The 63,518-nt window shown below is 40.3% G+C and overlaps 2 protein-coding genes across 2 annotated transcripts; both read right to left on the bottom strand.

Annotated features, from left to right (window-relative positions):
• Positions 1-2,770: 2,770 nt before the first annotated feature.
• On the bottom strand, positions 2,771-19,417 carry LOC311263633 (C-signal-like). Its single transcript, XM_084363828.1, has 7 exons — positions 19,228-19,417; positions 17,337-17,391; positions 14,530-14,726; positions 13,372-13,429; positions 11,165-11,283; positions 6,773-6,883; positions 2,771-5,627 (listed from the first exon to the last, which is right to left on the bottom strand). The coding sequence occupies exons 1-7, from the start codon at positions 19,372-19,374 to the stop codon at positions 5,514-5,516; spliced, it is 801 nt and encodes a 266-aa protein (XP_084219954.1). The 5' UTR covers positions 19,375-19,417; the 3' UTR covers positions 2,771-5,513.
• A 3,405-nt stretch (positions 19,418-22,822) lies between these two features.
• On the bottom strand, positions 22,823-31,778 carry LOC311263917 (G1/S-specific cyclin-D1-like). The gene is made up of 5 exons (XM_084364288.1): positions 31,217-31,778; positions 29,285-29,500; positions 28,594-28,753; positions 24,746-24,894; positions 22,823-24,643 (listed from the first exon to the last, which is right to left on the bottom strand). The coding sequence occupies exons 1-5, from the start codon at positions 31,418-31,420 to the stop codon at positions 24,482-24,484; spliced, it is 891 nt and encodes a 296-aa protein (XP_084220414.1). The 5' UTR covers positions 31,421-31,778; the 3' UTR covers positions 22,823-24,481.
• Between the last annotated feature and the right edge of the window lie 31,740 nt (positions 31,779-63,518).

The raw sequence follows: 63,518 nt of genomic DNA, 5'->3' as shown, positions 1-63,518 counted from the left end.
TCCTTCACTTGCCCGATATGTCAAAAGGAAGAGAGCATTGGCTGAACAGGGCTCAAGCATGTTGCCCTCAGTAGGGTACAGGAGCTGCAATGCAGTTTTTACTGCTGAACAGGAGCTCAGCCTGGTAGCCTATATCAGAAATGCAGCAGCCCTATACTACGGGCTACCCCCGAAAGAGGTAGGATTGCACTAAAAACACCTGTAGGGAGAGACCAGGTCAAATACAATGACAGATAAAACAGTATGATAATACATAAAAAGTTGTTTTGTTGCACAAAACAACCCTCTAATTTTTCTAACCCTAATTTCAATAAAAGAGGAATGAATTTATATTGAAATATCTTGTCAAATTGTCATTTTTTAAAAAGTTTATTGCATTTGCAATTGATGTTCAGTCATTATTAATGGGTTTCAATGGGTGTCTCAACTGTACCATGGTACCGTCTCAACTGTACACCTATGGGGTATGCAGCACCGCCTCTCCCTAGACGCAGAACACGCGCTGTGCGTAGGGCCCCCACGATCCGTGGGGGCCCCCATTTTGCGCAAGGGGAGGCATTCTCTGCAAATGCGCAAAGGATGCGCATCGCTGCGCACACGTTGCCGCAGTGATTGACAGCACGCAGCATCTGACCAATCAGCGGTCAGATGCGCTGACAGGCAGTTGGATGCAGGTGGAGAGATGGCGTCCAAACGGCAATATGAATCAGGAGCAAGCAAAAGAAAGACAAAGTCTAAACAAGAGGAGGCTCGTGCTTCACTTGAAGGTGGGTATGTTGTGGCATGAACACCCCAGCTGCTAGCCTGCTAATCATGAGACAGAAGAGAGGATAATTCTGTCTAGATGTGGACTGGAGATTAAATTTTCCAGCGGCCCTGATTATCATTTATTGAATGTCTTGTTAACTGCATCTACATTCAGCTCTGTTGAAAAAGGAGCGGTTAACTGACCAGTTGGTGGTCGTATGTTGGCTCAGGTTTATAGCCTATCAATCTATGCTATCAGTAGAAGTTTTGGGCTATTTTTATGGAGGTAAAATGTCGCCATCTCTTGGTGAATTTAATTCATAACAGTCATATAAGATTAGATAAGAAAAATTAAGATAATCCTTTATTTGACCCACAATGGAGAAATGTAAAGCGTTGCAGCAGCAAACAGCAGTGTAGGAATATAGAACCTAAGTACTAAATTTAAAAATAAGTATATAAAATATTTAGATATAGAAATATCATCAAATCAATCATAATGAATATTATTAGCTGTAGTCGTATTTGCATTAATTGCATTTTAATCTTTGTGAGGCTAGTATTTACATTAATTTCATTGTGTAATTTACCATTAAGACCAAAACAAATCTTAATAATCTGCTTGTATGGTGGATTTCTTGTCATAACAGGGTCCATGCTGAAGTTTGTTACTAAGGGTGACACGGAGCCAGCACCCAGTATGTCACAAGGGCCATCAGGCACCATGTCTACTGAAGCAGCCTGCATCTGTAAAAGGCTTGTTCCATTGTTGAAAGAGGCTGTTCATTTGATTTGTTCCTACTAATAAAAGGTTGTAAACCTAAATGGCATTTCGTGATACAGTCATTTTGTAAAGGGGGGGCCTCAAGATAAAATTCTGCTTAGGGCCCCAATTTTGCCAGGGGCGGCCCTGGGGGTATGGTTGAGACGGTACCATGGTAAAAATGCACCTCATGTTTATAACCTGATTGTGGAAAAAATAAACAAATAACAAATGATATTCATCAATAATAACTTAGTATACAAACTAATTAAACAGCATATGAAAATCACTTATTTTCTGTGTATAGTTTTTGTGCAATATCTGTTAAAAAATTGAGAAGCAAAAAGTGTCTCAAACGTACTCGGTCTACCCTACATTATCTGTAATAGCAAGGCACAATGCTATTTCAGCCTGTGTCAGGCCTTGATTGAAAAGATATGTGACGTGGTGATCGATATGCTCCTGCTCCTCTGACATTGCTACACTGAATGATATTTCCTGCAATGATTTAATATACTACACTATGGTTTTGTTTTCTCAAGATCTCAAATTAATTATATCTTTATCTCGGGAAAACAAAGTTTCATTATCTCAAGATCTCGAGAAAATTATCCCGTTATCTTGGGAAAACGGCAGTAGTTATTTCCAAATAATAACTCAAGATCTCGAGAAAACAAATGAAATTAACTCGTTATCACGGGAAAACTGAGGAAATAAAATGTATGAATGCATGACCCTTTAGGGCTTCTGTAGCTTCTTTTTTTTGTGTCAAGAATCGTCACACCTAGCGTCAACCACGCCTCCTCACTGAGATTAAAGTTTCTGGCCTTTCTTTGCTGGGCTGCAGAGTTTCTGCTGGCTCAAGAAGTTGACTTTTGACAGTTGGACGCGGGACCGTGGCTGATATCTTTTCTTCTTCGATTGGTCACCTGAATGCTGACCATGAACTTTTGATTGGCTGGATGATCACTGACACAATAGAAGATAGCTGCCTGGGACAACAACTGTGTTTCATGGTCTTATCATGTCAGCAAGTCTGACACAAATGTTAAAATCTTTCAGAGATGCCATTATAATCTTGTTTCAAGGTATTGAATTTGTTAACTATATGCACTACAATACTAGATGAATGTCTAATGTTAGAAAAACTAACATCACCTTGCAAAAGTTTGCCACAGGCCTCACATTACTGAAGTTTGCTAAAGCTAGCTAGCAGACCCCTAACATTAGCTAGTCTCTATCAGCTCTGTGATTCATACATCTGCATCAACACTAGTGTTAAATTATCACTATAATACAAACAGTTCACCTAGCAGCAAAGCCCTGGTAGAACAGTGTTTCTACATCATGAACAATGCTCTGACAAACAGTGGTGGAGGAAGTATTCATATCCTTCAAAAGTACGAATACTGTCAGTGTTACAGTAACATAGTACCATACGTCTGTAGTGGGGCTGTCCCGTGACCACCACTTATCTGTAAAAAAGTCATCTTTTCATCGTGTCAGAAGAACAGCCCGTTTTCAGCTTTGTGACGATGCATTTTACAGCTAATCCAGAGGATTTTTAAAGAGTTTATTCATCTAAAGCAGTAAGAAAATGTGTATGTGAAAATGTATATGTATACAAAGCACTGCTAACATTAGCAGCCAGTAGTTGTGGTTGAATTGTGAGTGTCCATGCTTTCAATCTCCATAAAAAAAATAGCAATAGCATTGCATTGTGATAATACCAGGATTGCCACAGTGATGCAAGAGAAATCACCACAGCGGAAGGCGCCATATTGGAAAGTCCGTAAGCACCATCATCAACTGATGACGTATGAGGGTTGAAGGGTTGTCCCATTTCATAGGGGGAGATTTCAACCACTACCCCTTGGAATTTTTCTGGTGGGAGGGAGGGTATGCAGTATGATAGTGAAGATCACAGTGTTATAGTTAGTGTAAAAAGATATTGTATTATAGATATTGCTTTGGTAAGTGAAGTGAAAGCCACCCATATGAATATTATTTGAGTAAAAGTATTAGAGTATTTGACAACACACTTCTACTCCATTATTCTGTCCAAAACACATGCAGCCAAACTGTTAGACAGGCACATGTCCAGATGTCTACTATAGCAAGGAATACTGTAAATCCAAAGTACAGTACCAGCTACATTGAGTGCATATGCATTAGTATCCCGCATCCTATATGATTTTGCAGAGTAAGTATCACACTAGCATCTGACTGGACCCAACTGACATTTACAGGTACCTTTACATGCTGTTAAATGTGCAGCAGCTGTACAGTCAAATTACTAAATTTACATAGGCTGCAAACTGACATTAGCAGTGCTCTTTCCCCTTGCAAATGTTTGTTTGGTGGCTTGTTGAAGAAGCTAAGGTGCTACAACTAATGTGGCTTTTTTGTTCAGTGTGGTGAATAACGTAGTTACACATACATTACTGCTTTATGCAAGATTTGACAGCGCATCATGAAAACAAAAACATTAAATATACATTCCTCCCTTAATTCCAAAGTTATGCCAAAGCAAATATGAGGCTTCAGCAGTCTGAGTTGGGTCAGCGGTAGCTCAGTCTGTGGGGACATAGCTTGGGAACTGAAGGGGGCAGTTGAAGACCCTCACTGACCAGTCAGTACAGAGTGTTCACCTCCTGGGCACTAATTAAGGTGCTCTTGAACAAAGCATCGAACAAGGCACCTTGTTAAGGTGCCATTGAACAAGGCACCTGACTGCCCACAGTTAGGTGTTCTAATGCCTTCCCCCAACAAGTGCGTGTGTGTAGGTCCTGTGTGTTCATGTGTGTATTTCAGGCCTCGGGTAAATGTGTGTAAAAATAACAATTGAGTGAAAAATGTTATTTTCCCAAGGGGTTTAATAAAGTATTCTTCCTCACTCAACTGGGTATCTTATTCTTGGCAGTTGAGTAGGTTTACTCAATGGCAGCAAACTTATGTGCAACTACCAGGATGTATCCCTCTGCCACACTTCAGCAGGGACATTTTCTGATGAAACATAGAGCAAAATGATCATAAAACAAATGTGACTATGGAAGATACCCATTTAATTTGTGCTGAAGCCTCATTTTAGCTTGAAACAATTTTTTAAAAATTACAATAATCAGACTGATGCATTTCCCCGATGTGAAGTCACTGCTGTGCGATATGGACAAAATTTTATATCCCGATAACGATATATAGCCCACACCAAATCTTCTTGGGGTTCTGCTTCTGTATTCGCGTCTGATGTAACGTTTCTAGTAACGTTATTTTCATCTTTCATGCTGCTTTGCCTCTGTTTACTACCGAGCGACCAATGCCGTAACGAGTCCTTGCAGGTGACGTAAAAATGCTACCACAAAGCAGTAGTGTTGATGCAGTTACATTCGCCTTCATACAATGAACTTGTTTTGAACTCAATTTGGATATCCAACGGTCATTCCGACGTTGAGTTATGCTTTGCACGGCATATTAAATCACAACCGTAGTGTACGTTAACGTTAGTGTAGCAAAAGTGCTAAACAAGTAGCCTACATGTTAAAATTACGATATAAAAAACAGAGGGTTATATCCTACGGTAGACATTTTTATATCGCACTACGATATATATCGTAATATCGCACAGCTCTAAGTCACTCTACGAAGGACTTCATTCACCTGCCAGGACATAGTTGTATTGACCTTTACATTCATGTATTTAAAGAGCCTACAGCACTTTCTCTTGTCAGTGCGGACCCAGCAGGGAGTTGAAATGAAATGAAAAGGGTGGATGTTGCCATGGCAGCATCACCCTGGTATAAATGTCTTTGTTAATCATATTTATATGCAAAAATAGTTATTCTGGTATCTGGTCTTTATTAATTACGTATTAAGTCTGTTTAAATATATATATATTTATATATATTTATATACAAAACCGTTATTCTGATAATTATTTGTTAATTATATTTATATGCAAAAAATCATTAGTCTGGTAGGCCAGGTGTGGTTGTCTTGGTGACTGCTACCAGGGGATTATGTTGCCCTGCCAGTCCAGAAGCTTCCCACAGCTTTTGTTGGTGAGGGATGACATCACACTGAGCATGCCAAGTACGCTGTCCTGGGTGGTCAAAGGAGCCTAGGGTAGACAACAAACACAAGAAAGAGGAAAGTCATCAGAAATAAAACAACTGCATTATCCATTTCTTCCCTCTTACTCAGAAACCATGTAAAGCAGGACCTATATACAGGGGCATCATAATGCTGGGAAAAGTGGGACTAACTATCCAGGGTCTATTATATGGAAGGCCAGGAAGCTCAAAATGTAAAAGTATTTTGTTACCTGTAATGTTCGCTTTTATATAATTATCAGTGGGAAGTTGATGAAGGTAAGTGCTATATCGTAGGCAACTGGACTTTCAAGTCTATGATATAGCACTTATAATTATTATCAGTGCTTAAACTTACAATTTAATTTGGCATTGTGTAATTTTTCTTGCGCACTGGCACCTTTTTTTGAAACCAATTAGCTGCCAGTACTTTTTTTCTGCCCTCATGACAAGCCAGGGACACACAGGAGGCGGAAGTGCACTGAGCGCGTTGCTTGATTCATTTCAGCACCCATGATAAAATGTTGTACTTTTAACTTCAATTCATGAGGTTATTCTAAAAATCAGCTCTAAGTGTACGCTAATTAAAAAAGAGCAGAGGAGCAAAATTGACCAGCGTGGAGAAATATGCTTCTGAACAGTCAGAATCCATGAAGACTTGATGACCAGACATAGAACATGGAGGCTGTAACTCATAATGTGATGTACTGCACCACGTAATTTCAGTAAAAGTAGAAACACCATGCTGTAAAAAATGCATGGCAAGTAAAAGTGCTGCAGTGAGAATGTTACCGAAGTAAAAGTAAATAAGTTTCACTGACGCAGCGCACCAAAAGTATTAAAAGTAAAAGTACTCAATGCAGAAAAATGACCCCTGGACCTGGATGACCTGGATGACTGATAACCTTCATCAACAACATTACTATATGTATATGTTTTGGATTAGTGATACAAGTGCAGTGCCCCTTCAAACATGATGTTCAAAAGTGGCCAATTTGCTGGTCTGTGGTATTGAGGCTTGTAGCTTTTAAGAAAAGTTCAATCAAACAAAATTACACCTGACACTGTGCTTGATTGGGCACTGATCAATACACCTTCCATGTTGCATTGACCTTTACCTTCATGTATTTAAAGAGCCTATAGCACTTTCTCTCTGAACTCTCCACCAACTCACCTCTTTTCCACCCATGTCGGTGCGGACCCAGCCGGGATGGATTGCTGTCACCAGTATGTTGTGTATCTTGAAGTCCTCAGCTTGACAGCGAGTCAGCATATTCAGTGCTGCCTGGTGGCCATCAGCCGAAAGGAAAGAAACTTTGTTTTTCAAAAATTCCTCTATTTAAAAATCATACTCCTTATATTATTCTTTACCATAATTTACAGGGGGATACAGGTTTCTGAAACTATTCACAAAAATGTGAATGGAAGCAAATGTGTTAATGATTGCTTGTCAAATTCAGCTATTTTCATGTTTAAACAAACCCCTCCCTAGATGCCACCCAGTAAGTTAACTCCAGACCCATTTCCAAACTTACTTTTGTTTCTAAAATTCTTAAAAAAGCTGTCAATTTAAATCTGGTTTCCGTCAAAAACATTTCACTGAGACAGCTCTGCTAAAAGTCACAGATTACATTCTTATGCATGTAGCTATGATGAACTCTACATATTAGTTCTTTTAGACCTATCCACTGCCTTTGATACCATTGTTCATTCCATCTTAATTGATATATTATTGAACTGTGGTTGGCATATCTGGTACTGTACTGAAATGGTTCACTTCATGGAAGGGAGTCATGCTATGTGGGGTCGAGGTGAAGTCTGAACAAGTGAGTCTTGAGTCTTTTGCGGAAGATGGCCAGTGAGGTGCCAGAACAGTCATGACTTCGCTGAGCAACCTTTGTTTGCTGTCAGCGATGGCAGTACCAGCCGGCCAGCTGATGTAGTGGAGCGAAGTGCTCATGCTGGGATGTGTGGTCTGACCAGTGTTTGGAGGTAGACGGGTGCAGTTCCATTGACGGACTTGAAGGCCAATACCATCATCTTGAATCTGATGCGGGCCGCAACAGGAAGCCAGTGGAGGTCACGGAGGAGGGGGGTCACATGGGAGAATTTGGGTAGATTGAAAACGCTGTAGCATTCTGGATACGCTGCAACGGTTTAGTCACAGAGGCTGGGAGTCCAGCCAAGAGCGAGTTGCAGTAGTCCAAGCGGGAGATGACCAGTGCTTGGACCAGGAGTTGCGTTGGGTCCTTTGTGAGGAAAGGCCGGATCCTGCGGATGTTGTAGAGGGCAAATCTGCAGGATTGGGCCACAGCAGTGATGTTGGGGGTGCAGGATAGTCTGTCTTCGAGGATTACACCCAGGTTCCTCACAGTCGATGAAGGCGATACTGTGACGTCCTCGACAGTGACTGACAGGTCCATGCGAGGGCAGTCTTTCCCCAGGATGAAGAGGAGTTTGGTTTTATGAAGGTTGAGCTTGAGGTAATGCGCAGTTGTCCAAGGGGAGATGTCAGACATTCTGAGATGCGTGTTGCAACATGGGTGTCGGAGGATGGGGGAAAGAGAGGAACAGTTGGGTGTCATCTACGTAACAGTGGTAAGAGAATCCATGTGATTTGATTGCAGAGCCTAGTGATCTAGTGTATAGTGAGAATGGAAGTGGTCCTAGTACTGAGCCTTGAGGGACACCAGTTTCCAGAAAGCAGGGTTTGGACAAGGAGCCATTCCACATGACCTGAAAGGTGCGATTTGTCAGGTATGATGTGAACCAGGTTAGAGCAAAGTCAGTGATGCCAAGTTCAGCCAGAGTGGAGAGGAGGATTTGGTGGTTGACTGTGTCAAATGCAGCAGGTAGGTCGAGTAGGACAGTATTAGTGAGGACAGTATTAATCACATAATTGCATAGCCCTGCACCTGCATACACAATTACTGAGCCCTTATTCTAGCAGTCGTCAACATCTCAAACTCTGATGTATTATTATGGATCCCGCTGATCTTCTTACTACACCTCTGATTGGTTGGCTTTGTTTGTTGCTGTTACAGTTGCCCATAATGACTCTGCTGGTAAAAATGCGCAACTGTTGACTGTTACTTTTTGTCTCTTTTTTCCCAGGTGGAAGTGGTCCTGGTGGATTGAAGCTAACCAGTAAGAGGGCACCAAGCTCTTCCTCTCTTCCTTCAGCCATCCGGCCTGAGCAGCCATTCAGTCAGTCAGGAGGCTCACTGTAGTGATCTTCAAGGAATAGTTCACTCTAGAATGAAATTCAGTCGTTATCGACTCACCCTCATGCTGATGAGAAATTCGGTGTAGTTTTTTATTCCTCAAAGTGCAGCTGGAGACCCGCGGGGGTACCGTCCTGCAGCAAAAATCCATATAACGGGCGTCAATGGTGCCCGAGACAAAAAGGTCCATAAAACTACACAAAAACTTTGTAATATTCCTCCATACTGCTCGTCTGCTGCAATCCAGGTGTCCTGAAGTGCGACATCCAGAGTTTACTCGAAACAACATCATTTAGTACATTTTTATAGCCTAAACAGTCATTATACTATATTTGCCTGGAGGCACGCTCGCGCATGCGCACGAGTCTCCCTCACAGCCCCTTGCACTACGGAAGCCGTGCCAGACAAGATCAATGAGAACTCGCAATAGATACACACTGGTATTTACATCCAGCTGTGAGGGACTGAGCGACACACAAACACAAGAGGGATCAGCCTGCACTAGTGATTTGAAACTTTGAAAGAAAAAAGAAAAATGTCCGAGGACTTCAGCTTCGGACTACGGCTTCTGTAGTGCGAGCGGGTGTGAGGGAGACTCGCGAATGAAAGAATAAAAAACTACACCGGATTTCTCATCAGCGTGAGGGTGAGTCAATAATGACTGAATTTCGTTCTAGAGTGAACTATTCCTTTAAGTTTTCTTTTGTGTTCTTCTAATGGATTCTGTTGTCCTATTTTCGCCACAGTGTTTCTGTTAGACTTAATTTCCTTACATTTAGTAAGGGTACAGGATGAGTCCCCAGTCTGATGGCCCTGGTCAATTGGTCTGGAAGGCTTTTTTATTATTTTGGCCAATCCATCAGTTTGTTGTTGATTATTTTGGGGTTATTTGGGGGTTTTCATCTGTTTGTTGCTTATTTAATAAATGATTTGTTTTATCACTGCAACTTGGTTTTGTTGCTTGTGTTTGTGTATGGATGTATGTTGGTATGTGGGATGTATGCATGTACTGTATGTATGCCTGTTTGTACTTTTGGATTTGACTTTGACTTCAGCCTATATGTAAAGCACTTTATAACAGATTGTTGTCAAAAATACAAATAAAGTGATTATTATTGTTGAAATCTGCATTTTATCCATCAAGTTGGCAGGAAAAAAAATTATGAATAAAAGTTTAAAGAATAAAGGAATTTAAAAGTGTTCATTAATTAGAAATATGTCATTCATAGCATGTCAAATCTATGTGATCAGATTCTTTAGGGTGCTCTGACAATCATGTCAAGGTATGTTCCCATCAAGTTTTTATTTCAGCTTCCCTCGTTCTGGGCCGCAGTATTATATGCCATATAAAGAAAGGTCACATCGTGAAGAATTTCTCATACATTATTTTCTTTCATCCTGGACAAGCACATTTCTATTCCGTTCCTAAATTGCTATTTTACAATTACCCAAACTTTGAGTTTCCTTCATTGTTTTTATTCATAGCTGATTTTTAAAAAGGTTTACCTTAAGTTCTGATTTTGTGCACACTTTTTTAAAAATTACTCATGTTTGCTTGTCATTATTCATTTTGTCAAAAACACTAAAACTCAGCTGCACATGATGAATGCAAAGAAAGAACATTAAACAAATCCTACACACAATATTTTTTTTTATTTAAAATTCTGATGTCATATTCCCTGTGTTATTGTCCATACACTGCATGCTTATGGACTCAATATCACACAAATACCATCCTGCTGCCACAAATACTCACTTGACCACCAAATGTGAATTAATCTGACACTGAAAATAGAAAAAATCTGCTATTTCCTCCTGTGTGAGTAATGTTTGATATAAACAACAGTGCTCCGATATAATTATTGAGCTTTTGTTGTATAAACATATGTATATTATGAGTTTTTAAATAATTTCTGGATGTCTTCAGTAGGGAACCAATGGGCTGTGAGCCAAGAGCGATAAACAGTAGGGAAGTCAGAATATTGAGAGACAAACTAAAACATTGTTGGTTTTGGTCTTTCCATGGGACTTGTTTGTAACAACGTAAATATAGAATAATACCAGCCTTATCTTATAAAATACTTAGGATACATCAAGCAAATAAGTTTAAAGATGAAGAGAAACAGTGTCTAAAATGTGGTTAATTTGATCCTGCACTTTCTCTGTCCTGTGTAGTGCAGCCTATGTATGATCCTATTTGGTAAAGACAAATTAACGAGGTTAGTCTTCCAGAGATAAATCTTGCAGATTCAAAAAAATAACAACAGTGTAAATATTTAAAAATTAACCATAAACGATTATTTTAGTCAATCAAATTCAGAGTTTGTGCAAGTTGAGAGTACCTTGCTTGTCCTATAAGGGTACATCTGTGCAATTGGGAAGGTCTCTGGACATTTCTCTATGGATGAGATGAGGGTGGAGATGTTGATGATGGCTGACCTCCTGCTGGACATTTTATCATCTGAAAGAGAAGGAGAGAGAGAGAGAAAGAGAGAGAGCGAGACTTGCATCATGAAAAAGAAAACCTAAACAAACAATAATGATTCAAGCTCTTCCGACTTCACGAAATCTGTCTACATTCTGTTTTTGTGTCTTTTTCTCTGGTGTCGAATCTGAAGTATGGAGGGTACTAAGAACATTGCTGGGCCCCTATAAAAGGTTTTCTGTGGTTGATAGCTGTGAGAAGCTGACCTTCTGTTAACTGTGAACCGATCTGTCTCTCTGTACATTGGTGGGACAAACATAACTACATTCCAAGCAGTTTGATTCCCAACCATAGCTGACGTCTAACTTGATTGGCTTTTTTTTTACTAACTTAAGTAAAGATATGATCTGGAAATATTAAATATTAATAACATAATACCACACTTTTATTCCTGACTTATCCAGCAGTTAAACCTAGAACCTCAACTCGACTTGATTCGACTCAAACAGCACACGGCACACAACAGAATCATCATTTTATTTCCACTTCAGGAAATAAATGGTCTTCGGTCTAATGTGAGCAGGATCTGGCTAAAATGAGTATCTGTGTGGGATTTTTTTCTTGGAAACTCCAGCACAGAACATGGATCACCCTGAGTGAAATGAGCTGTCTTTCCAGCAAAATAAAGCAAACTCACAAATGTACTTTGAAGCAAGTGTCACATTGCACAGTCCCTTTCTATGCCTCCATTGTTGACTCATCTGCGTAGTAGTTACAAGGAAATCACAGATAATGTGAGATATAGACTACATTCCAAGCGCAGTAAGTGATCCTAGTGACCGTGACAGGAGGTAGAGCAGTCATCCACCAGTTGGAAATTGACCGGATGCACTATGCCATTACGCTGTCTGACTTCCTGGCTAGCTCAATCTGCTTTGCCCAGATTGATGTGGCTGTGGGCCACTTCCATCAAAAACAGACTTGGCACATATATGCTGCTGAAACATGCCATGGCTTAGCTGGTGGAAACATAAGCATTGTCTGGAACAGCCGTGATTAGCTCTGGTGACCGTATTGTAACGCATCAGAGACGGGGCCTGATAGAATCTAGGGGTTAGTGTTTCGCTGGAGCTTGCTGGAAACAATGTTTCTCTCCCTGCTACACAGACATCTACTGAAAAAAAAACATCCAATCCACGCCCAAGTAAAAATAGTGCCAACTCGTGAAAACCCAATCCCCTCAGCTGATAATTGTCTGACACAGGCACTGCATGTTTCCATGGTAATAATTAGCTACACCCTCTGACCAGTGTTTCCAAGGTAACAATCAGTGACACCTACTGTTTCCATCGTAACAATCAGTGATAAACGCTGACCAGTGTTTCCATGGTAACAATCAGTGACACCCACTAAGTGTTTCCATGATAACAATCAGTGACGCCCGCTGACCATTTTTTCCTAGGTAACAATCAGTGACCGGTAGCAACAAATGACAAAAAAAGACAAATGGCTGATGATTTTTGGTTTGCTTACAATGCTGTGGAGTGAGAATTGCATTTAGGATATATACAGCAGTGCAAATGTAAATAAATATATCATCAGTTGTTTATTTGTCCAGGACACTGTCCTGAACCTGACTGATAAGTCAACAAGTACTAAACCCCGCTGTCTCTTTATTGTTCACCTGTTCATAGTAATGCCAGGCTTTGACAGAGGCATATTAACAGCAGATTTAGAACACGATCATAGAGTCAGATCAGATAGCACACACTGCACCATTCAGATCCACAACAAAACATATCTGGGTTCATCCAGGGCACTGTGTTGCTCTGAAACTCTGAAACTCTGAAAGAAGGAATCCGAGTTGCTGCAGCAGCGCTTCCCCCTTCTAGCCTTGTTCCCCCTAAACAGTTGGCCGTTTTACTGGTCTACTGCAGCAATTTTGTTGTGCTGTCAGTCAAACATGTAAAACCTGCCCCTCTTTGCAGTTCTTGATGAAAAACATCCATGTCGAATAGTACAGCGCAATGGGCATGAAACCATTGATTCTCTATTTTTTATTTCTGCATAATGCCTGTATCTGAGATACAAATTCTAGTATGGCAAAAAAGAAAAGATATTTACCCGTCTCCTCTTCAGGTGAGCCCCTTTCTGCTGCTCTCTGGAGGAGTGGAAGAAACATCTGAAGAGAGAGGTGATACTTTACTGACCATAGTGAAAATGTATACTAGTGTGTTTAAAGTATACAGAATTAGGAAAGTGGTGTGTATATCTATACAGTGTATTTTATCAGGTAACTGATTCAACTACTTGTATTAATACCATCTGAATTTACCAATGTAATTGATGTACCATATATATTGTATGATAAATATTTTATATTTTGGGTATATTCCTTACAATATAACCATTGCGTGTGCTTAGTTGACCGCAACCTGTTCCTGTCTTTTAGTTTTCTTTTCTGATAATCTGTTACTGTTTGTTCAGTAACACCTCAGCAGCGACACAGACACATGATTGCAAACAACAGACATGTAGGTGTTTCCTTGTGGTCAGATGTTGCAAGCAATGCAGCAGTCCCCCCTTTTTTAACCCTGACATGCTGATATCTGTTTCTGCCTTTGTGCCTGCATCTGTGTGTATGTCAGAAAAAGGGTTCTTTCAAAAATAAAGAATGGATGGCTGGAGTCGCAGATGTGCTTTGAGGTGCTTTTATTAACAAAAAAAATGTGAAGAAAGAAACAATTACGTAATTACGTCTTCTGCTGCAAACAGGAAAAAGGCCAAAATCATATTACCACACAGGTTTTGGTCCAGTACCTTCCACCTTCAGACTGATTCAGCTCTCTCGAGGCCAGTGGTGGCCACAGGCTTATATATGCTCAGCCCCTCCCACCAGACCAACCAACTGTTCTCAGTCAATTAACCCACATTTAACACCAGAATTCACCATTCCTGTAATTCATGCACATTAATTTAATCCATGACAATATACTTTACCATCACCCTGAAATCTCATAAATAAACTATGTAGTGTTAACAATAAACACAATTTACCTCTCACTCAATCAAACATGGTTTCTCCCACTATCATCACACCTGAGTGTGTGTGTGTGTGTGTGTGTGTGTGTGTGTGTGTGTGTGTGTGTGTGTGTGTGTGTGTGTGCTGATAACCAGGTGTGAGTGTTTTACCAGGTGCTGTCCGTTAGTGACAACATCTTTGTCACAGTGTATCTGTGTTTCTGCACACTATAAGCGCAGAGAACAGTAAGACAAACCAACCTTTGCAAGGAGAAATGGTCCAACCACATTGGTTTCATACACCTCCATCATGTGTTCTTTCCCAGTGGCAGATAAAGGTGCTGGTGATGCTGGTTTGTTGACAGCAGCGTTGTTGATGAGGAGGTTCAACCCATCAGCCCCAATCTGCCTGCTCACAGCATGGACAGCAGCAGAGATACTGTCCTCATCTGACATGTCTGCAGATAGACAAGCACATACAGAAATGTACATTCACAGAACCAATTACAGAATTGGCATTTGATTGTCAGATCCAATCAGAGATTTACTGTATATATCATAGCATTGTGACTGGAAACATTACATACTGGCATGGTTCATCACGGCCCAGGACAGGAACGCTCTACAGTGGGTGATTAAAACACCAGAACATTACTGGTACCATCTACAGAGCATCAGTGATATCAGTGAAGTGAGATGTCTGGACAGAGCCCAAAGATACTAAAAGACAACAGCCACCCAGCCACAGTCTGTTCACCCTGCAGCCATCTGACAACAGATACAGAAGTTTCTGCTGCTGTACCACCAGACTACAAAGCAGCTTCACTCCTCAGGCTGTGAGACTAGAGGGTTTGACCCTTCTCTCTAAAGAATTGAAGGACTATAAGCCAGGACCTTAGTCAATTTAAACATAATTCATCCTCAGCACTCCACCATGAATAGTTTTATTTTTCTGGCTTGATTATTATTTATTTACTAGTCTGTAGCTTTTGTGTGAGTGTATTCTCCATTTTATTTTATAGATTCATGTGTCTTGTTGTGCCTTTCCACTTTCTGCATTTCTCTCTTTCCCTGTGTTTCAGTGGAAATTAGAGCAACAATAAACAACCCTAGCCCTTCAGGCTAATATTAGCTAGCATACCACTGTTGACAGATAATAAAATAGACAGTTTAAATCTCATCTTCTGTTCTCATTGAAGAAAAGACAGCCCATGTTGACTGCGTCTTTTCAACCTTTTATCATCCAGACTTTTTCTTTTGCTTACTATTTCTCACTGCAAAGTATTAACGTTCTACAAAGTACAAATGGAGACAGCAGATGGCAATGTCAGTGGACGTCCAGGTCATGGCCAGTATGAACGTCTATTTTCAACTAATTCTGGATGTCAGTGGATGTCTAGATTATGGCCTGAATATTGACATGGCCAGGCCATGATCTGGACGTCCATTGACAGCCAGAATTAGTGGATAAACGATATATAAACGCCTATACAACATCCAGAAAAGACGTATAAAAAACGTTCATTCTGGCTCCCCATAGGACGTCTTTTAGACGTCTTGGATGTCCATAAATGATGTCTAAAAGACGTGATCTAGACCACTCTTTGCTCACTGGGATAGACCAACAAAAAGCTGGTTGAAAGTCAAAAGTGCAGTCTGTTTCCTGCTATTTAAAGGACGCATTAGATGTGCCTACACAGGCGGGTTCACACCTTTCATACACTCTGACTTTATGATTTGAGAGGCTGCTTTCAGTTATTTTAAACATTTCCATGAACACAGTAATGTACTGTAACAAATATCGTTTCACATTTAATCAGCGAAACTAAAAGCTGTAGTTCTAAACTCTCCAAAGGGAACGAGTCAGAGTCAGAGTTTTAAATAATTAATGAGGTTTATCAGCTAATGGAGAGATAGCCATTACGTTTCTGATTGATGCAGGTAATGTCATTAATATTTTCCTCATTAAGGACGTATTTCACCCTCTCATCCCACCAGATATTGATCAAAATTATACTTCTTATGACCCGTCCCGCCTGATCCACGGTCTGAGATCCACACACAGAGGGACTCACACCTGGCTCTTAAAGGAAAAGATGTCACTCGGATTAGTTTGATTTAAGTTCCGCCCAAAACACACCCATGAATAATTCAGAGTCTAAATACCACCTCTGTGCGCTGTGCGCCTCACTTTGTGCCCAGATTACCTGCCGTTTAACTAGCAAACCTTTGTAACCTCTTCATTTTCCTGACGACCTGTCCGCAGGCCGTCAGCACATTTGCATGACACTACAACCACTGCTAGGCGATTTACACAACTACTCAATAAATCCTTGGAAAACTTCAATTCCTGTGATCCAATCCATGCAAACCATTTCAATGACGAACAAACAAGTGAATACGGTTTAACAAAGTAAACCGATGAAGCATGTAGGTCTTGCAGTGGTGTGGCTGCAAAGTAGTAGCAGTGGGGCGTCTGTGGCTCAGGAGGTAGTCACTGTTTTGTTTTTCAGCTAAGAGGGATATTTACAGTATAGGTCATCTGCAGGTTTATTTTTACATTGATAAAATCCAGGTGAGAAAAAAAATACAAATATTTATGTGTGATCAAATTTCTGGAAGCAGTTACAGAACTTCTGACTATTTGGGTAAAACAAGAACCCCAAACCATGCCTGTACGCCAAATGGTTCAACAACAGCTTTGAATTTACTTTGGGCTACACTGGGATAGGAATTTCAGGATAATTTTACATACATTTTCAGGAATGGTAAACTACTACTACTACTTTGAGATGACTTTCCCTCTAACCGTAAGTAGACCTATGTTAAGTCTGTTTCTCTGTTTATCATATAACATCAGAGCTTGTTCCAGCAGTCTACTGCCAGGCCAGAATAAGGTCAGTTCAAAGTTAATTTGTATCCAGCCTAGCTCTATGTGAAAAAAACAAGAGCAGAGAGAAACAGATTAGATTAGATAGACACTGGGAATGTCAGGTGAAAGGCTGTGTGTGTGCTCTTGTCAGAGTGAGTAATTATCTACACAGATATATTGTGTGTGTTGTGTTTACCTAGTTTAATTATAGTGATCTTTCCAGGACATTGAGTGGAAAGTGCTCTCAGGGCCTGGAGGGAACAGAGAGAAGAGGGAGACATAGAGTTTCAAAATACACTGCTCATTTGATGCTTAGCTGTATCTTGCGCTGTACCACATTTCTACCAATGGACCCGCATTGTTCTACTGATCAACAGTTGGTGTGGATACCATTTACAAATCAAAATTTTGACAGACCAAGACTTGCAGTTTTCCTAAGCTTTCACTCGTTTTGTTAGCCTGACATGTCCATGTCCTGGACTTATCGCTGTACTGGACACAGAAGAAACTGGTATGTTTCAATGATCTGGATAAGATATTGGATTGTTGCATTAAAATGATTTACATGGAAATGGGAGTCTATTTAATACCCCCATGTTGGGGATATTCCTAGAACATCATAATAAATGGTGTTCCCGGACCATCATTTCTAATTACAAAGTCCACTTTTTGCACCAGCCAATTGGATGAGTGGATGGATGAGACTCTCACCCAGGAGATCTTGGTTAGGTTTAGGAAAACATGGTTTGGGTTAAAATAGACCCTTTAACAATGTTAAATGTATTATAAAGGATAACTGTGCATCTCCCCCGAGTTGCAAACCTATGACATTACAAAAATACGATTGGTGGGATGCTATGATGGTCCTGGAGCAACATTAATTATGATGAACAACACCAACAGCAATATCAAATCATGCTGGCACGACGACTTGTTGACTTACATTTGCTGATTAAATTTGGAATATCCATCCTATCCCTAAAGGACCTCTCTAGCTGTTAGTCTTATTAGACAGGTTAGATTTAGATTTATTTGCCTTTAACAGATGTATTGACACAAACACTGTGCTTTAGTTTGTTAAATGAGGGCTAACATTTGTTACCAATTCCATCTAGGTTCAAAGAACCTATAGTTCATCACTATACAGTATATTGTTGAATCATAATTGTATGAACTTTAGGCTTGTCGAGGAGAAACCCAATCTCCCAAAGATGATGCTTATGTACAACTAATATGCAATACAAAATATCCATACTGGACATATCAATAAAATGTTGACTGTGTAGTTTGTTTATTTTCCTTATGAGACTGTCCTAAACTATAGCATTGTTGTTTCAGCAAGTGCCCCAAAACATTGTTTCTGTAATCTTAAAATACCTTTTTTTTTTTACTAGATTTGAATCCCTAAACCCAACCAATCTGTTTTTTGTGCCTAAATCTAACCAAACCTTAACTACAGTGTTTGTTTGTCCAACAGTTTTGGAAAGCACTGACGGATGATGTTGTTTTGTTGATAAGCTGTCTGATAAGAATTTAATAAACAAAGAGTGACGTACGTTAAAACCTGTAATTTCTTAATAATTTACCAAACCGTGTTTAACCAAAGTGTTTTTCTAGCCTAACCGATATCACCTCCCTCACCTGACATGCAGTTCAACAGTGAGACTCTTTGTGAACCACTGACCATATCCCACACTGCAATTACATTTAGTTTTGGGGAAAATATATACAGTAATGCATAGAATATTTTGAATAATTTTAATATTGTGGAAGGTGCAGTCATAGAACTTCACCTATTTTAGTATTTTAAACAGAGTAAGCATCATATAGCCTCCAACAACTGTTGAAACAAATAGTACTTTGTACATCTCTCCACACCTGGACGACTTATTCTTTAGTCATTCCTATTGATCAACAATCACTTTGACTACACAGAGGCTGTTAAAAGTTTTCCTCGTGTAAGTGAGTCCAGGGTCCACATCTCGTAGACATAAATCAGCCCCCACACCTTTCTGTGAATAGCAGCAATGTGTTTGTTAGCAGTGGATCAGAGAATTTTGTCAAGTACTCATGTGTGACTGTTTTACCTCAGCCCTGGTTCCCTCTGCTTCTCTGCAGCAGGCATAGATGTGAGTCCCCTCTACTGTCGTCTGGGCCAGCTGTTTGACCAGCTCCAGACCAATTCCTCTGTTGGTCCCAGTCACTAAAATGTTGCCTGCCAGTATCTCCGACATGTCAGCCTATCGACTGTCAAAGCTCAGGAGCCGTCTGATTGTTCTCTCGTGACAGTGACTGGATGTGTGTGAAAGCACAGTGTTGCTGTAATGCTAGTCCTGTGTGTGTCATGCACTTACTATATAGTAGGTGTGTACTGCACAAGAAGGCAGGAGTAAGTCTCTCACTTCCCTGTGTGTCACCTGTTGCACTACATATTTGGACAACCTTTACCTTACTTTTTATTATCTTCGTTTCAACCAGTCTGCACCAGCGCTCTAGAGTCACTGTTGGAGTTACATAATGACATTGTATGCTTCCAGAACTGAAGTATATCTGTCTGTCAGTAAGCTAACAAAGCACATAATCACCCTTTTTTCATTAACTGATTTGTTCTTGTTTACTAAGGCAGTATTTCAAAACTGTGCAGTGCAAAATACTATGTCTGATCTAAGAGTGGAAAATGAATAGTAGAAAGTGAAAGAGCTGTGATGATGTCAACTCTAAGAATATGTGGAAAGTGTGAGTTGTAGACGTATGAAGTTACCTTACTGCCAGAAACTAAAGAATTCTTCCTCTTCCTGTCTTCAGGGACACTGTTTTAACTAAGGACAGCCAAACAGAGTGCAGAAGCATCTCACACTCAGCCAGCTGAGGAAAGAGTAATCATCTTGTCAATCCAAATGCTTGGTAGCTGCAATTACAATTGCATGGCAATTTTTTAGATCAACACAGTCCATTTAAATGGACCCCTCAGCTCTATGGAGCATTTAAGTGTATATAAGCTTTTGGTTTTGGTTTTACATCCCACAACTTCACTGTTGACCATGGTGACCATCTCACCATGGTCAACCACCTTGTCTTAAGTGAAAAATCTGATAAACCCACTGCCCACTACCAGCTCAGCAGGAGTTGGTGGAGAACTGACACGCATCAGGTTGATACAAACACCAATCTGAATTTATTGCTAGTATTACTGTTTGTCTGCTGGATGTGTAGATTGTGTAAATTAAAGCAAGAATACCCATAGGCCCTTAAAAACTCTGTCATTGCAGCTTTAAATTAAATATACAATGAACCTCAGGTGTGATTGAATAACCATGCTATGTGATTGGTCAGGTCAATGTTCATGGATCTGAACTTTGACTGACTTTCTCATCAGAAGTAAATGGATCAGATATACATTTTATCACAAGTGGAACATCGAATTTCCTGACATAACTTTTTCTGGTATCCAGAGATGTTATAGCTGAGACATTAACCTCCAAGCCTCCAAGTGAAAACAAACCTTCTAAAAATCATTGATTTTACTGCCCCTTTTGTCTGAAAATAGTCTTGTGTGTTAAAGGTTGAGACATTTTATCAGCTTAATGTGGGGTGTGATGAAAGAGTACTTGGAGGGACTGCAAAGATAATGTATCTCATTTTTTTTTTTAATAGGCCAAAAGTAATTGATTACTTCATAACTGTCAAGTCTTCAATGTGTTGTTCCTTGTTCCTTTAGGTGTGGTCTAATTTGGTTCAATTTGATTTAATAAAATATTATTTAAAATGTTTGCCTTTGTGTGGTCTCCCTTTTTGTTTCGACCTTTTGAGTCGGGTTGTAACAGGCCTCATTAACTAAAATAATGCCCTGCTATCAGGGTCCGAACAAAGACAAATTATCAGTGGTAAATGGTAATTTCTATTTTTATGATATTAAACATGGCCATATCTGGAAGGCCTGTTTCCATAGGACCGTATCTGTTAGCCATGTTACAGATGTTTGCCTCTGCCTCTTCTAGAAATAGGCTCAGACAACAGGCTGTCATGTTCTTCGAAATAATTGGGTCCAGTCTGCACACCACAAGGTCCATATTCAGGGTCAGTGTTTGAAAAGTTTTATACAAGTTTATTATTTAGTATTGCAATTAGTGGTATATATTACCATTGGTAGTATTAGTAGTAATATTAGTTTTGTTGGTGATAGTATCAATATTGGTATTAGTAAATAGTATTTTAGAGCTAATTGTTGATTTAAAAAAGAAGAGAAGAAAGACACACCCCTGTCAACATCAGCGGAGCAGGTGAACAGTTTTAGGCACTTGGGACATCACAGAGAACCTATCATGGTCATTGTATATTACCAACCTGGGTAAATGTTTTTTTTAAAAGCACAGAAAAGCATCTACTCCCTAAGGTAACCTGTGCTTTTACAGAGGAGCAATAGAAAGCATCCTGACTGGCAACATCACATATTGGCATAGTTTGTGTACGGCATGCAACGTTTCCTCGGAGTGAAAGGATCTGAGACAGTCTCAGATTCAGCCGCCTATTGCAGATTTAACAACATATTGATACTATGCTCCGTGTTCCTCCTGTGAAAGAATGACTTGAACCAATAAGTGTGTGTATCCCTGCAAGTTCACTTGTTCAACTAAAGAAAAAATCATTTCAGGCAGTTATTCAGTTCATTTGCCCCAAAAAATCCTTCATCTGAACATGGGTTCGCGAGCAACAACACTACCACTTAACTAAATTAAATCTTTCATTCAGCATTTCTTTCATCAGTCTTTCTAAAAAATTAAGCTTTTCATTTTCTAAGACAAATTTACTACAGCAGCTGCTATAAGAAGTAGAAACATTGTGATATTTTCACTAAGTTAAACCATTTGTGAGCACAGAGCCTCCAGGCGTGGGATTGCAGATTCTTATTTCATTGTAACGCAGTTTCCTCCATGTCCGTAAAACTCACAAACATTTACCTCTTGAGTACTTTTATTTTTTAGTTGTTATCTTTTCTAAAAATGTTACCAGCATTCACTTGTCTTTGTCTAGCTGTTGTTACAAAGACCTAGCTGGGCCCATTGACAGGCTCATGGAGGACTTGCCTCTCTTGTTGAGCCATGACATGAAAGCTCTCAGTCTAGGACTTTGGGAAATGTTCCTTCTCGGCCAGTAAAAGCCAAAATGTTGAATAGTCAGTCATTTTAAAAGAAAAAATTGTCCAAACATATGAAACAAGCTACACAACATTCTGTTGAGAAAGGCTCTGTTCCAAAACTGTATTTTAAGTTAGTAGCATTGTTGAAAAAGTGTTGTTTGGGATCAGTTCAGCTCTCTTTGTGACCATACCTGTAGGATGAGTGTTAGTGCTTATGTGATCCAGAAATAATGCCAGAAAATTAAACGTTACCAATAGGCTTTAGGAGTCTCATCAGTTTTCCTTTAATTCATATTTATGCTCTGTCCTAAGACAAAAACAGCCCCAACAGAGGGCACCTGATTCAAGCTCATGTTGAGGGCAGTTGCCTATATAAAACAGTTATTCATACCACTGTGTAGGTAGCCTACAACAACTTAGCTGTGAGCAGCACAATCCAGAAAAGCACTCTTTGACGTACCTTCCTCTTATTTAGAATACAGTAAATTTTAGCTGTAAAGTTCCTGTAAAAATAAAATGATAAATAATAAATATCCGATGCAAAATAAAGCTGTACACTTTATCTTACTTCACAAAATTAGTACCACTTCATCACTTTTTTGAGGAACAGAAAGACTTGCTGTGTGTGATGTTGAAAAAAGGTTTCAAGTTCTTTCCGTCCTGTCTGATTGAAAAACTTAAAAATTTCAACAGTTCAATTTCAACACTTTCAACAGTTACTCTGACTTTTTTTGTTTCTAATGCACACAGAAAATGTGACGTGTTGCAACAAGGCTGATGGGATTCATGTCAAAGACTGTTGCTTTTGATCAGACTGTGCTGCGGTTCAATGTCTATCATGTGTTATCTCAACCAACTAATCCAAAATTGATAATCTTTGGCAGCCACTGCATCCCAATGACTTCCCTCTGGTGGTAGAAACTGTGCACTACATTGCATCACATTAGAACAATGGTTTCAGTTTGGCATTTATAACACCCTTCACTTTGTGCCAAGTGATTAGAACTTATAATGGTTTCCATATACTAAAAGGTATATTTTATTAGTCAATACCACACAACCATGTGTGCTTTTGGATCCTAATTCAACCTCAGAGAGTTACAGATGATGTTACATGGATACCATTGTTCATTTTCTGCCAGTTGTCCATAATGTCTTGAAGCAAAACATTGCAGCTCATAATGTAAACTATATCACACAACTTTACTCCTGGTTCATACCATTTTATTGTCTGTTAAAGGACAACTGCTGAGTAAAAAAACATATTACATGAGCCAGGGCCTGTATTTATCAAACCACTAAAAGTGAATTAGTGGTTAAGTGGTACAATCCTTCACTTTTATTCTTAAATTTGAATACGAGCCATTTTTTATATTTCAAATGCTCTTAAATTAAAAAGGTCTCAGAAAGGTCCTTTAAGAGTAGCCTGTAAGGGTCTTTGATGTCTGCAGTGCAGACAGATGAGCACACACCTTCCAATACATATTTTACAATGTTTAATGCAGTAGGTAATATGTATAACATGTAATGAGAAGCAAAAAGCATAATTCAGAGAAGACTTGTTTTAAGTGACTACTTCCAGCTTCTACTTTCAATCCCTTGAGCTGCGTGCCTTAACACTTCATTTTCAATAGGAGTGACTTAACAAATCTGTCTTAAAGTTCAATTTTAGCAAAGAACGTTTTTACTCCCAAGCTGGCTCTTTGGAGTATTCTTAGTGTAATTCTTAAATATTTGATGAATACAGGCCCAGGGATGTATTTATGCACCAATAACTGTCAGTCTCTGAGGCCAGGCAGTTAGAATTTGTGAGGAGGCAATGGTTCATACTGGCCTACTAGGTCTTCAAATAACACCTTGGTAGGTTTATACCATTGTTGCCCACAGATAAAAAGCCACACTAACACACATTAGTCTATCAACCATTCCTTCAGTGACCGCTGAATTCCAGTCTTAAAGTTGACAATGTCCTGGACTTGATTGTGTCCAGTCAGCATCTTCTTTTGGTCCCCGCAACAGTTCAAACTGGAATCATATTCACAGTTGTGATGCACGGTTGAGTTCAGTCACTTGTGAGCACTCTAAAACACACATTTCATCATGTAAAACAAAGCTATGTATGTTTTTGTATGTGTGTGTCAAAAATGACTTCATCAGTTCAATTTTCTCTTTTATCATCCAGCATCATGATTGGCAGTCCTCAATCAGATGTTTACATCCCGGACATCTGTGGGTGTTGTTGAGAGGTCCTGCCCCTCACTGATGTTCTTAACTTCCATGGTAACTGAGTGTTGCTGTTGTTGTGCCTGTCTGAGACTGGTTTCCAGCAGCGACTCGATTTGTTCCTGACAGGCCCTGAGACAGTCCTGAAGAGTAAGGGATTAGGTAAGTTTGAAAATCAAAGACTCAGTTCTTGTGTGAGTGTAAATGTAACGTGTACTCAGCATGTCATGGACAGATGTACCCACCGGGTCACTTTTGATGGTCTGTGCCAGCTGCTCTGTCAGTTTCTGAGACATCATGGCATTGCCCACCATTCTCATCTGTAAGCCCTCCACTGCTGCCACCATGCTGCCTGCTGCTACCATGGACGGAGGGCTAGCTATGAATTTAACATCTGTGGAAGATCATGATGGAATTTAATGTTGATATAACGACTTTCCAATGGCTGATGACGATAACAGAACCCAAATAAAAACAAACATTTAGAATTAAAACTTTCATTGTCGAAGATGTTTAACAGTCCTGTTTAAAAATACTGCAGGGGGCTGTTTAAGGTAGCGTTGAGACATGAACTACAACCCAAGAAGTTCAGTTTGAGCAACAGATTGTGTGTTTAAAGTTTACCACTGCTATTATATTTTTCAGTGCAACAAACAGTACAGATAAACAGTAGACCCCTCATCTTACAAGGAAACAAGGAATAGCTGTCTATCCGTCTTTCTGTCTGTGGTCCGCATATCTCCAGAATCATTTATTCAATCTACTTCATACTTGGCAGGTTTATTGCCGAGGAACTATGCAAGTGCAGTGTAGAACTGTAGTGGTGCGATGCGTTCAATATTGATACATTTTGAATAAACGGAGAACCACTGCTCTGCACCGCAGCGGTGGGAGTTGAGAATGTTAGGGAGTGAGTCTCCCCGGATATGTGACAAGCACGCTGCTGTAGTCACATAAGAGTGCATGCTATTTTTACCGCAGTGAGCCATAAAGTGTGTCAAAGTAGTTATTTAAAAGCTTTTATTTTGAAGTGGCAAAATTAGGAAACATTGGGTTCTCAACAGCAGTAACTTAACATGACTCCCAAAACAGCTGAGAGCAAAACAGAGTTTACAGCTACAGCCAGGCTGAAGTAACTACAACAGCATAAAACCAGAGGTCTACCAACTTCTGTACAGAGCTGGGGCTCTGGAAAGGTAAAGTATCACAATAATCAGTGGTTCAGATGATTAATCACAGAATGTTTTGTTTTCCTTAGTGATTTTATTTTGCCTGCAGAGCAAAACACTGGAAGCTGTTGCCTATTATAATGGCTACCACAAACAGCCCAAACTCAGCTGGAGCACACAGTTTCCTCTAGGGGTGTCAAAATCACCACTGTAAGTATGATTTCCAAGGTCGAGATCTCGGCATCATTTCAATTGATATCCAAGGTGGAATCTAGGATTTAGCCACACCCCCAGTGTCACATCCGGCAGGCATGCCAAGAGGGGAAAAAACAAACAAAATAAACACACAGCATGTCATAGTGCGGCAAGTGGATTCACATTGGATCCGACGTTGTGGCGAAAACATAGGTTTTCCCATTGATTTTAATGAGGGTAGTCTGTTCTGGCTGTGGCGGTGTGTGCTGAAAAAGTTGAGACGTGGTCGACTTTTGGAGAAACGCAGCCCACGACACGTTGCGGGGGACAATCACATAAGCTGGCGATCAGACTATGATTGAAGCCACAGTGGAGTGTAAAGTAATGTGTCGTGTGTATTCACTCAGTTTGTCTTTGCGCACCAGTTTAAAACACATCTGTGGATGCCGAAGATCACTGTAGGATCAGCATGTTTAACCCTCTGTGGCAGAGACATGACCGGAGATCATAAGCAGAGTAGAACAGGTCAGTAGCAGGACGTGTTATTTAGCATGGATAAATACTACTGAGGGAACACAACAAACATTTAGTGCACACTGCAGTTACTAAGAGTCACTAGATGGCAGGTACCCTCTGACTTTTTTTGTTTACAGTTAGTTTCGAATTGACCGGTGAAACAAGTTATTGTTACATTTAAATTGTTAATAAATTATTTTAATTTGCAATAAGGCTTTAGTTGCAAACTACTAATGGAGATTACATCACTCATGACACCATGTAGACTATCTTTTTGATATAAGAATAAAAAAAATAAATGAGTTATCTTGGCATGAAACTAATGATCCTAGACTAGTCTAAAAATGGCATAGCCATCTGTGCTAAAAGAAAAAAGAAAAAAAAGATAAAAAATCAAATCAAAGATTTGGAGAATCATGACACCCCTAGTTTCCTCATTAGAGGATGTCATTTAACATTACCTACATTTTTGTCTCCCCACTGTATAACCCAAGGCGGCACCACTGACCCCACCGCTGATGTTGGTAACATACGTTACACCTTGCATCATCTAACGTTGTTATTCAACCGTTTTATACTTTCTGCCCACATTGATGCACAAGTAGCCTACATTCTTCAGAATGTAAATTTAAATGCATGTTACTCCAGTGTTTAAATCCATGTAACCATTTTAAGTTTTAAGCCAAGTACTTCAGCAAAAACATTTTTCCGGTTCAGAAAAGGTCACTGTGACATTTAGTGATGTAATTATTTGATGATCACAGCAATCCTTTTGAATTTGAGGTTCAGTTTTTTTCTGATCAGGCACCTGACAGAGGGTTTATGGTTATCCTTAATATCATAACACAGCAGTGACGTAGAAATTAAATGTTTATGATAACATGATCATTTAAAATAAAATAACAATATATAAATGAGGAATGTTTTTGATATTTATTTTGAGAAAATTAAAAAGGACATAAATCTAGAATTAAACAATAATCTTTACAATAATCGATAACTAAGTCAACTGATTAAGCAAATCCAAAAAAGAATCATTATATTAATTAATAGAAAACTAATCGTTAGGTGCAGCCCTAGAATGCTTAATAACCACAGCCATGTCTGCGCTGGTTATGCCTAACGAGTCATTAGCCAATTTCAGTTTTAATGTTAACGTTTTGATGACCCCATGCAATTAGTGTGGAGTGAGAAGTAGTCATCTAGCAGGAATGTGGACTTGATTGGCCAACACAGTGCCATGCCAGATGAAATTGCAATGCAGAGAGAGTTGAGCCTGGTTCATCTTTTCTGCCAGGGTGAAATTAGTCTCTTTGGATTAGAATTAGTTCCAACACCATAGCTAAAAAGCTCGTCAGCCCAGTTTTATTTGGGGCTGATACTGTGGGCTAACAATATCAAGCCTTTCTAACAGAACTGAGCTCTCAAAGGCTCTGTGTCCACATTCACAATAAACACACATTAAGAGACTGAGTGGGACCTTTAATTAATGTGCCAAGAGTAAGTGGGTATCTGGCTCAAATTTGACAGTGTGGTTCACAAGATGGTAGAGAGTAAAAACAAAAGGAGAAGGGAGCTGCAAATTCACAGTATTTCAAGGGTGCATTTTTTCAGGTTAGTTATAGATGTGTTGCGAAAATGCTAAATTAATTGACATTCAGTTGTAGTTATGTTCAATAGTCTTCACGGTTTCAAATTAATCCATTAGATTAAATTAATGTAAAATTGCAATGACCCAATTATTCAGTGAACATAATTAGTGTTTGAGCAAATGGGCAAATTACCTACACTGAGCCGTGAAACAATAATACGGATGTAGGATTTATTGTTTTGCAGTTTTTGCAAAAATAAAATGAACAACTAGATGGAGGTTAGGCTGGTTTTTGCAGTTTGTGTTTTCAGGCCAGGAAGTGAAAGTAAACAGGTATATCTGTCTTTTTTTTTTGTAGTTCTTTCAGTTACAGACAGTGTGGCTAAGGCCTAGTCTACATGTACGCAGGTATTTTTAAAACAGGTTTTTTAACAAAAATGGTCTCTGTTCAGACAAGCATTTTAGCACCATCTCAGAAATCACTGTCCTTACCAACACACCTGAAAACAGGTATCACCATACAATGGGCATACGTGTGCAAATCTAAAACAGGAAGGAATTTATATACTATTTATATACTAATGAAAATACAGTCATGTATATAATGTAGGACCATGCATACCTGTCGCACACAGTGCCACAAAGGTCTGAGCATGCTTCCTGAGTATGGGTCTGTTCTCTCTCCTGACGGGCAGCTGAGACAGGAAGTGGTCAATGAAGTCTAGAGGGGTTACTGAAGCCAGGTCCCACTTCAGCTTGTTCAAAACCAGCAGCTCCATTTGCTGTGAGTGGATAAGAACACAGAGAGGGACAGAAGGACAGGTTCAAGGGTGATCCAAAGAGACAGATGCAGGGATTAGCAAAGATGGTGATTGGTGTTTTTTGTCTACTTATGGGAAAGTTTTGTCTTTTAGGTGGTACTGGAGGAAAGGTCATTAAAACCATTAAGAATCCTCTGTGGACCTTGAATGACAACAGTGATCTGGATGAAAAATGCCACAATTTTTTCAAGACACTTAGTGGTGGTTTAAATGTAGGTAAATGGGACATTTTCGCCTTGCAGTGTGGCTACAGGAAAAGGTCAGGAGGTTACCAAATCTACTAGGCTTCATCTCCGAGGGACCATAAAGTCTATGGCAATCTGTCCAGAAGCTGCTGAGATACCTTGATCTGAACAACTGTGTTCAGACAGATGGACCGACAGACAGGCTGGATGGATGCCATACTTCGGCTAAGATGTTTCATACTTATGATCTTGATTATAGTGCCCCCACCAAGTGTTTTAATGCAGTGGTCACTACTGAATGACATACCAGCAGCTGAGTTGGTCTGACAGAGTTGTCTGTGTAGATACAGAGTTTCTCAGCAGTGAGCGGGATTGTCTCCTTCAGTTTGGATGCCAGGAACATGCAGGCAGCTCCCAGTAACTGCAGATGGTTCTTCTTTGTGGGTTCCACTGACAGGAAGCGGTCCATGTAGTTCATTGCCAGAGGGAAAACCTCCTCCTCACACTTTTGCTCCTCACACACCTGCACACACAAACCAGACAACAATAGTGCCATTAAATACTGGTTCTTCATCAATGCCATTATGAAATTCACTGTTACCACTAGGTACATTAGTTTTAAGTTACAGAGGGCTCCCAACTCTGTTTTGGTGCCTGTACAATCCCTGGCCTCATGTTACCTTACTCTGTAAAAATGATGCTAATGAGCACATTTTAAATTTGGAGAAAATGGAGCACTGCAGCTGGTTTCAGCAGACCCAGAGTTCAGCTGTTGAGAATTGACACAGAAAGTTTGTGAAATTTGAACATGCATTAGGTAGGCCTATGGTTCGCTACAGCTTTAATCATGACTCAAGTACTGAGAAATGGTGTCAGCAGAAGCTGCAGTGATGTCAACTGGTCAAAATATGGCAGAATTTGCTCATCTACTTCATGGCAATGACACATTTAAGAAATTCATCGAAAAATGTCACTAAATAACCAGGACAATTTCTCTGATTGACAGAAAATTATTATTAGAGTCAGTTAAAAACTAAAACCAAACATCAGTGGTTGCAGCTACATTCATGTGAGAATATTCTGCTTTTCTGAGTTTCATATAAACTTAAAACCTCTAAGACCAGATGAGGTGACAAACTCAACATAGTTCCACATAGATCCAGCTGTAAACCCTTTTTTTCCCCCAGATGCATTTTTAGTAGATAGAGACTAACCTGAAGGGGACATGAGATATAGTTCTTTTTCAGCAACATAAATAGTAGTCGCCCCCAGAGATTTGTGGTTTTGTGATTACATCAAAAATACAGGCTGAAGAGCATCATGTAAAAAGACAAGCACACAGAAACAAAATACATAAACTGACCGCTCTAATACAGTAGGTGTCTGCGTTAATGCATTCTATAAAGTTGAAGAAGTGTTGATGGTCGGTGCATGCAGAGGACATGGAGGGTTCACAGAACAGCCGAGGTGCAGAGCCCCAACACAAAGGCAGCGCGTGGTCTGCACACACTGGGAGCTCGCTACAGTTTTAAACACATTTTTAAAGTATTATTACGTTATTTAACTTTATCTACTATATCTACTTTATCTATATTACATGTGGATTGAAACTTTTATCCTGAACACGTAGGTTAAAATAGTTCATTTTAAGAAAAAGACGCGTCGCGGATGAAGCAGTCACGAGTAGCTGACTTTTTCACTCCATGGACTGCGTCAGATGACCGTTTTACACTTGGTAGCGTCAGATCAGCCTTAAACTGCAACACAAACATTCATGATCATGCCAACACTGAAACAATGTGATTGCGCTTGATAGCAACTCTAGTACGTTACTGCATTGACTACATAATTCCAAACTTCAGAGAAAAAACCCAAAGTGCTGCTCGTTTATCGGCAATTTTGCACATGTCATTTATCTCAGCACTACGGAGTTTTACGGACTACAACTTTAGCTCGGCATCGATTTAGTTCACCCTCTAAAGAAACGCACGGACGCTCGGGCCCTTCCACAAAATCAACAGTGGCGCTAGTGAGCATGCTCAATCTATCCCTGAAGTTGAGATTTGATAGCCAAGTCACATTTATTGTATCGTGTTCTGAATTCACCAGGATTCCTCACAGACAAACAACACCTGACTGGACCGAGCACACAACTCTACACACGAGCACAGCGTTTAAATACCAGCTCTACACACGTGATTCTCTTCGTACAACATGTAAAGTCGTGGTATTAACTCACCTCCAACATCCAGGTAGCCACTATCCTCCTCATGTAGGGAGCGATTTCTCTCTGGACGCATTTGAAGTAGTTGGAGGCGGGTAGATACTTGTCCTCTGCACGCAGCAGAGCGTGCAGGACCCGGTCAGTCAACAGGTTGGAGTCCCGGTAGGCCCTCCGGATGGCAGGCCTGTCTCCCTCACAGCACATCAACTGAGGTTCCATTGACCCAACTGAGCCCGTCCGCTTTGTGTCTGTTTCAGCTGTGTCCTCCGTGTCCCTGCAGTGATGAACCTTAAAACAAGCGTTTGCTCAGCTATCGATGAACAACTACAGATTACTAACCGCTCCACATTTTGTGGACAAAAGCGTCTTCCAGTTTTCTTTTTACTTCTGGGAGAATATAGTTACGAAAAAATGTAGTAAATGAAAATATCCCTTGTTTGTCTCCGTTGTGTCAATGGGTCAGTTTATTCCTTTTCCGCCGGGTTATGAGTTACTTTCTTTTGTTACACAAGGCAGAAAAACAGGACAAACCAGACCACCGCTGGTCTCGCAACCAACAGAGTGAGGCAAGTTAACAATCGACACCCTGCTGCTGCGCCGCCTTTATGACCGGTCCGCGTCAAGTCACAGAGCATAGGATGAAACCCCGTCCGGCCACAAGTTTCAAAATAAAACCGCACACGCTTTTTTTTACTTTTCTTGTGATCTAGCCATGGAGATGATTTTGGTGTGTAGCGCTGAGATTTTTGAATATCCACTATTAAGATTTGTGATCACCATAACACTGAATGGAAGTGAATTTTATTTCTGTTGCACAAATTATTGAAAAATGATATAGAAAATCAAGGTTTGCGCTTTCTCACAGGATTCACACTGGTGTCTTTCCTTAAGTAAATATGTTGTTTTCACTCAGTATGATTAAGTGGTGCCATACTTCTGAAAATATGGCAAATGTTAATGAATATGACATGAATATGATGCGAAATAGTCAGGAATTTAACTGTATGGCAAATATGTTTCTCTTGTGTTATGTTATTGTTGTTGATGTTATTGTAGCCTACATATTGTTAATTAAACTAGCAAATCTTCCGCTCTTATTTTAAAGTGGAAAGTAATTGACTCTCAACACATGCCAACTAGAGGCACGTTTTTCAAAAGCTGTCTGTTATGTAGCATATTTTATTTTCAAATGCAACCCTTATTTTACATGTATAAGAAATGTATATAAAATCTAGGGAAAAAATAGAATTGTACTTCATTTAATTTGACAGTTGTTGACCACATACAGATGTTGACACAACTACTAGGCTGCTTTAATATAGCCTACTGAATATGACACTGAAGCGTAATGCAAGTCAGACATTATGAGGTTCTGGACCTTCACTTGAGGAGATTTTCTCTAACTGGACCTCTTTGAATTTTGATTGAATTCCCCTGATTTAAACCATCAATGTGTGTGTTAGACAGCTTCTTAAAAAGTTGACACTTGATCCAGAGGTTCACTATAACTATAGACTAGCATCTAACCTTCCCTTTTTCTCTATGATCCTTGAGAAAACAGTTGCCAATCAGCTATGTGACTTTCTACATAAAAATAATTTATATGAGAATTTCCAATCAGGTTTTAAAGTGCATCATAGTACCAAAAGAGCATTGATTAAAATTGCAAATGATCTCTTAATTGCATCGGACGAAAGTCTTATCTCTGTGCTAGTCTGTTAGAGCTTAGGGCTGCTTTTTGTCACCATTGACCATCACATCCCATTACCGAGACTGGATGATTTAATTGCCATTAAAGGAACTGCATTGAGCTGGTTTAAGGCCTATTTATCAGAGCGATCTTAGTTTGTTTAAGTTAACAATTAATCCTCATGCTATGCGGGGTTGAGGTGAAGTCTGAATAAGTGAGTCTTGAGTCTTTTGTGGAAGATGGTGAGTAACTCTGCTGTCCTGACATTGGTCAGGAGTTCATTCTACCACTGGGGCGTCAGAGCAGAGAAGAGTCGCGACTTCGCTGAGCGGCCTTTGTTTGCTCTTAGTGATGGCGGTACCACCCGGCCAGCTGATGTAATAGAGGGAGGTGCTCGCACTGGGGTGTGTGGTCTGACCAGTGTTTGGAGGTAGATGGGTGCAGTTCCTTTGAAGGCCTTGAAGGCCAGCACCATGGCCTTGAATCGGATGTGGGCCGCAACAGGAAGCCAGTGGAGGTCACAGGGGAGGGGGGTCACATGGGAGAATTTGGGCAGATTGAAAACGTCCAGCCAAGAGCGAGTTGCAGTAGTCCAGGCAGGAGATGACCAGCGTTTGGACCAGGAGTTGCGTGCATACTGGGCCAAGTCAACACCTTGAACTCGCTATTGTGTTCCTCAAACCATTCCTAGACCATTTTTGCAGTGTGGTAGGGTGCGTCATCCTCCTGAAAGAGGTCACTGCAATTAAAGAATACCATTTCCATGAAGGGGTGTACTTCGTCTGCACAATGTTTAGGCAGGCGGTACACATCAATGCAACATCCACATGAATGGCAAAATCCAAGGTTTCCCAGCAGAACATTGCTTGGTTTGCCCATCTCTTCCCCTGGTAAGCAACGCACACACACCTGGCCTTCCACATGATGTAAAAGAAAACGTGATTCATCAGACAAGGCCACCTTCTTCCATTGCTCCATGGTCCAGTTCTGATGCTCATATGCCCATTGTAGCAACTTTCGGTGGTGGACAGGGGTCAGCATGGGTACTCTGACCGGTTATAATTTTAAGATTCATTAGGTTACTGCATCATCGTAATTTTTAATTCTTTCAAATTTGTTTCTGAGAAGTCATGTTTGTCTGTCATTTTGGCATTGGGGTCAGGTCTAAATATTACAACCATTCTCAGCCACCATGGCCATAGAGAAAAGAAGTCAATCTGTGGTGCAACTCAAACTGGTAGAACATTAAAAATGCTTCATCAATGCATGTGAATAAAAACTAGTGCCATAGTTGCTATTCAGCGCAGAATTTCAAAGTTAAGTCTTTTAAGCTGCAGATTATGTTAACAGCTTTCTAAACAGCAGAGGTGGTTGACGCATTCAGGAGGACAGCAGTCCTGTGTTCAGTTTGATACTTTTAAAATATTATCTGCAAACTCTACATAAATTACAAAAGTATGTATGTAAAGTATGACCAACCATTTTCTGTTAATAGTGGGTACATAAGGCAAGTAAAAGTCAAATGTATTGAACAACACAAGGCAAAGATTTGTTTTACTTTAATTCTGAACGTGCCTCAAGAATTAATAGAAAAGTGTTGTCTCACTTTGTGTGGTAATACTGCCCTACACTGGCAACCTTTTTAGGATGATTTCTAACCAGTGCGTGCTGGGATATGCTCCAGTGACATATGAGCCCACTGGGTAAAAATGAATAAATAAAATCCACAGACTTTAGCTCTGCAGTGAGCAGTTCACTCCTTAAATTTGACTTTAACATTGCGCTTCAAGAGTTACTGCACATATAAATGCCTCTTTGAGCTGTAAACTAAATTATATTCAAGCTAGTGTTAAAGTTGACATTTCTTTAAAAAAAAAGAAAGGCATTTCATGGGTTGAAAATAGCTCAACAAGCCTCTGTTGACTGTTTGTGATCTTTCTTTGTCTTTAAAAAAGAATTTTTGGATCCTTTAATCAGAGGTGGGCGCCCTCCTCCAACACCCAAACAGTGCTCATTGATTTACAGGAGTTTATGCTGTAATTGCTAAACCTCTATTTGGTATTTTTCAATTTTGGCACAATGGTTCGGACTTTTGACAGCTGTAGAAGCATCTCTGGACTGCATTCTTTCCTTTATGATTTCATGATAAACAGCAGGGCTGTGGAACGGCTACGTACTGACACTCTCCCACAGACATTTTCACACCGGAGAGCCTGTCAGCCTCTCTGAGCCGCTGGCTCAGCTACAACACAAGTACCACACAGAAACATTTACAAAGGGCCACGAATGTGCTTCTGGTAAATATCAAAGCTCCAGTTGACTCTCTGTGTTTCCACAGCAGACACAGTGAGTCTGTTAGCAGCAGCTCATGGCTCGTTGACCACTCTGGCAACTGGCTGTTCCTGCTGAACTGAGCGGTGGTCAGTTTGTCACACAAGTCACTGCGGTCGGTGTCTCCGTACCTCCAGCGTAGCATAAAACATAATCTCTCAATCCTTGTCTCACACAGACATCTACTGTTTGTAAATCTCAAATGATTTAAAGATGTAGATGGTCTTGAGAGAGAGAGAGAGAGAGAGAGAGAGAGAGACGGAGACAGAAATCTATGTCGCCATGTCTCTCCTTGTCTGTGTGTGCAACCTTTAACCTCAGTTTCTCAGGGTGGCCAGGTCCAGGGTCATATTCTGGACACTGCATACAATAGCAGTCTTTAGATTCTATGGATTCATTGTGATTGATCCCTTACAATAGAGGCTGATCTGTGGTGATCAGCTTCGCTGGCCTTCTGTTGTGTCGTCCATTAATGTTGCTGGATGGGCTTTAGCCTGCAGAGCATTCGACAAGGGCCTACTAAAGACATTTTAATGGTTCTAATAGTGGTCTATTTAAAAAAAATATGCATCCAGGAGGCACTTTAGTCTCTAACCACTTGCATACTGTGACTCCACACTTACTGACATGAATTTAAATATATTTGCTAAATGGTTGTATCAAAACTATGTAACGTATCTTATAGCTTAGCTTATCTGTGGCTTTGACCCAATAAATCTGAATGTTCTGTATCACATTCCACCTAATAAGCAAATAAATGTCCAAATCAACATACATTCACAGCTTAAGAAAGATGCTAACTAAGATTTGAGCAGGTGGAGAATGAAACAGAGAAACAGAAACAGAGCTAAAGAGTGTGTGTGAACCCAGCAATAATGCTGAAGATGAATGTGGTGTCAGCTATAGAAAGCACATAGAGGTCTCCATGCTGAGGAATCTAACCTTACCATCGTTCACTGGAGATAAATGAAAAGAAATGGACCTGACAGAATGGCTTCACAGAGACAGAAAGGGAGACTAATGGTTGAAAATAAGAGGCAGTTACTTGCCACTGAGTTTTTTTTAAATGAACCCGTCAGCCAACATATATTTTTCTGCAAATCACTATTGTCATCAAAAGTACATGATATACATAAAAAACAATGGCAAATATTCGTAGTGCCCACTATAACATTCTAAAAGTTAATTTATCTAATTGGGACATCAAATCTCTACTCAGCAAGGTAATAAACCAAATATGAAGCTGGGCTGAGTTACAACAATTAATTGTTAAAAATGGAGGTGATGAATATGCATGTGAATCGAAAAATAGAGGGGTAAGAATGCACGTGAAACAAAAAATGTAGCAATACCTTATCTAGTGATTTAATTACCTTAAAGCTGATTTAATTACCACTTACAGCAATTATGAAAAGCAATTTCTGTTACTTCCGCCCTGTCAAAACAAAGATCACGCCCACTAGGCGAAGTGTTATCCCATGGCTTTTCTTCTAACTGTTTGCATGAATATAATGCCCTCCACTCAGTCTTCACTCACACACACACAAACACACACACACACACACACACATATATATATATATATATATATATATATATATATATATATACACATATATATATATAGTGTGTGTGTGGTGTGTGTGCATGTGCATGTGTTTGACAGCGTATGCCAACGGAAGGACGCTCTCACTGGCTCTCAAGTGCATCAGTGCCTTTAAGTCCTTGAATGGCCTGGTATCACGGCTATCAAGTCTGGACACCAGAACAGAACAGAGAACAGCCCAGGGTTCTTCCCAAAGAATCTGCCCTTCATCACTCCACCAGCCCCCATCTTCCTCTCCTTACTGGGGGGATGGTACTGTGCTGGTTTTCCACTAGGGGTTTAAAGCTGTACTATGTACTCCATCATGTCAGGGAACAACTGATTGCACTAACATTTTAAAAGGGTGACATCCCTGTAATTATATTGTCTATTGTCTATTGTCCTTGTCCCATCTACTATATATACACACTTGTGAGCCAAATGCAAATGTGTGTGCACATTTTCTATAAGAGGTGAAACATCCTCAAGAATCTAGAGCAAGACCAGGTGCTGAATCAGTTATGTAGGACATGGTAGAAGTGCTAAGTCTTCAATGATTTTATGCTAAATCATTATCCACCGGTACCATTTTTACTTGTGCAAAAATACAATGCATTGAAGAGTACACCCCAAGACTACTTTAATAATATGTTCTGTTAAAAGGTTTAGCAGTTAAGCAGTTAACAAGTACATAACTAATTCACTGTTTTCACTTTGAATATATTTTTAGGCTCCATTGAACTGTAGATTTTGATACATTAACATATTATATTTTTTCTTTCGATTCTTCTTGAAATGTTGCATGTTGACACCCAACTGTCACTGGTCGAAAAAGTGATATTTCACACACAAAGTGCACAGAGAAGAAATTGACATTCATCTTTTCATCTGACTTTGAAAAATTGTAGTGCCTACAATGATGAACTGTTGCTTAAAGTAAATGCACTGTTGTCTTTTTACCATAAAGAACTTGGCTAACTTCACCACCAAATTTTTCATTGGTCAGTTCATTTTCATTACTACCACACATAACTGAAAAACAAAGGAGACCTGTTAGCATGTTTTCAGCTGCAGCAACTGCCTTACCAAAGAAATGCTAACAATATTGCAGACAACAGATACATTTTTTTTTTTTTTCATATACAAATTGAGATGTTTTGGGTAGAAAACAACTATGTCAAATATTGAATATTTAGGCATCCCTTTAATCTGCCTCTGACCCTGAACCTAAATCAGTATCGTCACTGTTTTAAATGATGCTATGTGAATGTAGCCTAGAAGAAAGAGTTGAAAGAAGAGAAAGAGATGGTTTCCCCATAAAAGCTTTCTAAACCGAGGGTACAAACACAATAGACCACAATGAAAAGATGGATAGAGTAATTGTCCTGTTAAGTGATCCGAAAAGACAGGGTAGGGAGGGGGTGGAGTGGATGGTGGTGGTGGTGTGTGTGTGTGTGTGTGTGTGTGTGTGTGTGTGTGCTAGAGAGAGAGAGAGAGAGACAGAGACAGAGCACACTGAGAGGCCAAGGGTGCTAACAAGAGGAAAGCCCCAAGACAATACACTCCTCAGTGGGTGCCCCACACTCTGTCTCTACCCCCCAAAAGACATACAGAGGTAGTCTGGATACCAGAGTGGACTGGTTGGAGACCAGAGGAGTCCTATTATCTGTACCAGTGAAGTAGTGACTTACTTCTGATCTGCTGCAGTCGGTGTGGCCCACCACAGATATATTGTGATTCTGTTTCACTGAATAGCCTATGTGTGTGCATATATAATATCAACTGTACCCTGTTTTCTGTGGGATGAAATTATTGTGAAGTCATCTACACTCAGTGGCCATTTTATTAGATACACCAGTAAAATCTAATGCCATACAAAACAAATGTTCTGTCATAAATTCTATAGTCACAAATACATTAATGTTCAGTTTTGACTGACAATGCCAGACAACTATATGTTTATTATTGAAGGTGTTGGTTGCTGTGGTGTTTTGAACTGGGCTGTTTTATATAGAGAGGTGTTTTGCCCATCCCACTTGCAAACATGAGGGGAAAGGATATTATAAACAATATACTGCAGTCCAGTACAACACCAGTAACTATGACCTCAGTAATAAACATTTAGTTGAATTAACACCTCTCAAAAAGTTCTTTAAAAAACCTGCCATTTTAAAGTTCTTAAAATTGGAACATGTGGCAACGTTCTTGTACTGTATTGCACTTGATTACTTAGGTGTACCTAAGGTGGCCAAGGAGTCTGTTGTCTCTCTGTGGGATCAAGTTCTCAGTATGTCATGTTGTCTAGCACAGAGAGCGGCAAGATGTGATGAATTGTACAAATGGGGATAACGGCATCTTCCTTGAAGATATTTATGCTTATGCAATCTGCATAAAGGGTGCAGAGGGTGCAGACCTACAGTATCACTTGAAGGCAGTGACGTCTCACTCACTCACTCACTCAGTGTGTCAGTTTGTTGACAAACAATACAGTTTTGAGATGGTTAACTTGCCAGGCTCCTGGCACCCCTGCGCCGAGTCAGCAAATATGACAGCTTACCTAGCTGCACAGCTAACAAAGCTTACTACCTTATGAATTGAATGATGACTTTGGAGAACCTTGGAAATACAGCCTAAGTGTTCTCACAAGTGTTTTAATTTGATGTGTTCATGCTTCATGGTGCATGGTGCAGGCAGATGCACACGTTTATCACTCAGGTTGATATCTTGGTGACTGGCACCAAACTTGACCAGTGAAATGGGAGAAGATTTTTGATTAAACAGAATGTGTGTCAGTTACAGTCAAATAGTGTACAGCAATTCAGGTGTCAAAGTTCAGCAAGATTTGTTTTACTTTCGACCTTTGATTGCACAGATACACCCTCACATAGACCCTACAAACATCATTAGAAGTAATGCTTGCCTGTTTTACTTTAAACTTGCAGTACAGAACTCCTGTGTGTGTGTGTGTGTGTGTGTGTGTGTGTGTGTGTGTGTGTGTGTGTGTGTGTGTGTGTGTGAGCGTGCGCGCGCACGTGTGAGTTTGATTGTTTGATTTTATGTATCAAATATATAAAATTCCTCCTGCAAAATAATGATAAGACCAGTGTGAACCATGAAGGAGAAAAGATACTGAAACTGGGTTGTCAGGAATGTCAACCACTTACATTCCTCTAATGCCCTTGTAGCTCTTCAGAGACTATATACTTGATGAATTGAAGAAGGTTTTTAGTTAAAGAAAGCGATTAAAAAGAAGGAATAAATTAATTTGCCTCTAAGTAGTATTTAAGACTGACATGAGTATTGAAAGTCTGACACCGATACGAAATTTGACTGAACTGGCAACAGTCAGTATTATGTAATATATCAATCATTTGTATGTGACAGTTTTCATGCCAGACGGTAAGCTGAAAGCCATAGCATACAGTGCCTCTGGAACATTATCATACCCTTCTTCCTCTTCCTGTTCTCTCAGGAGTTGGTGGAGACTAGGGGCTTCATGACCACTTAATTTTACTAGTTGCCAAGTTTTTCATAATAGCAGGCAATTAGTTGACTAGTTGTTATATAAGAAAGATGCAGAGAGAGGTGTACTAGTACACAATGAAAATAGTATTTTGAAATGCAGCGAATTCAAGCATTCCACTGGGACATCTCACCCCTTTGACACTACATCCTCTTTTTTGAGGTGATGCAATAAAAACAGAAACTGGACTCATCAAAATAACAGCCAAACTCTGTGGTGGTAATTTCCAACACACTGAACAAAACCAGTGTGTTGGTCAATAATAACACTCTCATTGCTATCATTGTCCTGCTCGCTTTTAACATAACCCCATACATGCTATAAGCCTGTAGCTGCATGTCAGCAGCATCTGCTGGGGTAGCCAGCATTTGTCAATGACTAGTTGACTGCTGCCTACAGCGGTGTCTAGTGGTTATAGTATTCGAGTAGTTGAGTAATTGGTGAAACCCATAGTGGAGACCAAATCTGAGCTAAAAGGAGTGTCTATTTGATGTAAATTCATCAGGTGGACACAAGTATGACTCCAAATGAAGACCAGTGTTGCTGTTTCTTCTTTGGGGGGTTAACTGTTTGCCAAAATGTTCACCATAACAATGTTAACAGATAATAATAATATCAGTGTTGTGTCTATAGCTTGTTCTACTGCCCCTAGTTGGACAAGAAATCAGTTTATGCAGTTTTAAATGTTTTTTTTGACAAATTCTCTTCTATTACTGCCATTTCCACTGGTGCTACTGATATTAATATTGATATACAGTTGTTAAAAGTTTAAACACACTTGTAAAGAACATGTTTATCATGGCAGTCTTGAGTCCCAATGATGAGGAAATGATTCCATCAACTTTTAATTCAATGTCGTGTCCAAGCACAGTTGACTCACTGCTAATCCTAGTCCCTTGATTGATCATCTTGTTGGTAGGGTGGCTGGCTCTCTGCAAATGACACATGACTCTATTGCCTCTCTAAAAAAGAAAACAATAAAGAGATTAGCTCTGTGGTATAACCCCAAAACTTGCATAATATTAAAAGCAGACATCACAGAAATTTGAGAGGAAATGGCATTCCACCAAACTGGAAGGAGCTCGATAAGTCTAGCTCAAAAGCTTTAAAACTTATAAGAAAGCTCTCTGTAATGCCAGAGAAGCCTGTTATACAGGACTGATAAAGCAAATAAGAACCCCAGGTTTTTTTTCAGCACTGTAGCCAGGCTGACATAGGAATACAAGGATCAATAGAGGTCTGACTCTAACACTCAGCAGTAATGACTTTATGGGCTTCTTTAATGATAAAATTTTACTTGTTAGAAACAAAATTCATCACCTTTTGACCAGAGATGGTACCACTTTAGACTTTAACACAGGACACTCAGAAACAGCTGTAAAACCAGATATACAGTCATGGTGGAAAGTATACATCTACTTGTAAAGAGCATGTATATCATGGCAATCTTGAGTTAAAATGATTTCTAAAACTCATTTTTCTGTGAAAACATTTATGTAGTTTGGTTCAATAATGAATAGGTCTTCTGAAAATGTGACCCAATCTGCTGGCTCAAAAATATACATAGAGTAATTTGAACAATCAGTTTTGGTGATTATAGAAAGTTGTGTGAATCTGACCTTTAGTCTCTCTCTGTCTAATCCTTGATAGCCATGAATCTAGGAGCTGAGAGAGACACATGGCTAGAAACCCCCATCAGCCCTCCACTGCACTCTCTTTACTCTTTTCCTTCCTCTTTCTGCTTCATCCCCTCTCCAATGACCCACCCCCCCATGACCCATTACTTAAATTTTCCCTCTCACCTCTTTCTCCTCTGCTTTAACCTCCTAGCAACCCCCCATTTCATCATTGTCCCATTCTCTCCTTTTCTCTTCCCCGTTACAGCATGTGGTGAAGTTTGACTACACTGTTTTTTTCAAATAATGAGAATTTGATTCTTGTATAAATAGTCTGAAATAGTGCTTAGACAAACATTGGACATAACTAGCCCAACTAGTGATTTGGTGACTAATAGTGGATAGTATAGATCAAATAGAACATGTGAAAAGTCTGCTTTGGAGTTGCTGAGACACTGACAACAATCAGTTATTTGTTGAAAGACCGGCTTCTGTGTCCACATTACTTTTACATTTTGTTAATTACACTGACTGATGTAAATCCAGTAGAGTTTCCACTCTATTTCGACATTCACGGCTCTCTTTGGGTGAGAGGTGAGAAAGTTTGCCATAAATACATTTGCATAACCAGCCACTTGGTCTTCATCTTTGTGTTTTCTCTCTCAGAATCAAAACATACTGTCTGAAAGCACAACTTTGTCTGTTGTGGCTTGTTTGTTTTTGAGTGTCAGTGCTATATTTTCTGGTCTGCTGCACAGCAGTTCTTGCCAATCCCCCTATCTGCCAAAGAGCGCAGTAATGAACCCACTCTGTAACGAACTCCAGCTTTAGGTGCCTTTAAACACGGTTTCTGTTTTACAAGAGAAAACACTTCAAGGATGACGATGAATTGGTTGGTTTGCAAAATGTCTGGTTAACTTGCCCCTCCAATAAAGAGCAGCGCTCTTCACTAGTCAACAAGTAGTACTGAGGACAAACAGGACAAATTAATAATTAGAAACAATTATCTACCTATCTATTTACTTGCCAACTGTTTTTTCAGAAATTCTATCCAATTACAGTGTTTTCACTGAATTTGTATAGAAAAACTCAACTACTCACAGTGGTAACCAGATATGGACCTTAGTCCTTATACTCTTAGGGTGTATACGATATTGCCTTGTTGGTTTTGTTCCTAGAACATCATAATAAATGTAGCTCCAGGACCATCATTTAAACTCATGAAAAGGCCACAAGCCCCATGTCTTGAGCAAACTGTTGTGACTGTACTCAGGAGACTGGGGATTGTATCCCATTTGATGGGATACCATGATTGGCATGGGGCATTAATTATGATGTTCAAGGAACAACACAAACATGGATAGAAATTATGCTTTAGCAGTGTTTTTGTGTCATTTTTTTAGTTTCTGTCATAGGTAACAGGGCCTTTACTGACCACAGGCTTAAAAAACAAAATGGAATGATAATGATAATTTTTTACACTAGACATAACCACACGCAGCTGGAAAGTTTAGTATTTGCTGTATGTATGAACAGTTTTTTGACTAGATTATATGGAAAAACAAATTTGTTTCTTGAATTATTAGGAAACTGCTGCAGCATGTGGTGACGTGTAGTGCCCACACTTGTACTTTTATTCTAGGATTAATTTTCTGTCAGATTGGTTAACAGACAGAAGAGGTATTCATTCACAAAATGGTGTTATTTTGTGCTGTTGCTGCTTTCAGTTTTATTTCTCCAGAATATGTTTATGCTTTCTGTGTTTATCTTGCACGGCATTCTTTTGATAGAGTTTATAATACTGTGCTGTTAAATGTGTAGATGTGGTAGGGTGACTCACACTGAAATTACAGTGAGATGTGATGAACTGTTTGTCAAGTTTTTACTGTCCAAGAGTCATGGACTTTGTTCCAAGTTTATGTTGACAGAGGTATAAACTGTCTTTGGATCCAAAAACAAGTTTACAGACAACTGTCAGGTGTTTGCAAGAGGAAAGGTTGAGCAGGTCTTATCGGATCAGCAACTCTCTCTACATAGTCTATTCTCAGCAAACACTGTCAATAATTCAATCCCTAACAGGGAGTTCTCAAATCAAAGGAATCTGTTTCCATGTTCTTTTCTTTTCATTCTTCCGTCCATTCTGTTAAATTGTGAATTTGAGTATCACTGCATACAATGCCAATGGAAAGATGGAGTGGAGGTGAACAGGTGGCAAAGACTTAGCCAAGGCTTTTTTTTTGTGGTTTGCATAAGAGTTAGACTATTGCACAAAAGTAGTTTGATGATACCCATCTACTGTACATCAGTGATATCGGTTTTAACAATTTCAGTGCTGCCTCTGACACCAAGATAGTGCTACAGTAGTGATTGTTCATCAAGAGAGTTGTATGGCCTCTTTTTAGATTAATAAATCTCATTCAAATTTAATCAGTGTAAGTAATGTTTTTGTTACTTTCAAGAGTTATATCAGGAATTCTGAATTGCAGAAAGACTTTATTTCTTCATAGCCAACCTGTTCACTTGAAATCATTCCAGATGAGAGATGTTCTAAAATGTAAAAGTGGTTTGAGAAATGATGACACTGGCACAACATGTTTCAGTGCATTAAGATTACCAGTTTATCAAACAAGAGACTACGGTTAGTTATGTCATTACATACATGATTATGCAACAGTCCATATGCAAATACTCCTTATCCATAATCCTTAAATAAACAACAGGATATCCTTATAGGATTAACACTGAATAACATATGGTTCATATCCTTCGCACACACACACACACAGACACACACACACACACACACACACACACACACACACACACACACTCCATAACTGGCGTTAAGCACACCCCCATTTTCCTAAACACTGATTCAATAAGCAGATGAGTGGTTCCTCTTGGCCCACTTACAGAACAATAGACAGACTAAAGGTCACATGCTTAAGACTGTGGGAAGAGAGGAGAGGATAGAGAGAGGGTGAAGGATGGAGGGATGGATGAAGGTGGCTGGGAGATAAAAGGCGAGCAGAGAGGGGTTGTGAACTTAAGGAGCGAGGGTGGAAAAAATGATGTTGCTGATATCAGTCATTATTGTCTGTATTAATGTGTCCTGGGCCCGTATTCCTAAAGATTCTGAGAATCCTCTCAGAGAGCTCCTAACTTAACCTAAAAATTCCTAGCAAGGAGTCTTAGCTTAGGAGTGATTCCAGAACATTCTCAGAGAACTCTGAGCAAGGAATGGACAGAAACTCCTATCTTAGTGAGGAGGTGTGGTTGACCCTGTTGCTAGGTATGAGTCATCATTTCAAAAGCTGTGATTGGTTGATCCTAAAAGCTGGATAAAAAATATACTTTTGGTGATAATGGGCAAAGGATGGACCCTCAAATCGATAAACTTAATCATAGAATCTAATCTTATGAAGACTGTGTAATTGTAAATAGTATTTCACATAAAAGAAAATATCTGTTAAATGAATAGTAAGCTAGACTTTAAAATTATCCTACAAAATGTGTGAAAACTTAGGCCCACTTGCACAGTATTCACATAGTGATAGTTATATTTATTTGTTTATATTAATTGCCATGCTGGTAATTTTTGCACTTCCAACATTTCAACTCAATTTAGTATTAACAAGGGTAAAATGGCTCAGCTTTCATCGATGTCTGTGATTGCTGACTGGCCTATAAGAAGCAGTGTTGGTTGGCTTTCATTTTGGGTGGTATTGCACTGTGGCGTTGGGTTGGAGATGTAAGTGCATCTCTAATGAGATCAACCACAAACATGATTCGTGCACGATCCAATCTGTAGCGTTTCATTAATTCACAGTCATCCAGTGTTTGGAGAATATCTCTCCTGTCTCTTCCGTCCGCCATTTTGTCCTCTGCTTAGGGAACTCCTAAGCCGCTTAAAAGTCCTCTTCCCTGCTCTTAACAGATCTCACCTTAGGAGCTCTCTTAAGAGCTAGGATTCTTTAGGAATAGCTTTTATCTTTACTAGGATCTACTCTTCACTTTTAGGGGAAATTCTAAGAAAACATCATGATTCTAAGAATTTTCTTAGAATTTGGCCACTAGGAGCAACTCTTTGCACTAAGAATCTTTAGGAATACGGCCCCTGGAGTTTTAGGGACTGATGACGGTATTGGGGAGTAAAATATTTCAGTATCAATTTTATCAGCAGATAATCTCATATACACAGGAAATATACATAAACACACATTTTTGCAATGATCCCTCAAATTCAGTTATCAAACACTACAAACGTAGTGAAGGTAGGATGTTTTACAGTTTAACTCAGTTTTTCTCAAACTTTTTCCACTATGTACCACCTTAGAAATGTTTAGGCTCTCCAAGTACCACCATTATGACTGAGTTCAAGTCATATCATCTTATTGCTTTAAGTAGCCACTAACACTCATGCCTGGTTCAAAGTGTCTTTTTTACTGACATGATGCATCACAAGATATTGAGATGGCTGCATTTCAACAAGCTTTGCTGTAGACATTCATACTCCCCCGAGGTGAACTAATCAAAACTGAGCTGAATGTTGTGTGTGTTCACCCTTGTCCTAATCAGTTGGATCAATTAGTCCACAAAATCCCAATGTGTACAGCTGTGGTCTGAAATGTATATACATTTGTAAAATTTGTACAGGTGCTTCTCAAAAATGTTTAATTTTTTTTCTCCTTAATTTAATAAAAAAAAACAAAAAACTAATATATTCTGGACTCATTACACATACAGTGAGGTATTGCAAGCCTTTTAAAAAAAAATCCAGTATCTCAAAATATTAGAATATTACATAAGACCAATCAGAAAAAGGATCTATGATACAGAAATGTCGACCTTCTGAAAAGTATGTTCATTTATGCACTCAATAGGCAAGGCAAGGCAAGTTTATTTGTATAGCACAATTCAGACACAAGGCAACTCAAAGTGCTTAACAGGGGCATAAAAATTACATTAAAAGAAATTAAAAATTGCATTTAAAATACATTAAAACAAAACATTAAAACAACACTTTTTTGGTTGTTGTTAGGACTCAAGCAGCAGCGTTCTGAATCAGCTGCAGCTGTCTGATGGATTTTTTAGAGAGTCCTGTAAAAACACCGTTACAGTAGTCGAGTCTGCTGAAGATAAATGCATGCAGGCAAGTTTTTCCAACTCCTGCCGAGACCTAAGTCCTTTTATCCTGGATATATTTTTAAGATGATAGTAGGCCGACTTTATAATTGACTTGTGGCTGCTGAAATTCAGGTCTGAGTCCATGATTACACCAAGGTTTCTGCCTTGGTTTGCAGTTTTCAACATTACAGATTGAAGCTGAGCAGAGACTTTTAGTCGTTCTTCCGTGGCTCCAAAAACAGTCATTTCAGTCTTATCTTTGTTTAACTGAAGAAAACTCTGACACATCCAATCATTGATTTGTTCAACGCATCTACTCAGCATTTGTATGGGATTATAGTCCCCTGGTGATATGGTTATGTAAATTTGTGTGTCATCTGCATAACTATGGTAACCTATTTTGTTGTTTTCCATTATCTGAGCTAGAGGAAGCATGTAAATGTTGAATAGTAGAGAGCCCAGAATGGAGCCCTGGGGTACTCCGCTTGTCATTTTCATCCGTTCAGATGTGTAATTACAAATAGACACAAAGTAGTCTCTATCATTTATATAGGATTTAAACCAATTTAGTGCTGTACCAGAGTCCCACCCAGTTTTCCAGTCGGTCCAGTAGTATGTTGTGGTTGACCGTGTCAAATGTAGCACTGAGATCCAGCAATACTAAGACTGAAATTTTGCCATTGTCTGTATTTAAATGAATGTCATTGAGAACCTTGACTAGAGCGGTCTCAGTTCTGTGATGTAGATGAAATCCTGATTGGAAGACATCAAAACAGCCATTTATTATTAATTAATTGTTCAGCGTTTGAAAAGCAGCTTTTTCAATGATTTTACTTAAAATAGAGAGGTTTGATATGGGCCTATAATTATTCATTACTGATGTTTCTAGATTGTTCTTCAGGAGTGGTTTAATAACTGCAGTTTTCATGGCTTGGGGGAAGACGCCTGAGAGAAGAGACATGTTGACAATCTTTGGCAGATCTGAAGTTATGCAGTCTGAAACTTTTTTGAAGAACCCTGCTGGTAAAATATCAAGGCAGCAGGAGGAAGATTTCAAATGTTGTATTATGTTTTGCAGGTTTTTGTCATTGATTGGATCAAACTGTGTCATGGTGTTAGAGTTGGTTTTAGGTGGACACATGGATAACACACCTCCTGTTCCTGGTGCGGTGTCACTGACTGCTTGTCTAATTTTCTTAATTTTGTCAGCGAAGAAGGATGCAAATTCATTACAGGCCCTGGTAGATAGATGTTCAGAGGCTACTGGCACAGGAGGGTTTGTTAGCCTGTCGACAGTAGCAAACAGGGCATGTGCATTATTATTGTCTTTGGTGATAATGTCTGAAAAGAAAGACTGCCTTGACTTTTTCAGTTCTAAATTAAAAATGTAAAGTCTCTCTTTATAAATGTCAAAATGAACATGGAGATTTGTTTTTTGCCACCTGTGCTCAGCTTTTCAACATTCCTTTTTTTCCATTTTGACCAGCGTGGCATTTCTCCAAGGAGATTTTTTTCTTACCAGAGACCACCTTCACTTTAATGGGTGCAATGGCATCAATAACATTTGTAACTTTAGAACTGAAATGATCTACAAGGTCATTGACAGAGAACCTGGAGAGGGGAGGTGTGGAAGAGAAAGCCTCAATTTTGTGTTTTCAGTGATGTAGCGCTTTGAGATGACCTCAGTTTGAACATATGTGTACACAGATATATCACTCTCAATGAAAACACAGTAATGATCAGAGAGTGCAACATCAGATACCAGAACCTTAGAAATGTTCAGACCAGCTCATGGCTCAGCTGTCTTCTCTGTTCGAAGCTTATCTCAGGCAGTAGTAGTTCTCCTCCCGAGGGCTGTCTTATCAGTTGTTTTGGTTTGTCTCGCCTGTTGCCCTTGGCAGGAGGAACTGATGTGTGGTGCACAGAGTAAAATATGTTGGAGGTTAACAGCCTTACTCCTGACTTGTTGAGGCAAATCAATCAGCCTTAAAGAGGTGTCTGCGTTTCCAGAAAATGTTAAAATTGTCAATAAAGTTCACTGATTGAGTGGCACATGTAGCTTTGAGCCATCTGTTCAACATCAACAACCTGCTGAATCTCTCATCACCCCTTTGTCAGTCGGTAGAGGACCGCTGACAAACACCACAGTATCAAGAGATCTGACTTTGTTCAACAGATCAATAAAGTATTGTTACAATACCTCAGATTGTTGCTTCACAACATCACAGGCCCCTGTGTGTAAAATTAGAGATTTCGCTGTTGAATGTTCAGCAACGATGTCCAGAATTTTTCCTGAGATGTCAGAGACCATATCGTTGGTAAAACAGAGTACTTTGGTGTTCTTCTTGCTGCAAAAGCTGGTTACCTCCTTCACAGCAACATCACCCACAATCAGTGTTTGAGGCCCAGTCATTAGCTCTCTCTGTTGCTGTTACCACCCCAGAGGTCATATAAATGTTTCTATCATCTCTGTGCTTAAATAATCCTCTCTGTTACCTGAGTGTGTGTGTGATTGGTTGCAGGTGTGTTTTAGTGAGTGTAGGTTGTCCAGGGAGCTGATTGGTTCCTGCCTCGAAGCTAGGAGTTTAAAGGCCGGCTCTTCCCAGTTCCGGGGGGCTCTCCTCTCTCAGCCAGACTAGCAGCATGGCTGTTTGTGTGCTAAACGTGTTTTTAAATAAAACTTTTAAAATGCTTTGCTGCTGGTGGTGCTTGAGGGATGGGAAGAGGGGAGTCTCATTTTCATGTTGTGCCAGGGTTTCCCCTAGGCCCTGGTCTTAACAGTTCCCCTTCTTCTAGATTTGGTCTCATATTTTTTGTGGTTTTTCCTGGTGTTTTTCAGGTCGTGGGACGGAGAGCTTGCGAGGTCTTGTGAGAGTGGAGCAAATCTGTTCTTCATTTTTCTTATTTGGGTAGGCTTACTCTAACTTTTTGTTTTCGCTGCTGTCCACGGCTGTTTCCTCCTTGGTACGGGGGTTGAGGATGCACTCCTTTCAGATGATAGTGCAGGCCAACCAGTCGCATCACAAATCTCAGGGCGCTGGGCTCTGCCTGTTACTCGTTCTCCCATATCAGAGGTGAAGGATTTATCTTTAGGCTTTGCACCAATAGTGTTCCAGCAAGGAAGAATATTCCTGGGTATATTTTCCAGCCCACAGTACTCCTCTTTCGTTGTAGCATTGATGGGGCTAATTTAGGGCTGGGTACCGAACTTTGGTTCTTTTATGGTACAACCGAAATGCTTCTGTAGTACCGAGTATCAAAATATGCCTCGTCTTTCGGTGCCAAGTTTCGGTTCCCAGAGGTTAATCACGGGATCAAGATCTGATAATGCTGCCGATGATTGGCTGTAACGTTACACGTGATTGCGGCATGCAGGAAGTATTTGACTGCAAGACGAGCGGACCGACCATCCTCCTCTCAGCACTTAAGTCCGCCTGTGCAGAGCTCTATACTGCGAGTATTTCACTCGCATTTGCCCCTTAAAAAATGTACGTGCAAACCGGGAAAATGATTTCGGCGTACAGTGTGCGAGCAAAGGTCACAAGTTACACCGCATTATCGCCGCAGCGGCGGTTCGCCAATTCTCCGCCGTTGGCTGTTCACACAGAGCCGAGCAGCTCTTGCGTAAAAGACGAACCAGAGTATAATTCACACAGAAAGCCGGCGCCTCGGTCGGGAGGGTTGACAAACAGTTGGTAAGTTTAAGTTTTTTGACGAGGACAGACGCTGTTTTTCGGCCAGAAATGTGACGAAGAGTTGATCAGACAGACAGGAGGACAGAGGCTTTTCCTCATATAAGTTGCCAAGGACACGACCAGTTACTACCTTACAGTTGTATGGTCATGTGACGTTGCTTTGTGGGACATTATTCTTAATTTGTTGAGTGATCGACCTGTTCAGTTATCAGACAGTGAACACCAAAATCATTGTTTTGCAAATACTGCAGGGGCCAGAAGCTGAAAAAAATGTTTTGTGTTGCCTGCAATGAAAAAGATCAAATCAAACACTGTAAATCTGTTGAAAAACAGCTGAAAAATAAAACTCAAGATTTGTACTGTGTGTTTTTCACAAAGACCCTGGTCGAGTTAAAGTTAACTTTGAACGGCTAACTATCATTAACCACAGATTAGCTAGCCAACACCTTTTAACTTAGCATTTGTTTCAGTGGACCGCTGCCAAACCAGCACAACAGCCGTTCAAAGTTAACTTTAACTCGGCCAGGGTCTTTGTGAAAAACACAACGGCAAAACATCACAGGGCTGGAGACTTAACATTAGCTGCCATTTACCCAGGGTCCACATTTAACTTTCTGGCTCATCTGCCGGTGGCAGGTTAACTGAGAAAAGCAGAGCTGGTAGTCACAGCTCAGTAAGTTAGCTGCTCAGACTCTCCATGACCGCGCTGGAAACAGAGTCCGCTGGAACATTTTTATCGTCACAAGAAGCAAATTTGCGGCCCTTGTAAGAGTTATTGTGTACTACCTGCGTTGAAGCTGAGCTAGCGGCTCAAAGATGAGAGGCTGTATGGTGTGTGTGTGTGTGTGTGTGTGCTGGGGATGTCAGTAGCTTAACGTACACAGCCGAAGCCCTGCTGTTCATCATGTCAATGTTAACGTTCCAGGCTATGTTACTGTTAGCCGCTGTTGTGATGTATTATTACTTGGCAGCAACAAGTATTTACCGCCAGGCCAGTGACACATGACGTTAATTTATTCTTCTGCCAAAACCGACTTTTAGCCGTGTTCGGCGCTTGGCGGGTGTTTATTTTTGATCCTGCATTAACCACAGGTTAAGTTAGCCAACACGGCTAATGTTAGAAACTTACATGCTCCAGCGGACCTCTACAAAAACAGCATAACGGCCGTTAAAAGATAACCAAACAGGCCAGGTTGCATGTGAATAAACATGTAAATAGCAGAGAAAAAAAACAGACTTACTTGCGGTTTGGAAGTTCCCGGTGGACTGGACATTTTAGCAATGCCACCATGCCAGAGGCTTCGGGCTGATGGCAGGTTGCTACTTCTTCAGGATGCCGATATGCAAATCATATGCAAACCACGCTCTACTTGCCCCTCCCCTCAGACCCCTCCCCCTCGACGCCAAAACAGTGACAGAAAGTTGAAAATGAAAATCAGTGACACTGAAAATAAACTGACATTGAAAAAATCTGTCACTGAAAAAAAAGTGACATGAAGAAAAAATCTGAAGATTGTCATTGAAAAATACAGAAAATCCCAATAAAATAAAATAATAAGATTTTCAGATTTTAATTATTTTAATTAGTTTCCTTTTTCAGTGCCAATACTTGTTTCAATGCCAATACAACTGTTTTCAATACAAATGTTTCAATGCCAATGTTTCCTTTTTCAGTACTGGTTTTGTTTTCAATGCCAATTTTTTTTTGGATGCCAAATTTTAAAGTCACCGTTCTGGCTCCATAAATTCAGGATTATCATTATTATCATCATTGTCATCATTATATTTTTGCTACATTAGAACCCTTTTGTCCGTTGACATAACACAACACGTGTGTTACATTTCATTTTGTCTTAGGGAGCAAGGAGCAAACAGAGGAGTTCATCGCCCTCAGAGGTCAGCATAACCATCTTTTCACGGGGGTGAAGCACTCGGCCACTGTTGGATGGAGGTAAGGCAATAACGAATAGCCCAGTTGTCAGTGTCCTGGTGCCACTTTTTGTAAATCTTTGCATCCCTGTGTGAATGTGGTCTTGTGTTCACATTTTCTCTTGCTTCTGTCTGCGTTCAGAACAATCCTGGAAAAAATTGGCCTGCAGGGGAAGGTCAAGCCCCTGCAGGCCAAAAAAAAAATGGGATAACCTCAAGAAAAAATAAATGGTAGGTGCAGGTGTGAATGATGATGTGGAAACTACATTTCATTTATTTTACCCATGCAAGTTAATGAATACTTGGCTGGAAATTGCTGACGTGATGGGAATGCTGGAGCAGAGAGAGGATGGACAGACTGTTCTCTGTGCTCGAGTGGATGGCCGACTATTAATTTTATTTATTTATTTATTTTCTTTTGGTCGGCCATCACTTCATTTATTGTTAATTTATTAGTTCTATTTATTCACCATTATTGTTTATGAGATGTTTTTTATTTGAGTAAAATATTTCCACCTGTCATTCGTTGTCCATTCCATTCAGTATTTACAATGTTCATAATATGAACATAATATTAACAAGTCACAACATCAAACCTTTCTTTCATTTCAACCTTTCAACCTTCATTTTCTGTCCCATATTGCACCTTCAACATACTAAATATAGCTGTTATTCACCAATGGGTTATGTTAATTTTGCAACATAGATAATCCAATTCAGATTTGACACATCTTGTTGTTAATTTTTGTACAGACAAAAAAAATGTACACGTTTGATAGATTTTAACCAAAACAGACTTTAATGCATCTCTGAACTTGAACTGAAACATGACATTAAACAATTATCAACCAAATCAGTTACAGCAATAGGCTGAGCAGGAGTCCCTGGCAGTGCTGCTGGGCTGGATGGGATGCCACAATAACGACCCTGGTGTCAGTGGGACATCATCTGGGGTGGTATTCAGGGTGTTTCGGGGGTGTAGTCTCCACTGTCCACCACATTGTCCATCAACAGGGTTTGCAGGGCTGACTCGATCGATGGCTGCCATGCCACTAAGAATTGTTCAGGAAAGAGGCAAGAATTATGACTTCATAATGTGATCATTATATAATAATGATGACTGATTACGACGAACACAACTATCTACCAAACACTTTAAATAGGAATAATGCCTTTAAGATTATTTTACTTGCCAACTAAAGATAGTTGTGGTCAGGGTTAACCTCCTCCAGGGCAGACACCTCCGCAGACAGCTGGTCCCGCCATGGAGCACCACTGGCTGCCTCCAACACGTTCTCACCCTCATCCTCCGGCATGACGTCCTGCTGCTCATCCTCTGGGGGCATGATGTCACCTGCCCCCAGGCAGATGTTGATGATGATAGAGCGTGCCCTGGAATGATGGACATTGAAGCGCTGGGCTCCCACACCTTGCACAGGCCGCTTGTAGGGAGTGATGAGGGGGAGGGGATGTTGGAGGCACGGGTACCCGCCGTCTGCGAGGATGAAGTGCCCTGGAGGAGGGTAGATGGCCCGCCTGCACAGTGGGCTGTGCCGGAGTACTCTGGAGTCATGCACCGACACCGGCCAGCCCACGTACGTGTCTATGAAGCGGCCCTGATGGTCACAAACTGCCTGCAGAATGATGGAGGCAAACAGTCTCCTGTTCTTGTAGCAGTGACCATCAGGGCCACTCGGTGGCTTGATCCTCACATGGCAGCCATCGATCGCTCCAGCAGCTTTTGAAAAAGCTCTGTGTCCTGCCAGCCCTGCAAACCCACGAGTTACTGCTGCCAGGTCTTCAGCGGTCTTTGGGAGGTGGATGACCCTGTGGCGAATGGCCACCACCTCCCCAGTAACTCGGTGGACGATACAGTGGACGGTGGAGCGAGGCATCCCAAACACCCTTGAGACCACCCTGTATGATGCCCCACTTGCCAGCCAGAAGAGGAACACCAAGGTCTCTATTGTGGCACCCCATCCATGTCTCTGATCTTGTTGGAGAAGGTTCAGCAGCACTGCCAGTGACTCCCTGCCTACACTCGGTGGAGCGAGCTGAAAGAAGAAATGGGTTTCAAGACTGATGGCGACCTAGCCTTGATGCTACTGGATTTGTAAGTCATATATTACATATATACGTATATATTATCTTAGCGACTTTTACTTTGTTATGTGGTGTTCATTGGTACAATGTAATGATATTTTGTAAATATAGTGTAACGTGCAACTTTACCTTGTCAGTGGACATGTTTCCAAACGAGGCTTCGTGATTCGCCGGCTCCGTCAACAAATTCACGTGTACTCATTTTCCCCAGGGATGCTCATACAGCAACAGTATTTACGACACTGGTAACAGATAGTTGCGCTTCTCAACCAGCCGGGGGTAGTAAAGAGTCCAAACTACCTAGTGTTGCTTTAAGTGCTTTCTCCTGTTTTTTAATGAAAGAAATGATTACCTTTTGACTGTGCTGTCAATTAACTTATTAAAAAGAGGAAGCACAAATTTTAGTCACATACCAACACACTTGATTTAAATTTTTACCAAACACGTGCTTCATAGTAATTAAATTATCCATTACATTATCAAATGACATGTGCAGTCACAAGACACACAATTATCTTTTTTTTTTTTTTTTTTTTTTTTTTTTTAATAGTCTAGCCCATAATGTCAGCATGCCAAAGTTAATGTTAATGCTTAAGTGAAATCAAAGGGTGAAATTATAGGGATTACTGACCATGAATGTCTGTTCAAAGCTTCGTAGAAAACTAATAGATGGCTTACAATGCCATGTGCGAAACTAAATTTCTCCTGCGGGGGATCAATAAAGGTACATCTTATCTTATTTTTGTAAAATTAGCTCATGCACTCGCAGATGATTTGATGATTATATCAATATTGTCTCTAGCAAGCAAACTCAAATTTGGACTTAGCATAGATTATGACAACTGGGGCATCCCATGAGACTACAGAAGTTGTCTGGGACATCATATGTCATATTGCCATTCACCGAAAACATTTTACACAACACAGGATACACACAATGGGAGAAGGAAAAAGATATTTGCACTCACTTTACTCACAATACCACAGACCTCCACTTCAACACATTCTGGCTCTGCCCTCCTTTACAACACATTTGGAACACAATAACCATTAAACTATCAATGTTCTTCAGATGCAACATTCCACTATTCCATCACCGTGCCCACCCAGCGCATTACATTAACAAATCACACCATCTCTACTGGTAGCCTTAACGATCGCCAAGAAAACTATTCTGCTAAGCTGGAAAAACAGAAAACAACTTAGCATCCCACAGTGGTTAAATCTCTTAAAAGAACAAGTATTAGTAATCCAAACTTCTCAAATCTCTTGAGATGTATATTTACATAGATAAACACAAATGGGATTATAGACTTGCATACACTATTGTAAAAACATACATTCTTTCGAGCTAGACATGAAAGAGACACGATGTGATGGTTTGATGTTTGTGGATAGACCCAAAAGTGGACAACCAGACTGGAGAAGGTTTAGAGATGAAGTACAGTTCAGAGGTAGCTCGTTGAAGCTGGTTGAAGAGGGCTCCGTGAGGAGAGGGGTTACCAGAGGTCAGAAAAGTCCAAAGAACGCAGAGAAGCATAGTGGCTGCCTGGGTGATGGTAGTGTGGTGTTACCAGTTGATAGACAAGGTCCTGGAGTAGGTTTGGCTCGGGGGTGCTCAGAGGCAGTATGGCTGGTGGCAGAGGTGCATAGGCAGGAGGCTGGTGGGTGAGGGGCTGGAGAGCGTTGGCGACGCCAACACTGGAGAGTGACGAGGAGAAACAGGGCTAAATATTGGTCGAAAGACAAAAATAGCAGCTAGGCAAATAACTAAGATCTAGGCTCGAAAGTTAACTACCACGGTGTAGTGTCAGAAACAATGTGGCAGTGAATGCAGAGTTGACCAAGGTATTTAACCAGGAGTGATGACGAGATTCGCTGCAGGTGTGTGTCAAGCTCCAGCCCTCCAGGAAAGACATGCCTCAGCCTAAGATGCACCTCTGAAACTCACAAGCAGAAATACACGCCAAACACAAAAAAGGTCCACACTAAAACCCAAAGCCAACACACACACACACACACACACACACACACACACACACAAACACACCTTACACATCTCACCTATTTATTCATTAACCAACTTCAAATTTTTATTATCCTTGTTCATCCCTATTATTTCTATCAGTCTTTTTGCCTGTATCTATTATAACCAGTCACAAAACTACTACTACTTCCTTTCAATAACCATTCACCACACATCTTCTCTAAGTGCATCTACAGTTCATCTCCATATCCCAAAATCACTTGTTTTTAGTCCCTATCTGTATGTCTTATTAGTCCCTATGTGTATGTTTCTGTTTCTTTGTTTTTGCAAATAAAAGAAAAAGAGAAATCAATCAGGCAACATGCCTATTCTTACCCATAGGTGTGTATATATCCACACACATGTGGTCAGAGTCAGAGAGAACACAGTACAAGCCTGAATCTACATTGTGACAAAATTATCTTATGTCTAAAGTGTAGAGAATATAGGTCCATACGCTGATCACCCTGTGTGTGGTGAACGTGTATAAAGCCACATCAGCTACAGTGAGTGAAATGTGTATGTGTATTTATGCACATTTTATGTTTATGTGTGTGTGGAGACACTCCTTTGCCAATTAAAATGCATATGTCTGTACTGTAAAGTGGTGCAATAACACAAAGAAACGCACAACTGATTAATAACAGATGGGGAGGCGCTGACTCCCAAAAGAAACAGACATGTCATGTCGAACACTGAGACTCATCTACTCACTAGTCTGCCTTTACAGATGGATTGCAGTTGCAAACTAACTTCACAACTTGCAGATCAATCAATTTATAATAAAGTTTGTATACTACAGAGTAGGAGGATGCTTAGTTTTGGTGATATTGAAGTCATGTGAACACAATGTAGTTTGATCATAGCCTAATTTTAACTTTTTATTTCAGGCTATTTCATTGATGCTCCAAAAATCATAAAAGTGGTGTTCATCTGTGAGCATTATCTTGGTGAATAAAACGAGAAAGTATCAAACTGAAGTTTGCCACAGATCTCATTTTCTGCAATAATAAAACTCCCATGGGCTTTTTGTCGAGGGAACTAGGGCCATGCAGCTGAAGATTAAACTGCTCTGTAGTCTGGTTGTATGGCAGCACATAATGTATCTTGTGCCAGATGGCAGCAGGGTGAACAGACTGTGGCTGCCTTAAGTATCTTTGGGCTCTGTGCAGACATCTCACTTCACTGATGTAACTGATGCTCTGTAGATGGTACCAGTGATCAATCAAAATACTTTGAATGCAATGCTTTGTTTTTCAGGAAAGTTTTGCAAGTCTGGGGAATGAACCAAAAACCTTCAGTCACAAGCACACATCTCAAAGCATTTTTTAAATATGAAATCACATGTAGGCAAAAAGACATAAGACATGTGACATGATCGGGACGTGATCTGTGACGACCACAGATAAAATCATGGGCACAAATACAGGAACAATGGAGAAAATAGAAGGGATAGTGTTCTTCATTCTTGGTTTGTGGCTGTTCGTCACAGGAGGGGGACAAACCTTGTTTCAGAGAAGCCTGAAGGTCGGCAAGACAAAAGACTTGAAAAAACAGAACTGATAAAAATCCTTCATTAGAGTACAGACAAAGAGACGACTTTGGTTGCTCCTTGTTGCGCAAGTGTTTTAACTGCAACTTTTAGTAATGGCTCAGCTCGCTTGGAACCTGAGAGGTAATGCAATAAAAGTGGGTAGGTAAGGTAAGTGGGTAAAATAAGTAGCAGGTACTATCAACAACTTTTTACAATGGAAATCCAAAAACAAAATGGTTCCAAGAGAGTGAAGTTGAGTTGAGCTGAACCATGCAGTGGAAATGAGAAAATAACTGAATTTGCTGTGTAGGAGGTTTTATCTGTGTACAAAATCAGGTGCACAGATACACTTTTACACACGCACATGGTGTGATGGAGGGAGAGAACATTTGAGAACGGGTAAAAGTGAAGAGCACTTCTCATACACCCATATTTCTACAGACAGCCCAAAGGTTAGAGAGGCAGTCCGTCCACTTACCTGCTTTGAACTAATGAATGTACACTAAATGTTATATAAAGTGTTTTAATAATGCAGCAAAACCATACTCTGATTATGACAAACCTGGCCAATGTACAGTATCTGACTTAATCCTGCAACATACTGGTCATTATGGCTTGGAATTATCTAGCTTCTTTCACCTTTGTGTTTACCGTCTGTTGAAGAAAGATTGAAGTACAGCTTTGTGTACATATACAAGTCAACAAATACTGTGTAGTCCGACAGTTTAAACTTGCACAGCTTTGACATGTCAGAAAGGGGACAAAGGAAACGACTGAATAAATGAGTGGAAACATACTTAGTGCAAATTCATACAGGTTTGATGAGAATGAAAATGATATATGCTGTGGCAACCCTAATGAACACCTGAGTAAGATTTTGGAGCAACACTGTCAGTTATTGTAACTACTGTGTGTAACCACGGTGTGTTTCCCCTTCAGGACACTAAAGCCTGAAAAGAATCTAACCATGCTAGACAGCACTCTCCACCACCATAAAAACTAAATCCAGAATGAATGCTGATCATCCATTGTGAGTTCCTCACACTTCATCCATCCTGGATCAACAACACCATACAAAAACACTGCATGTTGAGACCTCTTTTTTCTTTTTGGCCACTCATTAACTCAATAGAGGCAGGACATAATATCAATGTGGCATTACATTGTGTTGTTTCCTCTTATACGTTACTTAGAAATAGATATCGTTCAAGGAGCAGATGTTACAGAATGATGGCACACATGGACAAGTTGTAGTCATTGTGTGAGAAAGAGACACTAAGCTAAGACCATACACATGATTTTATCATTGATTCACCTCAGTTCATGTCAAATTATGTGGAACAGACAACAAAATGCAGCGAATAAATACACAATTACTGCACTTTGTCTTTTTAGGAGTATTTTGTATTTTTAGTATCTTTGATCATACAGTTATCAAGATGTATCGTACTATAGTTGGATGCAAAAGAAATGTCACACTTACTCAATATGGAGGATAGAGGTTTGTGATAACTGTAACAGCAAATAAAAACAGCCTAAAATGTGTGCACTAATAAGTACCAATGTCCTGGGATTGTAAAGCCTGGGACTTTACTTTTCACTGCCCTCCCCCTGTTTTGGCAACGTGAACTTCAGTCGACTAAGACGGCTGCACATCTGGCTGAAGGGCTACTGCTGCGACAGGGGCATCCCCTACGTGGACAACTTCACCACCTTCCACAACAGAACCGATCTTTTTGTCACCATCCAACTTACGATATGCTCCAGTAAAGCGTTCAGTGTATGAAGGTATGACAGCCAGAATACTCTTTTTCCACTATCAGTATCTGTTCCTGCATCTAATATTGCTGTTTTTATCTCAAATGGTCACCACAAACATCACATGTCTAATTCCTGTACAAGTTATAGATCTAAAAATTTAATGATTGTACAACCTACCATCCATTGCTCTAAGTTGCATTCTGTCAGTAACCCCGAACAACAGACTGTAGCTTGAATGCAATGGAAATGGAGAGATGGAATGCCACATTTAGTGGCTGAATATTATCAATAACTTCTTTAAGCCCTAGCCAAGAAAACCCTGATATCACGATGACATCAACTGGGTATTTTTTCAAAGTGTTGGAATGCCCCCTTCAGAATCATAAAATATACTTTTCACCCACTGGTTGAGTAGTATTTCTATTGATGGAGTACTGAACTGAACCACGTGTAAAACTGACTGACTCAAGTCTCCTGTCGGCAAAGTTATAAACCAGATCTGTCTTTTAGGGGAGTCACTCAGCCGTACAGTCTGTTTTGTGGAGCAGCTCAGTAGCTAATGAATGTAGTGTTTTTCTTCAGCCAAACTGTTCCCCTGTGTGTGCCCCATTCTCAGCTCTTTGTTGTGTTAACACAGACGTGTGGGCTTGTGGAGCAGCTGAACACTGAGAGGACAGAGAAGAAAAAGCCTATCAAGCCTCCTGCTCTCACCACAATCAAAAACAATGATGCCAGCTGATGCCAGCTGCCTGCCTGGCAACCAGCCTGGCTTGTGGCATGTAATTTAGAGGAGAAGAAGTTTTATAGTTGTCCACTGAACCAAAGCTGCCTTGTTGAACGGGAGGCTCACTGTCTGTGTTATAGTGTGTGTGTGTGTGTGTGTGTGTGTGTGTGTAATAAATGTCTGACAGATGACATTAAACCTTAATCATATGAAATAGCCTGGAAAATGACAGAATAGGATATTTGACTGTAAAAATGATTTAAAAATAAAACATACAGAGTTCTATGGTAAGCTGTAGACTAAGATGCCAATGCTGTAAGAACAAGACTCAAGGTGATGGCAATGAAAGCAGGCCATAAAGAAGACAAAAAGGTGGCCCAGGGCTGAGCTATTATCTTTTAAAAAATAAATAGAATAGTATTTATATAGTGGTATTAAAAGTAAGGACTCAGGCCAGTCTCATTCCCATGGCATCAAATAGTGATGTTTTGTCACATACCCCTGCATCTCAGAAGGAACCATTTACCACAGAACACAGTCCCAACATCTATGTGAGATGCACCAGGATTTAAACTAACTCCAATTTAAACCCATCCATTTAAAATACGAGACGATCAAGCAGCTGCTCCACATGATGTAGTATACAGAGTGACAGAAACGGGTGGAGGTCAGGATTAAGTGGTGGGTTACACACAGCCCTACATGACTGGGGTTGGCTTTTAAAAGCAAAAGTCAACTTTTTTTTCCCTTTACCTAACCAAGCAGTTTTTCTGCCTAACCATTTGACCATTTGCTCTGCTGTCACTTTACACAAGATTTGATTGGCTCTTTCAACCAAGTTCTCCATCAACCTAAACAAATAGTGGAACAGTATTAATTAAATTACATAAGTGGCAATCAATATTTTAACTATAGACAGAGCCAGACTGGCTGTTTCCTCCAGCTTTCAGTATATGCTAAGGTAGACTAAACATGTCCTGAATCCAGCTCTGTCTGTCTGAGATTGATATTGATCTTCTCATCTTACTCTCAGAAAGAAAGTTAATCAGTGTTTCCAAAAATGTCGAACCATTCCTTCAAGGTACACTGTAACAATGTATCAATATCACAAAAAATTGTCAGTGATAATAAAAACATTTAACTGGCTATTAAATAACAGATACAGGTTGGAACTTTTGTGAACACAAAAACAAACGTTTTTAACATTTTTCTGAAAAACAGGAAAGTGTTCATCAGTGATGCACACCAACTGAGTGTACACTCAGTGCTGCCGACAGCAGGTGCAGCCTTTGTCTCTGTATCACAGATCCCATACAGTAGACCCCATGGTCTCATCAACCTCACTCTGAGGGTGTTTGTTCATGGCTGTATCTGAATATAACTCTGTGGCCGTCTATTCAATTATGTTCTGCCTGTCTCTGTGTGATGATGTACTGCTCATTTGAGTTGAGCCATATGCTGAACTCTATAGGGTCAGGTCTGCACAGTCACTTGGCACATGAACAACATGGATCTGAGAGACAGAGTCTGCGTTCACTGGATGTCAATTACCCTAACACCACTACAGTCTCTACATGACAAACATTGCCTATAATTCACCCAAGACAGGTTGTTCCATTGCGTTAAGTCGGTGTGAGGTACAACACATACATTTTTTTGTGCGTTTTTCACTAAGTGTGAGATCCTCATGCACAGGTCAACCATAGTAGTACAACAGGAGTTGATGTAGATCATTTGGCAGAATTATGTTCTGTTTGTCTCCTGTGAGCCACTGTACCTTGAGCTACCTGGGCATCTAGGCTAGTCAGTTTTACGTTAGGCTTGTCACGGTGTCACCGTGACAGCTGGGTTGCCTTGTCTTGTCTGTGTTTTTCCCTGTGTCCCTTCTCCCCCTCCATTTTCTCCCTCACCTGCTCCCTTTCCAGTGTGTGTTTCTGTGGGCGTGGTGGCGGCAGCAGCAGCAGCATCAGCGCACCTGACTCTCATCAACCCATCAACCTCCGCCTATATTACCCTGGTCCCCTCACTGCTTCAGTGCCAGATTATTCTGTCCCGTGCAGTATTGCATTGTGCCTCAACGTCTATACATATAGTATATCTTGCCCTTGTATTTCCTGTTTGTGCTTATGTTCCTGTTGTTTGCTCACCCTGCAGAAACCGTCAGCGATTGTGTCAGACCAGGGGCCGCAGTTCATCTCGCAGGTTTGGAAGGCTTTGTGTAAGGCTATCGGGGCATCGGTCAGCCTCACCTCCGGCTATCACCCACAGTCAAACAGCCAGACAGAGCGGGCAAACCAAGACCTAGAGGCTGCGCTGTGCTGTGTGTCCGCCAGTCACCCCGTCTCTTGGGCCACTCATCTTCCCTGAGTGGAGTATGCTCACAACTCTCTGGTCTGCTCCGCTACAGGTATGTCACCGTACATGGCTTCAAATGGCTTTCAACCCCTATTTCCCGAACAGGAGACTGATGTGGCAGTTCCGTTGGTTACAGCCGGGTTGCCTTGTCCTGTCTGTGTTTTTTCCCCGTCTACCTTCTCCCCCTCTGTTTTCTCCCTCACCTGCTCCCTTTCCAGTGTCTGTGCCTGTGGGCATGGCGGCGGCATGGACTGATTTCTACATGGTGTTAGAAGACAGTAAGGACTTTTCGTCTGTGAGTCTTTTTCCTTTTTTTGT

This window comes from Pagrus pagrus, assembly GCF_965226575.1.
Source record: "Pagrus pagrus genome assembly, chromosome: 10".
Taxonomy (NCBI): Eukaryota; Metazoa; Chordata; class Actinopteri; order Spariformes; family Sparidae; genus Pagrus; species Pagrus pagrus.
The sequence above is the reverse complement of the archived record's forward strand: the minus strand, read 5'-3'. Positions and strand labels throughout refer to the sequence as shown.

Coding starts and splice junctions, on each gene's coding strand:
- LOC311263633 (XM_084363828.1), bottom strand. CDS start 19,374: ATGTCGGAGATACTGGCAGGCAACATTTTAGTGACTGGGACCAACAGA. Junction 6,884..11,164: donor ACCCTTATAGGACAAGCAAG/GTACTCTCAACT, acceptor GATGGCCACCAG/GCAGCACTGAATATGCTGAC. Junction 5,628..6,772: donor CCGACATGGGTGGAAAAGAG/GTGAGTTGGTGG, acceptor TGTCTACCCTAG/GCTCCTTTGACCACCCAGGA.
- LOC311263917 (XM_084364288.1), bottom strand. CDS start 31,420: ATGGAACCTCAGTTGATGTGCTGTGAGGGAGACAGGCCTGCCATCCGG. Junction 28,754..29,284: donor TCAGACCAACTCAGCTGCTG/GTATGTCATTCA, acceptor ATCCACTCACAG/CAAATGGAGCTGCTGGTTTT. Junction 24,644..24,745: donor AGACCATCAAAAGTGACCCG/GTGGGTACATCT, acceptor CTTACTCTTCAG/GACTGTCTCAGGGCCTGTCA.